The sequence below is a fragment of the Muscardinus avellanarius genome, assembly GCF_963383645.1.
Source record: "Muscardinus avellanarius genome assembly, chromosome: 2".
NCBI classification, from domain to species: domain Eukaryota; kingdom Metazoa; phylum Chordata; class Mammalia; order Rodentia; family Gliridae; genus Muscardinus; species Muscardinus avellanarius.
In genome coordinates this window covers 63873616-63945704 of record NC_137787.1, presented here as the reverse complement: position 1 = coordinate 63945704, position 72089 = coordinate 63873616, and positions in this window count along the sequence as shown.

Sequence of the window (72089 nt, the reverse complement as noted above, 5' to 3'; positions counted from 1 at the left end):
GGTGGGGGGAGAACCCACAAGTGTATTTTGGAGAATCAAGGGGGGCTTGGGGAATTAATTCTGATAGGCAAAAACCTGGGTTTGTCCAAATAATCTGATTTTAACATCAAAATATCCCAATGATTACTTGGGTCCAAGGTAGAGACAGTGCCATGAAGGTGACACCTTTGTCCACGGTTCAGAGTAGGGTCAAGTCCCTGTCCGTAGTGGTTTAGAGGAGTAAAGAGTGAGCTCAGATGGAGTCCAGGGGAAATCCAGCTTCCTCTTCCCCCTTCTCAATTCCTCCTCCCTCAGCCCCCTCACGCTTTCCCTGCGCAGGGACCTAGGGAGTGGCAGGGACGAGGGGAGCTGGGCTCTGAGGGCTTGGCATCCTTTGGTTCCCGCCGCTGGGACCCTGCCAGTTTGCATCCCTGTTTCCCAATCGTAGCGGGAATTGGAGCCTCCGGTCTTCCCCAACGCGGGAGCCCAGCAACAAGCCCCTGGAGTTAGGTCGCCCTCCTCCCGCCAGCTGCCTTTCTCGGTCGCTACAGCGCAAAACACCGGGAATGCACTGTGAGCCTCGGCGGAACAGCTCCGGGGCTCCAGCAGCCGGGAGCTGCGGGGGGGCAGCTGTGCACCCGCGCCGGGCCCCGCCTCGCCACTGACCTGGGTCAGGAGCCGGAGCGTTGCCTTTACTGGTGCCCTTGGTTGCGCAGAAGACCGCCCAGGAGGGTGTGTTGGGGGGAGGGCGCCCCCTTCCGGCAGGGAGCGCAGGGCGTGCAGCGCCCACCCTGCTGCGGGGCTCCCGCTCCACTGTCTCATCCCGGGTCCTGGGACACGGCTTTCCAGACTGCAGGTCCCAGGGGCAATGCTTGGTTCGTTGCCTTCCCTTCGCGTTTTCATTCTCGACGTTATAGCTCTAGGAACCTGCGCTTCCCAATCCCTTTGGGGTTCCTCCTGGAACTCAAGGAACTCGGGAAAGGGTGGGGGATTCGGTTTAAGAACCTGGGTGGCCAAGTCAAAGATGCTCGCGTTTCTCTGACGTTAGGAACTCTCCAGATCCTGTAGTGTTGCAGTGCTCTGACGCTGGGTTTGTGCGCTTGCCTACAACGCAGCCTTCGCGGTCTTGGGGAGACAGCAGGGCCCCGCAGACCCTCGGGCCCTTGGGTGGACAGGACCCCTGACTCCGGGTCGGTCTCGGAATGAATGTGTGTGTATATAGACATACATTCCTGCTTAGACGCAGTAGCCAGAGACGCGCAGGGAAACACCCTTCCGAGGTGTGGCCGGATCTTGCAGAGTGGGCAGGTCCGCTGGCCTCGGTTTCCCCGCAGCCCCTAGCAGCATTCTCCTCTCCCCTCCTTACCCACTGGCTCCTGGGGTCCCCTGTGAGGTGGGTACAGTCACCCACACTGGGACAGCCCAGGCTTAGGCCCAATGCCTTGCTCACAGTCCCCCGGTGAGTCCAGACTCCCGTGCAGGTCCGAGCCCCAGGGTAGCGTTGTCTCAGGACTGGCGGGGGAAGAAGAGAGGTCAGGCCACCGCCGACTACTTTTTCCCGCCGTGTGATGCAAGCGCAGTGGGACCGATGGGACCGGGCACTGGCGGCCCCAGGTCAGGCGCCCTCCAGCTCCAGGGAAGCAGAGGTTCCGCGGGGAGACAGGGAGGTGCAGAGAACCGGGCAGGAGGCATCTCCAGACACATCCCGAGAATCCGGAAGAGAAGCCAGTGTTACTTGCGACAGTGTTACTTGCCGCTAGTCCCTGGAAGAAGCCATGCTTGGGAAGGGGGCGAGGTGAGATGTGTCCCGTAGAGACTCTGCCAGGGATTTCCTTTGCTCCCTGCTGGGCCGGGAGCCAGCCCAAGGGGCTGGACGGGATACTCAGGTACCAGCGGAGACCCTGCTGTGGCAGATCCACAGAACCAGCTCCTTCGCCTTCTGGATGCGCCTGACCAGGGAGGCTTTTTTGTTTTTTTGTAGTGCTGGGGGTGGAAGTGTGTGTGTGTGTGTGTGTGTGTGTGTGTGTGTGTGTGTGTGTACGTCTGTGTGTGTACGTCTGTGTGTGTGTGTGTGTGTGTGTTTAAAGTACAGGGTGTGGAACCCAGGGGCTTTTCTACCTGCGGGCTATACTCCCAGACCTATTTTATATTTTATTTGGAAACAGGGTCTCACTAAGTTGTTGAGAGCCTCACTAAGTAGCTGAGACTGGCTTTGAACCTGTGCGACCCTCCTGTCTCAGCCTCCCAAACGCGGGGATTACAAGCGTGCGCCACCACGCCTGGCTTATTTTTATTTTTAAACAGGGTGTCTCACTAAATTGCTGAAGCTGGGTTCCAGCCTGTGATCTTCCTGTTTCAGCTTCCTAAATAATGAGGTAGCAGGTGTCTGCTACCACAACCCACTATATGTTTGTTTTCTGCACATAGGATCAAACAGCTTGCATTTTAATTTTTATTGTTAATTTAATTATTTGTTTTTAAGTTTTTGTTGGACTGGCAATTGTACCCAGGGATGCTGTACCACTGACCTAGAGCCCTCACCTCTTTAATTTTTATTTTGCGGCAGGGCTAGGCTAAGTGACCCAAGCTGGCTGGAAACTGGAGGTCCTCCTGCCTTAGCCTCCTGAGTAACTGGGGTTGCGGGCATGTGCCATCACATCCTGATCACATTTTCGTTGTTTAGGAATCTTTCCTTTCCACATCACTACTTACGGAGCAGTGACTTTCTCTATAAGAACTAGATGAGGAGTGTACCATGATTTATGTAACTATCCTCCTATGCATTGTTATTTTGTTATTTAGTTTTTTCCAATATGTGAATAACACATGAGTGAATATCGTTGAAGAGTTTTGCCCGCTTGTCCAGTTGTTCTGAAACCTAGACTGCTAGTAATTGAATTGTGTGGTTCGACATTTTAATAGATGTCAGTATGTTCCCCTCTAAAAGGCAGGAAACGGAGGAGAAACCTTAGTGGAGTGTGAGGGAGGGGGACTGAGGGAGGAGGACGTGAGAGGAAACACTGCAACGGACGGATGTACATACACACACTGATCAATGCCAGCCGCAGTTCTGTGCACAGGGAGGTGGAGAGGGAGCCGGAGTGGGGTGGGAACGAGGAAGGCTCAGTGGGTGCCGCATGCATGGTGCCTCCATCACCCCAAACTTCGTCATGACGTCTGATTACACTGCACCAATAAAAATAAATAAAAAAGCCCCAATTGAGTTGGGCCTGGCGATGCACGACTAGAATCCCAGTACTTGGGAGGCTGAGACTGGAAGATTGCAAATTCAAGGGTAGCTTCAGCAATGCAACAAGACTATTAGCACCCTTACTAGATCCTGTTTCAAAATTTTATAAAAGGGCTGGGGGTGTAGCTCATAGTTAGAATACCCCTGGGTTCAAGCCAGGCGTGGTGGTGCACACTTGTAATCCCAGCATTTGGAGGCTGAGACAGGAAGATCTAAGTTTGCCGGCAACCTCAGCTACTATTTAGTGAGGCCACTCAGTGAGACCCTGTTTCAAAATAAAGAGTAAAAAATAGGGCTGGGGGTGTATCTTGGAGGTAGAATGCCCTGGGTTCCATCCCAAGTATCGACGGGGGGGGGGGAGAATATGCGTGAGTTCAATTCCCAATATCACAAAAATAAAAAATTAAAATTAATAGCAACAATTGAGATGATCTTGTTCTTCTTTATGGCTGAGTAATATTCCATTGTTTGTATATACCACATTTTCTGTATCCATTTTTCTTGTGGTTGTACTAGGAGATTGAGCCCAGGGGCATTCTACCTCCAAGCTACAGCCCCAGTCTTACTTTTTTTTTTTTTTTTTGAAACAGGGTTTCACTAGATTGACGAAACTCTCACTACTTGCTAAGGTTGTCCTTGAACTGACAATCCTCCTGTCTCAGGGTCCCAAGTATTGGGATTACATGTGTGTGCCACCACACTTGATGTTCGTTATCCATTGTGTTGATGGACACAAAATTATGTCATCTGCAGGAAAATGGATGGAACTAGAGAACATTATGTTAATTGGGATCAGCCATTCTCAGAAAGTCAAGGGTCGATGTTTTTTCTCGTATGTGAAAGCTAGAGAGAAAATAGGGAGCAAAAGGGACCTCAGATAAACGAGGAACCCGTCGGACAGCGTAAGGGGATTGGAGGGTAGAGCAGAGAGGGGCAGGAGGGAGGAAGAGGGGACAGCCGAAACATTCTGCGTCCACATGTGAGGCGTCACTGCCGATCTCACGAAGAGTCTGGGGTGGGGGGGGCTGGGGAGAATCATACCGAGAACTGGGTGCATGTATGTACCACGCTGGCCCTCACTCAGACGTGTAACTGCAAGGCACCAAGAGCATGTATGTACCACGCTGACCCTCACTCAGACGTGTAACTACAAGGCACCAAGAGCATGTATGTACCACGCTGGCCCTCACTCAGACGTGTAACTACAAGGCACCAAGAGCATGTATGCATCACGCTGGCCCTCACTCAGACGTGTAACTACAAGGCACCAAGAGCATGTATGTACCACGCTGACCTTCACTCAGACGTGTAACTACAAGGCACCAAGAGCATGTATGTACCACGCTGACCCTCACTCAGACGTGTAACTACAAGGCACCAAGAGCATGTATGTACCACGCTGGCCCTCACTCAGACGTGTAACTGCAAGGCACCAAGAGCATGTATGTACCACGCTGACCCTCACTCAGACGTGTAACTGCAAGGCACCAACAGTAGGACATTTTAAAAGAGCAGCAACTGTAGCGCTGTGCTCACAGTGTATGAAAAGGCCCATCTCTCAACACTGTCACTAAAAGTATTAGGAATCTTCAATAATTTTTCAAATATGACAGGTTTAAGATATTGCCACATTTTAATTTGCATAGCTTTTACTATTAGTGGAGTCAAGTGTCTTTTTATTTTGGCATTTGGTTTTCTTCTGTGAATTGCCTGTTGGTATCTTCTGCCCGTTTTTTTTTTTTTTTCTTCTAATTGAGCTGGAAGAATTTTTTTTTTCTGTGTGTGGCAGTGGGGATTAAACCTAGAATGTATTATACCTCCTAGCTACATCTCCAGCCCTATTTTATTTTTATTTTGAAACAGAGTCTTGCTAGGTTGATGAGAGTCTCACTACTTGCTGAGGCTGTCCTCAAACCAGCGATCCTCCTGTCTCAGTCTCCCAAGTACTAGGATTACAAGTGAGCGCCACCATGCCGGGAATAAGTGTGTGTGTGTGTGTGTGTGTGTGTGTGTGTGTGTGTGTGTGTGTGTGTATTTGTATTTGCAGTACTGAGGATGAAACCCAGGGGCATTCTATCTCTGAGTTACACCCCTAGCCCTATTTTCTAGTCATTTATTTATTTATTATTTATATATTTTTTATGGTACTGGGGTGGAACCCAGGGGCCTTCTACCTCCAGGCTACACTCCCAGACCTATTTTATATTTTATTTGGAAACAGGGTCTTCTAAGCCAGCTGAGGCTGGCTTTGAACCTGCGCGATCCTCCTGTCTCTGTCTCCCAAGCACGGGGATTACAAGGGTGCACCACCACGCCTGGCCTATTTTTTCAATTAATTAATTAATTAATTATTTTTGTGGTACTGGGGGTGCAATCCAGGGGCTTTTCTACCTTCAGGCTACACCCTCAGACCTATTTTATATTTTATTTAGAAACAGGGTCTCACTAAGTTGCTGAGAGCCTCACTAAGTAGCTAAGGCTGGCTTTGAACCTGTGTGATCCTCCTGTCTCAGCCTCCCAAGTGCTGGGATTACAAGTGTGTGCTGCCATGCCTGGCTTCTTAATTGTGTTTTTAGTCAAGACATCATCAATTCCTTCTATTTTACTTTTATTTTCCAGTTCAGAAATTAAATTATTATTATTATTTTTTTGGTACTGGGGATTGAACCCAGAGGCATTCTACCTCCAAACTACACCCTCAGCCTGAGTTTATCTCTTATTTGGAAACAGGGTCTCATTAGGTTGCTGAGAGCCTTGCTAAGTTGCTGAGGCTGGCTTTGAACCTGCAATCCTCCTGTCTCAGCTTTCTAAATACTGGGATACAAGTGTGTGCCACCATGCCTGGCTAGAAAACTAATTAATTAAGTTTTGCAGCACTGGGAATTGAGCCCAGGGCCTCCTAGATGCTATGCTAGCACTCTACCACTGAGCTCCAACCCTAGCCCTATCTTTTAAATTTTATTTTGAGACAGGGTCTTGCTAAATTTCCTGGGATGGTCATGAACATATAATCTTCCTGTCTCAGCCTCCCAAATTGCTGGGATTATAGGCATAAACCACCACACCTGGCTAAGTGTTTTGGTGCTAGAGATTGAACCCAGAGCCTCACTTATGCCTGCTAAACACGAGCTCTACCCCTGAGCCACACACCCCACGCCTAGACATTTTGCTTTGTGTGGACAGATGTGTGGCTGACTCGGCCTGTTTCCCTTCCTTCCTCTTTCCTCTTTTAATGCTTCCTGGTCTTTAGGTCATGATCATAGATGCCATCATTGCCTTAAGGTTATAGAAATATTTCTCCATATTTTCCTCTAACACTTTAAGAGTTAATATATGTAGTGGTTATAAATATGAACTTTGGGCTCAAATTCTAACTTGGCCACTTGCTACCTGTGTGACTTTGGGAAAGTTTTTTTAATTTCTCTGTGCTTTAATTTAGTGTTTAATCAGCCCCAAACACCATCATTTGGATTAGTGATTAATACTTGTGTAATAGACCAAATGATGTTTCCAAAAATCTAATGTTTGAAGAATCGAGCCTACATTTCCCAGCCTCCTTTGCAGTTATGTGAGGCCCTGTGACTCGATTCCAGGGGATGGAAGGAGTGGGAGTCCTGCGCGCCACTCCTGAGGCAGGGCCTCACCACCTGGAGTCAGAGCCTCCCTGGGCGGCAGCCTCCTTCCTCTAGCTCCTTCAGCTTTGCACACAACCTGGCTCCAGGGGGGTCTTCAGTATACTTGGAAGGTTGTCTGACCAGGAACTCCTTCCTTCCTTCCCCTCTGCCCCTCTTTTTCCCTTCCTTCTTTTCTTCCTTCCTTCTTCCTTTCCTCCCTTCCTCTCTCCTTCCTTCCTTCTTTCTGTACTGAAGGTTGAACTCAGGGGCATTGTACCTCTGAGCTATACCCCCAGCCATTTTATTTTATTTTATTTTATTTTATTTTATTTTATTTTATTTTATTTTATTCTTGAGAGTCTCGCTAAATTGCCAAGGCTGGCTGGGAACCTGTGATCCTCTTTCAGCCTCCCAAGGACTGGGATTACAGACATGCACCACCATACCACGTAACTTCTCATATATTTATTTTTTTTGCGGTACTGGGGATTGAACCCAGGGATATCCTACCTCTGAGCTACACCCCCAGCCCTATTTTTTATTCTTTATTTTGAAACAGGATCTCACTGAATTGTGGAAGGCCTCATTAAGTAGCTGAGGCTGACTGTGAACCTGAGATACTCCTATCTCAGCCTCCCAAGTGCTGAGATTATAAGCCACATCTGGCCTCATATTTTAAACTATTGACTTTTTTTTTTTTTGTGGTACTGGGGCTGGAACCTAGGGGCATTCTACCTCCGAGCTACACCCCCCAGCCCTATTTTTTATTCTTTATTTTGAAACAGGGTCTCACTGAGTTGTAAAGGGCCTCACTAAGTAGCTGAGGCTGTCTGCGAACCGTGATCCTCCTGTCTCAGCCTCCCAAATGCTGGGATTAGAAGCATGTGCTATCACGCCTGGAGAGCAGTGTGTGGTTTTTTGAACAAAACAAAACTTCATTCTAATACAAGTAACCAAACCCTCAGACTTTCCAGAGACAAACTGAAGAAAGGGGTTGCTGCAGTGGGCAACCCTGACTCCCTTGCAGCGGCCTGGTTGAGCTCACTCCTTGCTGAGGCTGTCCTTGAACCTGCATCCTCCTATCTTGGTCTCCCAAAGACTGGGATTCTAGGTTTGCACCACCATACCTGGCTATTCAATTTTATTTTGAGACAGGTCTACCAACGCTGTCCAGGCTGGCCTTGAACTTGAGATCTTCCCGCCTGAGCTTCCCAAGTCACTGGAATTAACAGGTGAGTCCCATTGAGCTCAGCTTGCAAACTTCTTCTCCTTGTGCTTATGGTGAAACATATTGCAGACCAAACAGACATGGAGTGGGATCTGCTTTGGAAGCAAAAGCTCTTGTTCTTAGAGCCAGGGTTTTCCTGAAGGAGGCAGGTGTAGGAGTAGGTCTACTGAGCAATGTTAAACAAGTAAAAGCAGAGGAGAGACGCACTTGGCTGCTATTTGCCAGAGCTTGGCTCTCTGCATCGGAATCTGTAGGATTCTTATTAAGACGTTTAAATAGTGCTTTCTGGACCATGCTCAGAGTTCCTGAGGGCAGAAGAGGAGAAGCCTGCATTCAATATTTTCTCACAAGTGATCTTTAGGCAAAGAAAGGGTTGAGAAGAGAGGGTTACACTGGACATTAGCAGCTGAGAAAGGAGTAATAATGGTTAAAATGGTTACTATTTATTGAGTTTTAAGTTGTATAACGAAGGCCAATGAGATTAAGTAAGACATCTGAGGTCACATAGCTTGAAGGTGATGGGTCTGAGTCTCCAACTGGAACTACCTGACCTCAAGCCCTAACTGTGAACCACCAAGTCGAGCAGAGTTTAAGACAGCAATGTTGCAGAAAGGCCGGGAGGTGAGTTGCACCAGGTGATGGCTTGGCTGGGCTCTACTCTCTTTGCTGTGTGATGCAGGCAAATTGCACGAGTTCTCTGGTTTTGATTGTCTCCTCTGTAAAATGAGGTTCTAATGACTTCCCTCTCAGGTTAGTGGGAGTATGTATGGAGTTTATTGTTCATGGTGGGTGAGTGCTATGGTCCCAACGTTCTGTGCTTTTATCATGCTCTGCCCTTTTCTCCAATTAGAGCAGGAATGAAGGGGCTTTGAGAGATCAGAGGCCCACTCAAAGGAGGGCCTCACCAGCAAGGAGGAGTAGAGGCCAGCCTTGAGCGAGGCTGTGAGTCAGCCTTCTGGGATTGCCCAGGGACAGGAGAGCGCAGAGGCCTGCTTGGGCCCCTGCAGGCTTTGGGCTGAGCTGCCAGGTCCTCCAGCCTGCGATCTTCATGAAGCCAGGGCAGTCTGCTTTCAGCCGGCTTCAAGAATATTCCTAAAGCGCAGGGACTCCGTGTCGTTCCTGGGGTATTTTCAGGATTCTTATTTTGAAGTACATTAGTAGTTTCTAGTGAAAAATGTTGTAGATGGAGGGCAAGGAATCATTTGATTACTTAATTTTCATGTTTACATAGCATTTGTTTGAAAGTAGTGAGAATCTAAATTCCAAATGTGGTTACAAAATCAGCCTCCACTTAAACTGGTAAGTGCATTTTAATGAAGCTTAATTTTAAAGCATAAATTTGCATATTGAAACCTGCCCGAGCCAACTTTGAGAATATGATCCTCAGAGAACTGGTTCTCCAGTTTTCTGAGACCGTGGCGATTCTTCCCAATTGCTTTTCAGCCTGAAAACATGAACTAACGTGGAATAAAGCTTAGAGAACGGAGAAGACCTAAATGAAGCATTAGCTGTGAGACAGTGCTCTTCAGGTCATTCTTAGGATGGTCTTTGGAACCCAAACATCAAGATGTTGGAATAGTATGTTAAACATTCACTCAACAGTTCATTTGTATTTAAATCAACAGAAATAAGAGCCTTAAAATGATTCACAGGAATTTGCCACATAAGGAATAGTTTCCATTTTCTGCTAATATCTTCATGCAAAAAGCAAAACTCATTAATACACTTATCACAAGTCTAACAGTTTCAGAGGGGCCTTGATAGTCATATAAAAATGAAGCTGAGTTTATTTCTTTCTTTCTTTTTTTTTTTTTTTTTGCAGTACTAAGGATTGAATCCAGGGGCATTCTACCTCCGAGCTATACCCCAGCCCTATTTTTTATTCTTTATTTTGAAACAGGGTCTCACTGGGTTGCAAAGGGCCTCACTAAGTAGCTGAGGCTGTCCGCGAACTGCAATCCTCCTGTGTCAGCCTCCCAAAGTTGGGATTACAAGCATGAGCCAGCATGGCTGGCTGAGAAGTGTATTTCAATCTTTTATAATTGTAAAAGGTAACACAGAAGGTAAAAGCTGCTGAGGAGCAGAGCTGAGTGTGACAGGAGGCTCAATGTGGCCAAATGCCTACTACCTGGCCTTTTACAGAACAAGCTGACAGACCCTTTCCCTCATGCAAACCTCAAATTTGCATTTTATGGTTGCTCTTTCAAAGGCCAAACTGTCAACAAACACTTGTAACTCACACCATCATCTACCATCTCTGACTTAACATTTGTTTCCACTTTGGGGTTCTCTTGGGTCTTTCATGACTTCTGCCTCAAAAATTTCCCGTATGCAAAAACTCTGTCTCCACCAAGTTGCTGACCCCTTCAGGCGTCTCTGTCCCTGCAGGTAACAGGAGGGCTGTAGCAGGTGCTCTTCTGTGACTAACCCCCTGTGGGTCCGCCCCAGCCCCAGCCTGTCCTCCCCGCCTGTGTCAGCCCTCCTTCCCAAGGCTTTTCCTCTATAGCAGTTGGAAGGCGCCACGTGTGTGTTTTAACCAGGGCATAGTCTGCTTGGCCAAGTCACTAGAGCACCTTCATGGTGACTGTTTCTTCACTTAGTAGATCTTATTTTATTTTTGTGGTACTGGGGATTGAACCCAGAAGCATTCTACTTCTGAGCCCTGTTTTTTTATTTTTATTTTTAATTTTAAAATACAACCTAAGTTTTGGAGGGCCTTGCTGAGTTGCTGAGGCTGGCTTCTAAACCTGTGATCGTCCTGTCTCAGCCTACAGGTGTGTGCCACCACGCCTAGCTGCTTCATGGACTTAAATGGTCTTCACTTTCCACTTTCACATGGGTGAAAGTCTGAAAAAGCTGGAGAATGAGTTGACAGTGAAAACAAAAACAGCAAAACTAATTGGTTGCTTTTAGTGCTACATGAAAATCCCTGGAATTTATTTTCTAAGACACAACTCTGTATGTTCTAGAATTATACTTGAGGTTTAATTTGTGGAGGTATGATTGACAACTCAGAGAAGTCACTGCCATTGTAAGATTTCTTATATTTCCAAAGAGAAGGTGACACATGACATCAAAACCTACAGCCCCAAGGGAAACACAGGTTGGTCAGGAGGCAGAAGACAGAAAACATGGCCAGGTCAAGAGAGACGGCAGCATTAGGCCAGAGCTTTTATTGGGGGTATTGTTGGGGAAAAGCAAGGCAAATCCAGGGAAGCAGTTTGAGAGTGGCTAATAATTCCTCTAAGCCTCGGGGCTGTCCCTATTTATCTAGTCTCTGGTCCTAGGATGATTTAGGGCAGGATATGAGAGTTTAGAAAGGAGAAGGCTAGGGCTATAGATTTAGGATTGGTTGATTTGCATATAAAAGGAGAGTAAACTAGGGTGGCACTTGCTGGTAATCCCAGTGCTTGGGAGGCTGAGGCGGGAGGATTGAAGGTTCACAGCCAGCCTCAGCTACTTAGTGAGGCCTCCACAATTCAGTGAGACCCTGTTTCAAAGTAAAAAAATAAGGATGAGGGTGTAGCTCGAAGGGTAGAATGCCCCTGGGTTTATTCCCTAGGACCTAAAAAAAATTGCTACCTCCTGCACCAAGCATGTGTGTGTCACCATGATCAGTTAGAGTCTCATTTCTCAAAAGAAAATTTTGTTTTGTATCATCATCATCACCATCATCACCATCATCATAATCATCATCACCATCATCATCACCATCATCATAATCATCATCACCATCATCATCACCATCATCATCACCACCACCACCATCATCATCATCATCTGGTACTGAGTGTTGAACACAGGGACATTCTACCTCCGAGCTACACCCTCAGCCCTATATTTTATTCTTTACTTTGAAATAGAGTCTCAATGAATTGTGGAGGGTCTGACTAAGTAGCTGATGCTGGCCATGACCCTGAGGTCCTCCTGTCTCAGCCTCCCAAGTACTGAGCTCACAGGCGTGTGCCCCCATGCCTGGCTGGTTGGTGTTTTTTGAGGTGGGAGTCTCTCTGTGTTTCCCAGGCTGCTCTTGAACTCATGGTCACAAATGATCCTCCTGCTTCAGTTTCCTGAGCAGCTGGGGCAGCAAGCTCATGCCGCCAAGCCCAGGCTTCAACCAGCACCGGTGAAGAGCTTCCCTGAGGGTTTCATCTGCAGGCCTAACACCTCACTTACAGGAAAAGCAGTGTTCCACGATGGTGTAGAAAGCCTGCCGCCCCTTGGGTGTCAGCCCATTTGCTATGTTGCTCCCCCTTCGTGCTGGGACCCGCAGTGCCGCCCTCCAGCCTCTGCCCACCGCGTTTCTGCATCCCTCTTTCGCTTCCTCGGTTTTTTACATCTCACACATCTCCCTCCCAGACCAGACAGTGGCCACCTACCCCACGCTTCCTATCTCCTTCCCAGTCTTTTTGTTCTTAGCACTTTGGACTCATTTTATATGCATTTTTACATTTGTTCCTCTTTGTTTACTGCCTGTCTTCCCCCTGGAATATAAATTCCATTTTGGTAGGAATTGTTGGGCCAGAGCCTGAGACACAGGAGGTGGTTATTATTCCTTAGTAAGTGAATAAATAAATAGCAAGCACGGTTATATAGTTCATGTTTATTTGTATAACCATTTGTATGTGTGTTTGTGATTGAACCCAGGGGCATTCTATCTCTGAGCTACACCCCCATTCCTATTTTATTTTTTATTTTGAAATAGGGTCTCACTGAATTACCGAGGCTGGCAGTGAACCTGAGGTCCTCCTGTCTCAGCCTCCCAAGTACTTAAATCACAGTTGTACAGTCATTTTGTAAAAGGAGAGATGACATTGTACATATAATATTCAGCTTGCTTGTTCACCCCCCAGCAGAAATCTGGAACAGTTTTCTACATTAGCTTAAGTGGGTGAGGTATATATATATGGATTGAGCCCAGGGGTTCTCTATTGCTAAATTAGATCGTTAGCCACCCCCTTTTTTTATTTTGAGTCAGAGCTCACTACATTGCACTAGCTGTCCTTGAATTTATAATCCTCCTGCCTCAGCCTCTTGAGTGGCTGGGATTATAGGTGTGTATCATTACAACTGTCTCAGTCTTTTCTGTTAAGCAGCTGCATAGTATTCCAGAGTATAGCCAAACCATAATGCATTTAAACACTAATTGCTGGTCACTAGGGTACTGAGAATTTTGTAATTTCCTAAAATGACAACAGAAAATCAAGGAAAAGAATGCAGTCAAGATTGAAGGTGCAAAACTCTCTCCAGAAATTACCATGGAACTATTGGTCATTTCTGAGTTTCTTGGACTACAATTCCTTCCTTCCTATCTTCCTTCCTTCCTTCCTTCCTTCTTTCTTTCCTTCCTCCCTCCCTCCCTCCCTCCCCTCCCTTCCCCTTCCCTCCCCTCTTTTCCTTTCTCTCTCTCTCTCTCTCTCTCTCTCTCTCTCTCTCTCTCTCTCTCTCTCTCTTTCTTCTTCTTCTTCTTCTTCTTCTTCTTCTTCTTCCTTCTTCTTCTTCTTCTTCTTCTTCTTCTTCTTCTTCTTCTTCTTTCTCTCTCTCTCTCTCTCTCTCTCTCTCTCTCTCTCTCTCTCTCTCTCTCCCTCTCTCTCAGGTACTGCATATTGAACTCAGGGGTGTTCTACTTCTGAGCTACACCTCCAATCCTATTTTTAAAAACAGGTTCTGGTTAGGTTGCCAAGAGTCTTGCTGAATTTCTGGGGTTGATCTCAAACCTGTGATCCTCCTGTCTCAGCCTCCCAAGTACTAGGATTACAGCTGTGCACCACCATGCCCGGCCAAGTTTTTCTTTAATCTTGGCTATTTAATTGGAAAAAAGTTTCACAGAGGAGGTTTGGACAGAGATGGACTTTGGAACCATCACATACACCTACAAGAATTCTGCATTAATGACCCAGTTACTAGAGGAGAGCTCTGCACAGGCATATGGTGGGTAGGATCCCTTCATTTCCCTTGACCCAAGTCACCCCATCTGTCTACACCTGTGTCTGGTCGTGAATGCCCTTTGCTGACTATTCCATTCATCTGCCATTTGACTTCAAAATTAATACCTGAAGCTGCATGTGCTGGCCAGTTTTTTTCCTTAGTAATCACGTATCTCTTCTATTTCTCTTCATTTAAACCCCACTTTTCAATCTTCTCCTTTAGAGCTAGTTCTGTGGGCTCTTTCCCCTTTGGAATCTGGAATCTGTCCGATCCTCTGACATCCTCTGTACTCAAGTTCAAACCTCATCTCTCAGTGATGCTTGATGATGTGGCCTTCATCTTACCTTTCATGTCCTCCCTGGCCTTGGACAAGACCATCTGCTCCTTCCCAGCATCTCCCTGGCTTTAATCTGTTGCCCTGGCTCTGATCTGTGCTCCTGACACCTGCAGGCCCAGCCCACATAATAGGCTCTTCCTCCCTAATCTTCAGAAAGCCCGCCTGCTTCCTGAGTGATCTCAGGCTCCCTGACCAACTTCCCAGGCTACGCGGGTCAGCTTCTCTTGAAGACTGGATGTTTCTTTTTCATGTGATCTTTCTTCCGGCTCTGATGAAAGTTTCTTTTTGGCTTCATTAGGGTGCTCTGGGACCGTAGTTGGCCTTCCATAACTTCAGCGAGGTGGAGCATCACTAGGTGAGGGCCCTGCGGGCTGGCAGTGGGGAGAGGCCACTGTGTACGGGAGGGAGGGGCTGTTGGGTTTGAGGAAGTGCTGTTGGAGTATAGAAGATACTTGTTTCTACTATAAGTTGGTAGGGTGTGTGTGTGTGTGTGTGTGTGTGTGTGTGTGTGTGTGTACATCCTGCTTTCCCTCTAGATAGTAGTCCTCTTGATAATAGCTATGGAATATTTTTTCCAGAAAAATGCATATACACACAAAATTTTGAATAGACTAATGCATGTGTCCTTTAAGCCCACTCAGAATCCCATAGCCCCGGGGCAGGCTACACTTCCTTGGAGCATGTTTCACAATTATGTTTTGCTTTTCTCCCCCTTCCTGTCTCCTGACTGCTGGAAAGCCTTGCCTTAATGATACAATGGAATGGACATGGAATGACTTCTTTTATTTTTTATTTTTGCAGAACTGGGGGTGGAGCCCAGGGGCATCTACCTCTGAGCTACACCCTCAGCACATTTTTAAAAAATTCTTTATTTTGAAACAATGTGTAAGTTGCCAAGGGCCTCACTAAGTAGCTGAGGCTGGCCCAGAGCCTGTGATCCTCCTGTCTCAGCCTCCCTGGTAATGGGATTACAAGCGTCGCTACCACACCTGGCTTAGAATGACTCTTAATGTTATCATTTGTTTTCCTTCTTTTGGAAACAAGTTTTGCTTCTTGTTGGCACATTCCAGGTTGGGACTTAAATAATTAAAAAGGTTCTTCCCCCAACCCTGAGTTACTTGTATTGTGGAGGATGTTGGTGAGAATTCTGTGTGTGTGTGTGTGTGTGTGTGTGTGTGTGTGTGTGTAATACTGGAGATTGAACCAGGATGTTCTACCTCCAAGCTACAGTTCCAACCCTTTATATTTTTTGTCTTGAAACAGGGTCTGCTAGGTTGCTAAGAGTCTCACTCAGCTGTTGAGGCTGTTCTTGAATCTACGATCCTCCTGTCTCAGCCTTCCAACTACTGGGATCACCGGCGTGTGCCACCATGCCCGCCTTGTTGGTGGGAATGTTTTAATTTTTATTGGGGATTCTACAATGCTTGTTCTTTGACTCTTTTCACACAGAACTCAGCTTGGGTCTCGGGGAGTAACCAGGAACAAAAAAAGTAAAAAATAGTAGCATAGCCTCGGTGTTCAGAGCATGGGCTCCCAGAGCCAGACTGAGTTAAGAATCGTAAGCTGGCAGTTTAAAGGTTAGAGAAGCCAGTAGAGAAAGTTTTAGTCTGCCCAGCATTTCCAAAAGCAAAATTATCTTGAGCTCAGTAAAAGGTATTATCTTTATATCAATAAGAGCAATGTGCAACTGTTGTCTTATTCTGATTCTCTTAAAGTATTTATGTCAATTATTTGCCCTAGGCGACAGAGTTTAGAATTTCACTTTCCATTCGTAAGGCGGGCATTCTACCCACCTCAAAGAACTAATTGAGCTTATGAATGTTAAGAACTAAATGAATTATCTTGGTTCCTGTAAGTTCTTAACAACTTGTACATCTGGTTATTAATGGTAATTGACATTGCTGAGTGCCTTTGGAAGTGCTTACGAGTACAAGCTAGAAGCATGGGGGGAGCGTTTGGGGTGGAGACAAGAGAGGACCTGTGTGATATTAAGTTGGTTTGAGAATAACATTTGGCTTGCTTGCTAGGAGAGCCGCAAAGGTGGAAAAGTTTGGTCCAGACAATTTTGGAACAGCAGTCTGGAGTTACTTACTGGCTCCCAGCTCAGAGAGGTCAAGGATTCTGTTAGAGTAGGAATGCATGGTTCCCACCACTTTTCCCTCCTCCTCCTCCTCCTCCTCCTCCTCCTCCTCCTCCTCCTCCTCCTCCTCCTCCTCCTCCTCCTCCTTCCTGGAGGGTCTTGCTGATGCTAGGCGAGTGCTCTCCCACTGAGCCACCTCCCCAGCCCTCTACTTACTGCTTCTTGCAGGGTTGGGAGACCTCTGCCAGCCTCCTCCCTGTGCGCCTCACCCATGGGCAGGCTGTGCTTCCCATAACTGTCCTCTCTCACTGGCCACTCTCTGGACTTCACAGGCATTTGCAGACCTATGCTTCTGATGCACAGCATGCTCCACAGCCCTGGTAGGGAGCCCCAGGAAGCCACAGCCCACCCTGGGTGTCTAGAGCTCATTTAATTAGCAGCCAGGATCCAGGGCTTGTCAGGACTTCCATGAGCTGACCACTTTGGCCTGGCTTGGTTTGACCCTTCAGTGACTCAGGGTCTGCTGTCTGTGGGATGTTGGGGCAGCCCCTGCCGGGGCAGGCAGGTGGCTTGCTTTCTGCCTTTGGGTGGCAGGGCTGCAGGGCACAGCTGTGCCATTGAGCTCAGGCTGCCGTCAGAGCTGGAGGATCTGGGGAAGGCTGAGGATGGGTTAAGGATGAGGGCTAAAACTGAGGGTTGATACAAACACAGGCTCAGAGTCCAGGTCCTGGGTTGAGAAATCAGCTCTATGGTCTACAAGTGGAGTGGCCCCAGATAAATCCAGGGTTTAATCTCCTGGAGTCTCAGTTTTCTCATCTATAAAATGGGAATGATAATAATACCTACCTTGAAGGAATAAATGAATAAAATATTTATAACATGTATAATTACTATAAATAAATGTTGGCTGCAATGATTAATTATTAGTATATGGCCAAGGCTTGGGTTGCTGAACTGGTCATTGGGAGTAGGCACTGGTCCAGGCAGGGCTACGGGATGCAATAAAACTAACCAGGGAATACGGCAGACTTGGGTCAAATGTTAGAATGGCTAGGGTTAGGGTTGGTACTAGAATATATAGCATGGTCTAGACTTTCATCAAGGGGTGAGAGGAAGGGGAAGAGACTGGGGGCAAACAGAGGCAGCCTCCGTTCTGCTCCCTGCCTTGAGCCCTGACACGGACACAGGTACTACCCTGTCCTGCTGTGCTCCATGGGATCAGGGTGCCTGAACCCACAGAGTGAGGTGGGAAGGCAGTGGAAGACTGAGCTATCTGAACACAGTCAGGGCCGTGGTGAGTGTGGAGTCAATGCCAATGTGGCTGCCGGGGAAGAATAACCACGGTGGTCATCTGCCTCCCACATGCCCCCCTGCTAAGGGCTGTCTCCTTGCCATTATTGGAAAAACCTGAGAGAAGTCTGGAGCGCAATCTTGGGTCCCCAGGACAGTGGACTTGTCACCAGTGCTCCTTCCCATGGTCTGGCAGAGCCAAAGCGTGGACGCTGGGCTGGGGAGGATGGGGCCTCCCAGGGAAGGTTTCTTTTTCACCCAGGGCCTGTGCCGTCTGCCTGATGAGGTCGTCCCTATGTTTATGACCAGGGCCGTCATCGTCGGCAGGCAGTTGGTGGAAATGTTTGCTTCTGAAAGGAGAAGTGCACAGAAGGTGGAGAGGGTCTGAGAGCCCAGAAGGGCAGCCTCAACCTGTATTGAATCAAGTAGAATTAGCTCCAGCACGCACGGGTGGGTGGATGGAAAAGAGCCCAGCAGACACGTTGTCAGGGGCAGGAGTGGAAGTCATTATTTTCTATCATTTCCGTACCCTGTTCACTTTGTACACTGGTTAGGACAGACACACAGTTGTTATCCATTTATCCATACAGCGCTGCCAGGACTCGCCGTGGGAATGTGCGTGTTGACGCCAAGGGTCTCTTGATGTCCTCAGAGCTGTGGGCGCTGCCCTGGCCAGAGTACTGTGGAAATGCTGGGCCCTGGAGCCTGGTTGCTCCGAGGTCCACACCCGAATCAAAGGCAGGGTGCGTCTGGTGAGTGTGTGTGTGGGTAACAGAGACTAAGGAATGCGCTGACACTGGTTTAGGGACAGAAAGGAAACTTCTTTGAGAGCTAAGCACTCTGGTGTGATTAAGACTCACGTTATTATATTAAGATTATTTTAAGCAGTCTATAATAATAGCAAAGTGAAAGGAAGTTAGTGCATGAGGGCCGGCTGAAAACCAGGAGGAGAAGCACCACAGGCCTGCTCCTCAGAATCATGGGTGTTGGTAGAACCCCTGCCCACGCCACTGTCATCTGAGGTCTTTCCCAGGGTGCGGCCAGTGTCCTTAAAGATGAAATAGAAAGATGGGCATGGTGGCACATGCTTGTAATCCCAGTATTCCAGAGGCTGAGACAAGAGGATCGCGGTTTGAGGACAGCCTCAGCTCAGCTACTTAGTGAGGCTCTTTGCAACTCAGTGAGATTCCACTTCAAAATAAAGAATAAAAATAATGACAAACTAGAAATACTGAGAACATTGGAAAGCACAAGTCAAAATTTTATTGTTGCAGATGATAGGATTTTATACATCGCCTACTACGAGGATCAAGCAAAAGAAAGCTCCTGCTACTGGATATAATGAGAATGGAGTGTGTTGGTTGTAAGGAGGGTAGGAATAAGAACTTTCCCTCATGCTAAAACTGATGGACTTTAAAATATAATGAGAGAGAAAAAGAGAGAGAGATTGTATTCTTTAAATCAGATTCATAAAACATCCAGAAATTGTCCAGTGTGGTGGCGCACACTTGTAATCCCAGCATTTGGGAGGCTGAAACAAGAGGATTGTGGTTAGTGGCCAGCCTCAGCTACTTAGTGAGGCCCTTAACAACTCAGTGAGACCCTGTTTAAAAAATAAAAAGAAGACTAAAAAATAGGACTGGGGGTGTAGCTTGGAGGTCAAATGCCCCTGGGTTCCATCCCCAGTACTGCAAAAAAAAAAAAAAAAAAAAATCCAGAAATTACCTTAATGAGAAATGTGCCCTCAGATCTATGCAAAGAAAACAAAATAAGCCGGGCGTGGTGGCGCATGCTTGTAATCCCACGCTTGGGAGGCGGAGACAGGAGGATCGCACAGGTTCGAAGCCAGTCGTGCTGGCTTAAGAGACCCTGTTTCCAAATATAAAAAAGTATAAAATAGGTCTAGGAGCGTAGCCTGGAGGTAGAAGGGCTTCCACAAACCCCAGTACCACCAAAAAAAAAAAAAAAAAAAAAAAGAAAAGAAAACAAAATAAATTTGCTGACAGTAATAAAGATGTGAATGAATGAATGAACCGCCCATGCTTCTCCCCATTCCCCACGACAAGTGTATGAAAAGCTCATATGTTTCTTCATTAACTACTTACTGCATTGGTACTATGGGCCATGGGCTGGGAATTCAGTGGTGAAATACATAGATGTAGTCCCAACTTTTGTGAAATTTACATTTGAATGAAAGGAATGAATGATAAAGAACAATTTATTTTATAAACAGAGCTCAAAATAAGTATCTGAGAGAAATGGCCTTTCTCCTTGACTTTTCCTGTGATAGATCTCCCTGACCCAACCCTGTTTAAAGTACTAAACCTTTTCTAAAGTACCTAAGCTAGTTGGGCTTGGTGGTTCTTACCTATAAATAACCCCAGTAGCTCAGAGGTAGAATGCTCCTGGGTTAAATTCCCAGTACCACAAAAAAGTGTCTGATTTTTTTCCCCACAAATACACTGATTATAGTAAACTTGTGGGATAATCTAACTCACTAAAAAAGAAAAAATGAACAAGCAGAGGCGCTGTAAATCACCTCATCTCTCAGTTATGAGGGTCAGAACTCTCTATGTACCAGGTTCTTTCCTTTAAATGGACATAGTTTTTTCTTTTCTTTGTTTAAATATGTCACAAAATACAGGAGAGCTTGCTTTGGCCTGTGCTCTCATCTCTGGGTTCACACTGGGCAAATTTGAACTTTTCTAACGAATTATAAGAACGTATCAGTTCTGGATTCTGGGACCATCGCAGTTTTGTAGGCCTTGACTTTGCTCAAATAGTTCACTAGGAAGGTTATGGTTTCAATTGTTGAATCATTATGTGTTATAAAAATGAACAGGACAGAAAATGCCATTATGGCTAAGGGTGTGGAATCTAACAGGAGAACTAATGTCTCCAGCGCTTTACTTACCAGCATGCTCTTCCTCCCCCACTTCCTGTGTGTGTGTGTGTGTGTGTGTGTGTGTGTGTGTGTGTGGTACTGCGGAATTGAACCCAGAAGGTTCTACCTCTGAGCTACACCCCCAGCCCTGTTTTATTTTGAAATGGACCTCACTAAGTTGCAGAGGGCCTTGCCAAGTTGCTGAAGCTGGCTGCAAACCAGTGATGTTCCTCTCTCAGCCTCCCAAATGATGGGTGTGCGCCACCACACCCGGCTTCTTCCATATTTTATTATTATTATTATTATTATTATTATTATTATTATTTTTGGTGGTACTGGGGATGGAACTCTTCTACCTCTGGGCTATACTCCCAGACCTATTTTATTTTTTATTTGAAAACAAGGTCTCTTAAGCCAGCAAGGCTGGCTTGGAACCTGCGCGATCCTCCTGTCTCTGCCTCCCAAGCGCGGAGATTACAAGCGTGCGCCACCACGCCCGGCTTCTTCCATATTTCTTACCTTTTACACTTTTCATCCTTTTTCCCCACTTGGTCACACCTTGCATAAAGTTTACTGACTTCCTCCACGATATCTGCTGGAACCTTTCATCCTCTCTTTTCCTTTTGCTCTCTCAGGGTTTTCCTAGTGGTCCTGTAGCAATCAGCATTTAGCTTGAAAAAACACAGGGCCAGTAGCCACATTCCGCGCAGAGGGCTCCCTCTGATTTTCTTTTTGCTCAGTATACTGAGGGGACGTGGAATTAATTTTGCTCCGGAGGCTTCACAAGTTGCCAGTGGACTTTTCTTTTTTTTATCCCCAGAAGGAAAGTGACTTTAGATCAAGTGTAGTGCTGGGCTAGATCTCTACAATTCTCTTGTGTGGGAAGAGGAAAAGCCAGAGCTGGGTGTGATGATGCACCCTTGCAATTCCTGTGTTTGGGAGATGAAGATAAGAGGGTCACAGGTTCAAGGCTATCCTGAGGATTTAGCAAGACACTTTCAAGATAAAAAGATAAAAAAGGCCTGGAGGTATAGCTTGGAGGTAGGTAGAATGCCCCTGGGCTCAATCCCTGGTACCTCCCCCACCCCAAATAAAGAGCAGAGGGGGCTATTTCACTGTTTAGACATCCAGAAGTCTAAGGACTGGTCTCAAAGAAGAACTTGTGCTCATGTTTGCCTTTTGGGCTACAATGATACATATATCCAGGGAAGCAGGGACCCAAATGACTGCTAGAGCTGAAAGGGAACTTGAAAAGCATCCATTCCAATCACTCCCTTTAACAAATGAAGAGGCTGAAGCCCTCAGAAGTAAAATGACTTCCCGAAGGAGAGTCCCAATTTTTAGCCCAGCGTTATTCCGGACACTCCTTAGTGTCCGCTGTGAACTTCAGAAGCCAATACTGGAATCTGCCGGTGACCAGAGCCCGGGACTCTGGGTGTGGTCCGCTCTTGGTCCATCGGCAAGAATCACAAGGCATTATCCTTTTTTCTCTAGAGATCCTGAGAATGAATCATCAAGTTACAAAGAGACAGTGACAGGTTTCTCAAGCTCATCCACGGGATAATTTCTCAGTGCACATCCGCGAGATAATGACAAACATGTGAAGCACTGAAGCAGAAAACTGCTCCCAGTGGTACAGCTGGAAGAGGAGGACCCGCACGCTTCCAGGCAGTGGAAGCAGCAGGTGTGTGTTGAGCTTCACCGTACTTCAAGAGAGCCAGGGTGGAGGCCAGTCGGAAAAAAAAATATATAAAAAGACAGGGGAGAGTACTTTATCATCCAGAAGCATGAAGAAAAAATAATATTGAAGCCACATTCAAGTCTTCACTTACCATACTTTAGTTGAGAAATTTCAAACCTCCAGGGAAATTGAAAAAGTGATACAATTAACATCCATCTATCTGTGTTAGTCAGCATTCCATCACTGTAACAAATACTTAAAATCAACTTATAAAGGGAAAAGAGTTATTTTGGCTCACGGTTTTGGAGGCTTCAGTCTACGGTTAATTGGGCCCATTGCCTTTGGGCCGCTGGCGAGCGAGAGCATGGTAGAGAAAGCTGCTTACCTCAGGAAGTGAAAGAAGCTAGGGTCCCATTGCTCCCATTGAGATCTTGCCCCCAATGACCTAAAGACCTCCCACCAGGCTCCACCTCTTAAAGGCCCCACCCCTCCCAATCACACCATGCCAGGGAGCAAGTCTTAGCACAGGGGCCCTTCGGGGACACTTAAGATCCACACTGTAGCAACATAGTTTATCTAGATTTATAATTGTGAAAAACTGAAAATTGTAGATATTGTGACACTTTGTTTTAGCAAACATCTCTTGAGAATAATGCCATTTCCCCCAAATAACTGTAATAGCATGATTATATCTAAGAAAATCAGCAATAATTCTGACGTGTAAACTAGATGTAATTTTCCTGCAAATGTCTTTTTTTGGGGGGGTGGTACTGGGGTGGAATCCAGGGGCTTTCTACCTCCAGGCTATACTCCCAGACCTATTTTATATTTTATTTGGAAACAGGGTCTCACTAAATTGCCGAGAGCCTCATTAAGTAGCTGAGGCTGGCTTCGAACCTGCGCGATCCTCCTGTCTCCGCCTCCCAAGCCCTGGGATTACAAGCGTGTGCCACCATGCCCGGCCCTGCAAATGTCTTTTTATAATATATTTTCAATTTGAGACCAAATCAAATTTATGTATTGATTTAGTTGTTCTGCCTTTAGTCTTATTTAATACAGAACAGTTGTTCTACCTATTTTTTCTTTCATGATACTAGCTTTTTTGAAGAGATTAGGCCAATTGTTTTGTAGACTGAACCATATTTTACATTTGTCTTGTTTTCTTATGATTACATTAAATAAATCTTTTTTTGTGTGTGTGGTACTGGTAAAGGAACCCAGGGGCTTTCTACCTTCAGGCCACACTCCCAGAACTATTTTATATTTTATTTGGAAACAGGGTCTCATTAAGTTACTGATAGCCTCACTAAACTGCTGAGGCTGGCTTCGAACCTGAGTGATCCTCTTGTCTCAGCCTCCCACGTACTGGGATTACAAGCGTGTGCCACAATGCCTGGATGAGGAATCTATTTTTTTTTTTAAATGCTACCTATGAGATTGTGTTTATCTCTTTCTATATTGTACCTGGAGGCAGATAATGTGTTACTAAGTGGGACCACTCCACCGAAATGTCTGTTGTGTCCCTCCATTGATTCCTTTATAATGAGCACGTCTAATATGGAGCGTTACTTTGGGTCCATGTGAATTTATAGTTCTTCCCATATGGCATCCATTGTCCAAATTGATAATTATATAGCAGATTGCAAAATGATCTCTCTCTCTCTCTCTTTCTCCTTTCAGATTGAACCCAAGGGGCATTCTACCTCTCGGCTATACCCCCCACCTCTGTTTTTTATTTTGAAACAGGGTCTTGTTAAGTTCATGAGTCAGGCCTCTAACCGGTGATCTCTTGTTTCAGCCTCCCAAGTACTGGGATTATAGGCATGTGCCACCATGCCCAGCTACAAAAATGGTCATTTTCTAATCCTACCATCCCTTCTTTATATCCTTTAGTTGATGTTTTTAAAAGATGTCTTTGAGTGTCACCATGGACCACAGATTTTCTTTTTCTTTTTTTAGATGATACATTGTATTATAATCCATTACCATCATTAGTCCATTATCCTATTTGCTCTGCCATTATTTCGCATTTTGGCAACAGAGCCTATAAACTTTCAATCTTGTTTCTGTATTTTTTGACATGTCTTGTTTGGTTTTGAGTATTTCTTTGCTTTCTGGTCCGACAAAATATCTCAGAATCACTTTTTTTTGTGTGTATGTGTGTATTGGGCATTCTACCTCTGAGCCCCACTCCCAGCCCTGCTTTTTATTCTTTATTTTGAGATAGGGTCTCACTAACTTGTGGAAGTCCTCACTGAGTAGCTGAGGCTGGTTACAAACCTGTGATCCTCCTTTCTCAGCCACCCAAGTACTGGAATTACAAACATGTGCTATCTCACTTGGCTCATTTGTATTTTTTTTTCTTCCTAAACTTAGAGTAAAGATTTCCTCAAAGGGTCCTTAGGGAATGGCATTTATAAACTGTGGTCCAAGCACTAGTGCGCTGCTCCTTAGGCACAGGAACACTAGAATAAAATCAGCTTAGCAACTTAGCAAGACCCTCAGAACTTTAGTAAGACCCTGTTGTTGCTTTTTTTTTCTTTTGTCGTACAGGGGATGAAACCCAGGGGCATTCTATCCCTGAGCTATACCCCCCAGCCTTATGTTTTATTATTTTCAAACAGGGTCTCACTAAGTTGCAGAGGACCTCACTAAGTAGTTGAGCCTGGCCAATAACATGTGATCTTCCTGTCATAGTGTCTCAAGTGCTGGGATTACAAGTGTGTGCCACTATGCCTGGCTAGCAAGACTCTGTTTGAAAAGTAAAAATTAAAAAGGGCTGAGGCTAGGTGTGGTGGCGCACGCTTGTAATCCCCGCGCTTGGGAGGCGGAGACAGGAGGATTGCGCAGGTTCGAAGCCAGCCTTGCTGGCTTAAGAGACCCTGTTTCCAAAAATAAAATAGGTCTGGGAGTGTAGCCCGGAGGTAGAGGGGCTTCCAGGAACCCCAGTGCCACCAAAAAACAAAACAAAAAAACATTAGCTGGGCGTGGTGGCGCGCACTTGTAATCCCCGTGCTTGGGAGGCTGAGACAGGAGGATCGTGCAGGTTTGAATCCAACCTCATCTGGCTTAAGAGACCCTGTTTCCAAATAAAATATAAAATAGGTCTAGGAGTGTAGCCCAGAGGTAGAAGGCCCCTGGGTTCCACCCCCAGTACCACCAAAAATAAAATAAAATAAAAAGGGCTGAGGTGTAGTGTGGATGTAGAAATCCCCTGTGTTCAACCCTCAGTACTGATAAATAAATAATAAAAAATTTAAAAATCAATTTAGAACACACTTCAACTTCCTTCCCTTTCCTTCCTCTCTTCCTTCCCTTCTGAGGTTTGAATTTAGAAGCACTCTATCACTAAGATATATCCCCAGCCCTTTTAATTTTTTAAAAAATTTTAAGATAAGGTCTTGCTATGTTGCTGAGGCTGAATCTGAACTTGTGAGCCTCCTTTCTCAGCCTCTCAAGTATTGGATAATGATGTACAAATTTTTTTTTGCAGTACTGGGGATGGAATCCAGGGGCAGTCTACCCCCCCCCCAGCTACACCCCACAGCCCTATTTTTTTTTTTTTATTCTTTATTTTGAAACAAGGTTTCACTAAGTTCCAAAGGGTCTCACTAAGTAGCTGAGGCTGTCTGCAAACCTCCCGTCTTAACTTCCCAAGTGCTGGAATTACAAGTGTGAGCCACCACGGCTTGGCATGTGTGTGTGTATATATATATATATATTTTTTTTTTCTTTTTTTTTTGTGGGTCTGGGGATGGAACCCAGGGGCATTCGACCTCTGGGCTACACCCCCTGCCCTATTTTTTATTCTTTATTTTGAAACTGGGTCTCACTAAGGTGCAGAGGGCCTCACTAAGAAGCTGAGGCTGTCCATGAACCGTGATCCTCTAGTCTCAGCCTCCCGAATGCTGGGATTACAAGCGTGTGCCACCATGCCCAGCTATATATATTTTTTCTAAGAAATGCAAGTCTACTTCCCTGACCTCAAAATTAGGTAAGTCATTTGTGAATATCCAGGGCCAGTAATGCCAGTAATAAGAATACTTGAAGAAGTCCAAGCATTGTTTTCTTTTCTTTCTTTCTTTCTTTCTTTCTTTCTTTCTTTCTTTCTTTCTTTCTTTCTTTCTTTCTTTCTTTCTTTTTTTTTGGTGGTACTGGGGTTCTTGGAAACCCTTCTACCTCTGGGCTACACTCCCAGACCTATTTTTTAAAAACATTTTTAAATTTGGAAACAGGGCTGAGGCTGGCTGCAAACCTAGGACCTTATGCATGCTAGGTATGTGCTCTCCTATTAAGCTACATCCCTGGCCCAGTTCTGGAAGTTATATGATACTCTGTCACAAATCTCTCTCTTTAGCTAGCCAGGTGCCAGACTCTTGTTCTTGTAGTTAGACTCAGACTGATTGATATAAGGGTAACCTCTGAAAGCATGACTGGGTGCTGATGGAAATCAGCAATGATAACAAAGCAAAATACCTAGTAAATATAAGACCACAATCTAAGCCTATAGGAAAAGTTTTTTTTTATTGGTAGACTGTATTCATACATCATAGTGGGATACAAACTTTTGTAGACATACATGCATGCATCGCCCAGTCAGCCCCCACCCGATCCCCACCCCATTCTCTCCCCATCCCTCCCTCCCATGCTTGGCTTAGTGGTTGACATCGGAAAAGTTTTTTAAAACCCTCAATTTATATAATTATAGTTCAGGATTAAATGTCCAGAAACAGCCTTATACATGGATTAGGAATCATTTCTTAAAAAACTATATAAATAAAAGTGATGGTATTAGATATCTTAAGTGTTTTTTTAGGATGACTAAGATCTTGAGAGATGCAAAGTAAGAATTTATTTATTTATTTATTTATTTATTTATTTATTTATTTTTGTGGTACTGACGGTGGAACCCAGGGGCTTTTCTACCTCTGGGCTATACTCCCAGACCTACTTTATACTTTATTTGGAAACAGGATCTTACTAAGTTGCTGAGAGCCTCACTAAGTAGCTGAGGCTGGCTTCAAATCTGTGCAATCCTACTGTCTCAGCCTCCCAAGCACGGGGATTACAAGCATGTGCCACCATGCCTGCCTGCAAAGTAAGAGTTTAAATAAAATTGCTTCATAAAAAGCGACAAAAGCAATATTTCAAAATCAATCTTATTTCACATATTTAATTTAAACCCTTATGTGCAACTAAATGAATACAGTCCTTTACACAGATGTGGACTCTCTTATCTCTACTTGAACATTTATATTTTCAAGTTGCCCCAAAGCTCCTAACATCCCAATTTTATTTTGGGGGGATTTTCCCTTGCAAAAAGTGGGATTGCTGCACATTCAGGGTTAACTGATGTTTAAGTCATATGGTATTATTATGGCCCGAACTAATGTACAAGGAGCATTTATTAAAAAATGAGTTCCAAGGAACTCGGTGAGACCCCCAGACCACGTAGAGAGCCAACCGCAAGGTTGGGAGATGTACCCAGGCCGGCCTGGGCCTCATTCAATTTGAGATCCAGTTTTAGCTATCAAATAAGATTAATTACTGGCAACAAATTGCAAAAAAAAAAATAAAAGAAGAAGAAGAAGAAGAAGGAGGAGGAGGAGGAGGAGGAGGAGGAAGAAGAGGAGGAGGAGGAGGAGGAGGAGGAGGAGGAGGAGGAGGAGGAGGAGGAGAGAAAGAAAAATACTGGCTTGCTGGGTCAAGGCTCAGTATTAGATATGGAAATTGGGTGTTCAATAATAAACTACTTAAGTGAAATAAAATTGGTGCCTGTTGCTGTTGTGACATTGCTGTCTTCCATTGTCTTTGAGATTCCTAACCTCTGTCTCTCCCGAGGTTGCTGCCTTTCCACTTCTAGCGCAGATGGGAGTTGGGAGGGCCGGGTGAGCAGGCTGCTGCGCAGAACCAGTTTGCAACACAGGGGTATGGGCTGAGACAGTAGCAAACCAGGGGACATTCCAGGAAGGAGGTAGCATTGGACCTGTTGATCCTACCTATAGGTTTTACTAGATAGTGTGTGTGTGTGTGTGTGTGTGTGTGTGTGTGTGTTACTGGGGATTGAATCCAGGGACATTCTACCTATTTTTTTTTTTTTTTTTTTTTTTTTTGCAGTACTAGGGATGAAACCCAGGGGCATTCTATCGCTGAGCTACACCCCCAGCCCTATTTTTTTAAATATTTATTTATTTATTTATTGGTACTGGGGATGGAACCCAGTGGCTTTCTACCTCCGGGTTTTACTCTCGGACCTATTTTATATTTTATTTGGAAACAGGGTCTCACTAAGTTGCTGAGAGCCTCATTTAGTAGCTGAGGCTGGCTTCGAACCTGGGGGGTCATCCTATCTCAGCCTCTGAAGCACAGGGATTACAAGCATGCGCCTGGCGCCTCTTATTTTTTATTTTGAAACAGTGTCTGACTGAGTTACAAAGCCTGTTTCTTTTTTTTTAAATTTTTATTTTTATTTTTTTTTTTTGCGGGTCTGGGGATGGAGCCCAGGGGCATTTGACCTCCAAGCTACACCTCCTGCCCTGTTTTTTATTCTTTATTTTGAAACAGGGTCTCACTAAGTTGCAGAGGGCCTCACTAAGAAGCTGAGGCTGTCCGCGAACCGCGATCCTCTGATCTCAGCCTCCCAAATGCTGGGATTAAAAGCGTGCGCCACCAGGCCTGGCTACAAAGCCTGTTTCTTATTGTTTACTTTGAAACATGGGCTCACTAAATTGCTGAGGCTGGCTGAGAACCTGCAATGCTCCTGTCTCAACCTTCCAAGTACTGGGATTACAAGCGTGCGCCGCCGCGCTCCGCTCGTTAGAGGCATCTTTGAGATGGAAAGGGTCAATTCCTTTCTTGGAATTCAGAAATTAGCAGATGTCTGAAATTCGAAATTAGAACCCTCGAGGGTCCCTCAACCGGAACTTTCCAGCACAACCACTTTCTCCTACGGGGTGAGGAGCGAGAGTAAGAAAGGCGGCTCAGGGTTAGGAGCGCCGTCTTGGCAAGCAGACCGGCTTGCCCCTTTGCAGAGGATGGAGGGGCCGCACCGGGAGGCGGCGACCGGCTGTCCGGCGCAGTTTCCCCGGGGCCCGCTGGGTCGCACTGTGGCCTTAGGAATGCGCGCGGGCTGGGCGGAGGGGCGGCGGGGCAGGGCGCAGCTGCAGCCCTCCGCTCTTCCCCAGGGCAGCAAAAGCCTCGCCCCGGGGAGGGCTCACCTGCGCCACCCTGGAGTTCCGGCCTGCCGCGCCCCCTCTGTCTGGAGTTGGGCGGCGTGGGCGCCCGGGCGGTCCCCGGGAGCAAGGCCAGGGTGCCCGGCTCCCGCGCGGCCTGCGCCCCTGCGCCTCGCTCTGTGCTGGAGGATGGGCTTCTCCCGTGCATTTGTTGTGTTACTTTGTCTGCACGAAGTGGTATTTTATTTTATTGGAAAAACATTTCCCCCCTGCCTTGATCCTTCCCCCGGCACTCGACTTTCCGTACCTGTTCACTGCTTGGGTGGTCGTCTAACCTTTCTGGTGATCGCTGAGCTCAAGGTTCCATGGGTCCCATCTACTCCACTCACTTTAAGGATTATTTAAAACTCGTTTTTTAAAAATTACCTGGTGTGTGTGTGGGGGGGTGTGTGTGTGCTGGAACCCAGGGGTATTCTATCTCCGAGCTACACCCCCAGCCCGATTATTTACTTATTTATTTATTGGTACTGGTGATGGAACCCAGGGGCTTTCTACCTCCGGGCTACACTCCCAGACCTATTTTATATTTTATTTGGAAACAGGGTCTCACAAAGTTGCTGAGAGCCTCACTAAGTAGCTGAGGCTGGCTTCGAACCTGTGCGATCCTCCAGTCTCAGCCTCCCAAGGGCTGGGATTACAAGCGTAGGCAACCACGCCCGCTTTTTTTTTTTTTTTTTTAAATTCTTTATTTTGAAACAGGGTCTCACTAAGCTGCAGAGAGCCCCACTAAGGAGCTGAGGCTGGACGCGAACCCATATTGTCTTGTCTCAGCCTCCCAAATCCTGGGATTACAAACGCCTGGCCTTTGGCTGGTTTTTAAAAGGGAAACTCAACTGTACTGAGGTGTCTCTGGGTTAGACCAGGCAGCCGTTGCTAGTGCTCACTTCTCTGTGATTTCTTCCAAAACACAGGGGCATAGCCATCTCCTTTTAGGCACTCCCTCCACCCCAAACTGCATCATCTGTGCCCCACTCTCCTGTAGTGTATGTTGGAGTTGTCCTCATGTCAGCACTGGTGGACCCACAGAATTCCTTAGCAGTGGCTGCCTGGTGCTCTTTTATACCAGAAGCCCATAATTATTGAATCAATCCCTGATTGAAGGACACAGAGGCTGTTTCCATTTTTTTTGTGGTTAGAAACAATTCTACAGTGAACATCTGTGTGTGTATATGCCTTTGACTGTGTGCGCAGCTGTGCTTGTAGGATACATTCCCAGCAGTATAATTGTCCCCTTGAAGACGGTGTGCACTTATAAACATTATGGATCTTGAGCCGGGTGTGCTGGTGCACGCTTGTAATCCCAGCACTGGGGAGCCCCAGCCACTTAGTGAGGCCCTCCGCAACTTAGTGAGACCCTGTTCCAAAATAAATAAAAAATACGGCAGGAGCCGGGCATGGTGGCCCACGCTTGTAATCCCAGCATTCAGGAGGCTGAGACCTGGAGGATCGCGGTTCGTGGACAGCCTCAGCTACTTAGTGAGGCCCTCTGCAACTCAGTGAGACCCGGTTTCAAAATAAAGAATAAAAAAAAAATACGGCAAGGAGTGTAGCTCAGAGGTAGAATGTCCCTGGGTTCTGTTCCTAGACCCACAAAAATAAAATAAAATAAATGTTATAGATCTTAACTAATACCCATCTGAAGGTGGTACCTGTTCATATTTCCATCAGTGACTGTTCCCTACTCTCCATCTTATTAATACTCCATTTCAATTATTGAGCTTTTTAAATATTTGCAAATGGATACATTGAAAAGTAGGATTCTCACTCTTAATTTTCATCTGTTAAATTTCGTGGAAGGCTTATTCTTCTTCACACGAGTAAAAGCTATTTGAATTTGATGAGTTCAGATGAGCTCATCAAATTTGATGAGACAGACGGTTCATGTCTTTTCCCTTTGTCTATTGGATTGTTGGTTTTCTTATGGATTGCAAATGCTTTTGTATTAGTCTTTTTTTTTTTTTTTTTTTTGTATGTGGTACTTGAGTTGGAACCCAGGGATATTCTACCTCTGAGCTACACCCCCAGCCATATTTTTTATTCTTTATTTTGAAACCGGGTCTCACTGAGTTGCAGAGGGCCTCACTAAGTAGCTGAGGCTGTCTGCGAACCGTGATCCTCCGGTCTCAGCCTCCCGAATGCTGGGATTACAAGCATACGCCACCACACCCGGCTTTTATTCTACTTTTCATCATGAAAACAGAGATTCTTCTGATCTCTCTCTCTCTCTCTCTTTAAAAAGTGATAGTTGCCCATGATGGCCCTAAACTCCTGGGTTCAAGGGGTTCTAACTGGGTGTGGTGGTACACACCTATAATCCTAGTGCTCAGAAGGCTGAGACGGGTTCAAGGCCCAAAATAAAATAAAATAAAATAAAACTGAAGTATTATTCTGAGACAGAATGCCCCTGGGCTCAATCTCCAATTCCAACAGACAACTACGAGAAAGAAAAAGAAAAAGAGATCCTTATATCTTAGTCTTCCAAGTAGCTGGGACTATTGATGTATGCCCTGGTGCCCCTTCCTCCATCCCTTCCTCCTTCCTTTCTTTCCTTTCTCCCTCCCTCCCTCCCTTTCTTCAACCCAGGGGTACTCTACCACTGAACTACATCCAGTCCCCCCCTTTTTGCAGTACTTTTTAATATTTATTAATTTATTTTTATTTTTTGTGGCATTGGGGATTGAACCCAGAGGCATTTTACCTATGAGCTAAACCCCCAGCCTGATTTTATTTATTTGGAAACAGAGTCTCAGTAAGTTGGGGAGGGCCTTGCTAAATTGTCAAGGCTGGCTTTGAACCCGTGATCCTCTTGTGATCCTCAGCCTCCCAAGTACTGGGATTACAAGCGTGCACCACCATACCTGGCCTATATTTTATTTTAAGACGGCGTCTTGCTAAGTTGCCCAGGCTGACTTTGTACTTGTGAACCTCCTGCCTCAGCCCCTGAGTGGCTGGGATTACTGGCATGCACCATGCCCAGCTGGCTCTTCGCTAAGCAAAACAAGAAATTCTTCAAAATTTTATTGTATATATTTGAGTCTTACAAAAGGATATTATAGGATGCTTATAGATAACAAAATGATTACTATAGTGTAATTGATCAGCATCTATAATCTCCTAGTTATTTTTCTGTGTGATAAGAAGAGCTAAAATCTACATATCAAACAACTCTAATATAATAAATTTTGTTAACTATAGTTCAGATGTGCAGTTTGGCACTGTCATGTCGTGGGTAATCGTAAATATTTTTTGTGTGTGTGTCGGTCTAGGATGGAACCCAGAGGCATTCGACCTCCGAGCTACACCCCCTGCCCTATTTTTTATTCTTTATTTTGGGTGATGTGTGAGTGATTATCTCTATATTTATCCAGTCTCTCTCCATAAGTCTATCTGGTACATATATTCACCTTTAATTTGCTTTCACATCAAAGCTGAAGCCCCACTGAATAGAAGAGGCCCCAGAGCAAGCTTGGCAAAGATGCTGTGTAATATAGAAATGTGGATTACACTACAAAGAAGATGATTTTTATTTTTAGCTTCAATTAGTTTAGAGACATTATATTTGTAATAGTTTTCCTTGGTCTTATTCACCATAAAAAAATTTTTTTTGTGGTACTGGGGATGGAACCCTTCTATCTTTGGGCTACGCTCCCAGACCTATTATATATTTTTATTTGGAAACAGGGTCTCTTAAGCAGCGTGGCTGGCTTTGAACCTGCGCCATCCTCCTGTCTCTGCCTCCCAAGCGCGGGGATGACAAGTGTGAGCCACCACGCCCGGCCTGTTCACCATAAAATTTTAGAAGATTTTTAAATGTTTTTGAAATTATAAAAGTAGTACAAAAGAACATAAAGTAAAAATGAAACTCCCTTTATTCTTCCTATCTACAAAATAGGATAACTTCTCCCATATCATTCCAGAAACTTCCCTAATGTTTGCAAGCATGAGTATATTTTATATAAACACATAGGATCAGTCTCTATGTCTACTCTGCAACTTACTTTTAAAATCTAGAACCATATTGTGAAGATCTTACTAGTATAAAGTGGCTTCAATTGTGTGTGTGTGTGTGTGTGTGTGTGTGTGTGTGTTACTGAGAATTGAATGCAGGGGGATTCTATCTCTGAGCTATACCAACTCCCCTGATCTATTTTATTTTGAAACAGGGTCTAACTAAATTGCGAGGCTCTTGCCAAGTTGCTGAGCCTGGCCTTGAACCTGTGAGCCACCTGTCTCAGCCTCCCAGGTACTAATTCTTTTTTAAGCCTTAATTCTTTTTAATGGCTGCATAATAATCTGTAGTTTGGATGTAACCAAATTTATGTATCCCATTTTTCATTTTGAGAGGCTTTTTTTTTTTTTTTTTTTTTGAGTAGTAGGGACTGAACCCAGGGACATTCTACCTCCAAGCTACACCACCAGCCTTAGTTTTTTTTCTTTATTTTGAAACGGTCTCACTAAGTTGCAGAGGGCCTCATTAAATAGCTGAGACTGTCCGTGAACCGCGATCCTCCTGTCTCAGCCTCCCGAATGCTGGGATTATAAGCGTGCGCCACCACGCCTGGGTCATTTTGAGAGAATTTAAGGCATTTTCAAAGCATCACTCCAGTTGCTCCACTCTTCTTGACAGCACCTGGCCTGCTGAGGGCCGGGGCTGAGTTGTGCTCGGCATCACCCTTTGATAGTGCAGAAGCAGCTGTGCTATTAGGGATTTTCCGGGGATAAACATTCCTCCAAGGCTGAATTGGAGCCAGAATCTGGTCCTATTAGGTCCCCATTGACCTCTCCGTGGTTAGCCATGAAGGTGGCTCCTTGTGCAGCGGTTTGGCAGGGGTCTGAGTAAATTGCAGGGGAGTAGTGACCTCTTGGCTTGTAGCTACACACCAGGGACCTGCACTAATCTCACAGGTGGCACTGATAGCTTCTGTCTCCAGCTCCCTAAGCAGGCTCCCCACAGTGTCCTTTATCTGTTTGCAAATAAGCTCAAGGATTTCTGTGATCAGATGGTGTGTCTGATCAGATAAGTGGCAATTCATTTACATTTAGCTTGAAAACTTCACATCAGAGCCCGGTGTGGTGGTGCACACTTGTAATCCCAGTACTTGGGAGTCTCAGACAAGAGGATGGCAGGTTCAAGACCAGCCTCAGCAACTCAGTGAGACCCTGAACAAAATAACAAGACCCTATTTCAAATTAAAAAAACAAAAACAAAAAACAGGGCTGGGAGTGTAGCTTGGGAGTAGAAGGCCTCTGGGTTCAGTCCCCAGCAAACAGCAATAGTAGTTCTCCTAAATGCCTGTCTCTTTCTTGCTACCTAGTCTCCATGACTGTCCAAAAGGACAGGCTGTGCCGAGGGGTTAGGCCGGTGCTGGGGCCAGCGAGGCTGGCATCGGAGCCTGCCGTGAGGCAAGGCCGGTACTGGGGCCTCCGAGGCCAGGATAAGAGCCTGCTGAGGGGTTAGGCTGGTGCTGGGGCCAGTGAGGCCGGCATCGGAGCCTGCCTTGATGCATGACCAGTGCTGGGGCCTCCAAATCCGGGATCGGAGCCTGCCAAGGGGTTAGGCCGGTGCTGGGGCCAGAGAGGCCGGCATCGGAGCCTGCCTTGAGGCAAGGCCGGTACTGGGGCCTCTGAGGCCGGGATCGGAGCCTGCCGAGGGGTTAGGCTGGTGCTGGGGCCAGTGAGGCCGGCATCGGAGCCTGCCATGAGGCAAGGCCGGTACTGGGGCCTCCGAGGCCAGGATAAGAGCCTGCCGAGGGGTTAGGCCGGTGCTGGGGCCAGCGAGGCCGGCATCGGAGCCTGCCTTGAGGCAAGGCCGGTACTGGGGCCTCGAGGCCAGGATAAGAGCCTGCCGAGGGGTTAGGCCGGTGCTGGGGCCAGCGAGGCCGGCATCGGAGCCTGCCATGAGCCAAGGCCGGTACTGGGGCCTCCGAGGCCAGGATAAGAGCCTGCCGAGGGGTTAGGCCGGTGCTGGGGCCAACGAGGCCGGCAGCGGAGCCTGCCTTGAGGCATGACTAGTGCTGGGGCCTCCGAGGCCGGGATCGGAGCCTGCCGAGGGGTTAGGCCGGTGCTGGGGCCAGTGAGGCCGGCATCGGAGCCTGCCTTGAGCCAAGGCCGGTACTGGGGCCTCTGAGGCCGGGATCGGAGCCTGCCGAGGGGTTAGGCTGGTGCTGGGGCCAGTGAGGCCGGCATCGGAGCCTGCCTTGAGCCAAGGCCGGTACTGGGGCCTCCGAGGCCAGGATAAGAGCCTGCCGAGGGGTTAGGCCGGTGCTGGGGCCAGCGAGGCCGGCATTGGAGCCTGCCTTGAGGCAAGGCCGGTACTGGGGCCTCTAGGCCAGGATAAGAGCCTGCCGAGGGGTTAGGCCGGTGCTGGGGCCAGCGAGGCCGGCATCGGAGCCTGCCTTGAGGCATGACCAGTGCTGGGGCCTCCGAGGCCGGGATCGGAGCCTGCCGAGGGGTTAGGCCGGTGCTGGGGCCAGTGAGGCCGGCATCGGAGCCTGCCTTGAGCCAAGGCTGGTACTGGGGCCTCTGAGGCCAGGATAAGAGCCTGTCGAGGGGTTAGGCCGCTGCTGGGGCCAGTGAGACCGGTATCGGAGCCTGCCGTGAGGCATTACCAGTGTTGGGGCCTCCGAGGCCGGGATCGGAGCCTGCCGAGGGGTTAGGCTGGTGCTGGGGCCAGTGAGGCCGGCATCGGAGCCTGCCTTGAGGCAAGGCCGGTACTGGGGCCTCCAAATCCGTGATCGGAGCCTGCCAAGGGGTTAGGCCGGTGCTGGGGCCAGCGAGGCCGGCATCGGAGCCTGCCTTGAGGCAAGGCCGGTACTGGGGCCTCTGAGGCCAGGATAAGAGCCTGCCGAGGGGTTAGGCCGGTGCTGGGGCCAGCGAGGCCGGCATCGGAGCCTGCCTTGAGGCATGACCAGTGCTGGGGCCTCCGAGGCTGGGATCGGAGCCTGCCGAGGGGTTATGCTGGTGCTGGGGCCAACGAGGCCGGCATTGGAGCCTGCCATGAGGCTAGGCCGGTGCTGGGGCCTCCGAGGCCGGGATTGGAATCCTGCCAAGGGGTTAGACCGGTGCAGGGGCCAATGGCCAGCATCGGAGCCTGGCGTGAGGCAAGTTCACTCCTGCGGCCTCCAAGGTCGGGACCAAAGCCAGCTTAGGGGTTAGACTGGTTCAGGGGCCAGCGAGACCAGAACTGGGGCCTCCCATGAGGCAAGGCCGCTGCTTGAGCCAGCGAGATCTGGATCAGTCCACTGAGTAGCCAGGCCACTACTGGGACCATCAAGAGTGGGATTGGTACTTGCAACGCAGCATGCACAGAGAAATATCGCAGAAAATATAAATCAGACTCTTCTCTTAATCAGCAATAACTAGGAGGAAAAGGGCAACAGGAAGAGGTTGAGCTATAGAAAGGGCCCTATAGTGAAGCAACTAATGTGACCAATCAGAGGGTATGTAATACTGGAGGACGGAGCCTCTTTAAAACGCAGGAGGTACATAAACAAATGTATCAAAGTAAATCACCAAAGAAGTGTGGGATGGAGGGAGGGGGAGGGAATGGGATGGGGGCTGGAGGAGGGCTAATTGGATGATGTGTGCTTGTATATCCTCTCAAGTCTTGTACTCCAATGTGATTGATATATGACTACAATGCACCAATTTAAAAAATAAATTAATTAAAAAAATAAACAAAAGGACAGGCTGTGCTGCAGGATCATGAGCGGGCTAATTTGAGACGGGAGCAGTGGGCAAGTGAGCTAAGGAGCCAAGCTACATCCTCCGTCCTTTGTGATTTTTGCTTCTGAGTAGCCCTTCCCCAGGCCCCTGCCTGCCTTGCTGCTCCAGCTTCCAGGCCAAAGGGAAAGTTTCTTTCCTTTCTTCCTCCCTTCCTCTCTCCTCTCTCTCTTTCTTTCTTTCTTTCTTTCTTTCTTTCTTTCTTTCTTTCTTTCTTTCTTTCTTTCTTTCCTTTCTTCCTTTCTTTCCTTTCTTGTTTTTGTGGTACTGGTGGTGGAACCCAGAGGCTTTCACCTCTGGGCTATACTCCCAGACCTGTTTTTTTTTTTTTTTGTGGGTCCAGGGGATGGAACCCAGGGGCATTCGACCTCTGAGCTACACACTCCCTGCCCTATTTTTTATTCTTTATTTTGAAACTGGGTCTCACCGAGCTGCAGAGGGCCTCACTAAGTAGCTGAGGCTGGCTGTGAACCGCGATCCTTAGCGTCTCAGCCTCCCGAATGCTGGGATTACAGGCATTCACCACCACACCCAGCTCCCAGACTTATTTTTATATTTTATTTGGACACAGGGTCTCACTAAGTTGCTGAGAGCCTCACTAAGTAGCTGAGGCTGGCTTCGAACCTGTGTGATCCTCCTGTCTCAGCCTCAGAAGTGCGGGGATTACAAGCCTGCACCACACCAGGCCTCTTCCTTCCTTCCTTCTTCTTTCCTTCCTTCCTTCCTTCTTCCATCCTTCCTTCTTCTTCTTCCTCCCTCCCCCCTCCCTCCTTTCTTTCTTTCTTTCTTTCTTTCTTTCTTTCTTTCTTTCTTTCTTTCTTTCTTTCTTTCTTTCTTTCTTTTTTTCTTCTTATAATGGGAATTGAACCCAGGGGCACTCTGCCTCTGAGCTATACTCCCAGCCCTTTTTATCTTTATTTTGAAAAAGGCTCTCGCTAAATTCCTAAAATTGGCCTTGAACTGTAATCCTCTTTGTCTATGTACTTCCAAGTCCTGGGATTACAGATGTGCATCACCACATCTGGTGACAGATTCCTTTTATTTAAAAATGCTCGAAATCCCAGAATTTGGAGGCTGAGATAGGAGGGCAGGTTTGAAACCAACTTCCACCACTTAGTGAGAGAAACTCTCAGCAACCTAGAGAAATTCTGTTTCAAAACAAAAGAAAAAAAAATTATAAAAAGGGCTGGAGTGTAGCTTGGAGGTAAAATGTCCCTGGGTTCAATCCCCAGTACCACGAAACAAACAAACAGACAGATAGACAAACAAACACACATGTAAGCCAAGCATGGTGGTGCACACTTGTAATCCCAGCATTTTGGAGGCTGAGACCGGAGGATCGCAGTTCACGGCCAGCCTCAGCTACTTAGTGAAGCCCTCTGCAACTCAGTGAGACCCGGTTTAAAAAAAAAAAAAAAGAATAAAAAATAGGGCAGGGGGTGTAGCTCAGAGGTCGAATGCCCCTGGGTTCCATCCCCAGACCTGAAACAACAACAACAACAACAACAACAACAACAACAACAACACACACACACACACACACACACACACACACACACGGAGCTCCCTGGCTGGATAATAGCAGGTCAGGATGACCCAGGGACAACGTAAGTCTGGAGGTGCCTGGTTTCTCTTGCAGTTGCTCAGATTCTTCTCTCTACAGCCATCCTCCTCCTCTGTGGATTTGTCTATTGGAATTCTTGTCCTTCCAAACACAGCTCTGATACCACCATGAATTGTGTCCCTGTGTCTCCCCTGGACTTGTGGCCATTCTTGGAGGTGCTGGGTAGGTGAGCAGTGCCTCTTCCAGCCCTGGCTGCCCTGTTCCACAGCGAAGCTGGGAGACACCGATCCCCGTGACCAGCACAACGCCTGACCCAAGCTGGACACTATAGCTCTCTGCGTGGTCCAGTGTCTGCTGTGAGGACTTGGACTTACAATAAAATCAATAGCATTTAAGAATATATTTCTATGTTTATTCCCTTGGTTGCGCCGGGCGTGGTGGCGCACGCTTGTAATCCCTGCGCTTGGGAGGCTGAAACAGGAGGATTGTACCGGTTTGAAGCCAGCCTCAGCTACTCAGTGAGGCTCTCAGCAACTTAGTGAGACCCTGTTTCCAAATAAAATATAAAAAAAGGTCTGGGAGTATAGCCCGGAGGTAGAAAGCCTCTGGATTCTACCCCCAGTACCACCAACACACACACACACACACACACACACACACACACACACACACACACACCACAATATTCCCTTGGTTGATGTTTGAATTCTGGTAATGCTTTAACATTAAGAAAAAATTTTAGTTGGGCATGGTGGCTCATGCTTGTAATCCCAGTACTTGGGAGGCTGGGACAGGAGAATTTCAGGTTTGTGGTCAGCCTCAGCTACTGAGTGAGGTCCTCTGCAACTTAGTGAGACCCTGTTTCAAAATGAAGAATAAAAAATAGGGCTGGAGAAGGAGCTTCGAGGTAGAATGCCCCTGGGTTCAATCCCCAGTACCACACACACACACACACACACACACACACACACACACACACTTTAAAAAATGTGTGTGTGGTTCTAGACCAGTCTCGGCTGTTGTGGGCCTGTCATGGGCCTGGAGTGTTAGAGCCCACGCTCTCCTGGGCGCTCTCCAGCATGCCTTCCCCTAGATCTCTCACCGTAACCATAAGGATCCTGGCTACAATCCTTCTGTCTCAGCCTCTCAAGTACTGAGATTACTTACAGGTGTGTGCCACCATGCCCAGCTGGTCAGCTAATTATTTAACTGAAATTTCTTTAAGTCCTTGGTACCTGTAGGTCTCCCAAGCTTTGCTTATGAGCTCTACGTGAGCATTGGTATATGCCTTTAGTGCTCAGGCAGAGATGTTACATCCCTGCTTAATAAGTTCAGTGTCAGCAAGAGGTAAGAACTGAGAGTTTTCTCCTGTCTTTCCAGGGTGTGGACATAGTCCTGGGCATAGGCACAGCCCCACACTTATCTAGGGCCTTCTTAGTTCCTAGAAATATATTGGAACTTTTCTTTTCTTTTCTTTTTGGGGGGTACTGGGGTTCCTGGAAATCCTTTTCTGGGCTACACTCCCAGACCTATTTTATATTTTTATTTGGAAACAGGAGTCTCTTAAGCCAGCGAGGCTGACTTCGAATCTGCACGATATTCCTGTCTCTGCCTCCCAAACGCGGATTACAAGCATGGGCCATCACGCCTGGCATTATATTGGAACTTTTCAAAGCCCACTACAGACATCTCGTTACCCACTTTTCCTTTTGATTTTTTTGGCCTACTTTTTTGGTTGTTTGACCCAACTGCTATCAACTGCCTCGACAGCAGTGATGTCAAATAATTCCCACTGATTGTTTTTGACAAGTGCACCCTAGGAAAAAACTATTTGCACTGGGCAAGTGAAGGACAAGAGTCTCCAGCGGGTCTCCCCACCCTTACCCCAGGGGAGGTAAAATAATGGTGGTCATCTGTGAATTTGGGCTTGGAAGAGCTTGCCTTGTTCTGTGGCCCTGAGAAGTTGCTAGGATGCTGGTTTCCACTGTAGTTGTGAGGTTGTTTGTTTTTAAGGCTGCCATGGGTCTGGGGTTGGGGGATGGGACCAAGGCCAGTTAAAATGCCACAGCATGAGCCGGGCGCGGTGGCGCAGGCTTGTGATCCCCGCGCTTGGGAGGCAGAGACAGGAGGATCGCGCAGGTTCAAATCCAGCCTCAGCTGGCTTAAGAGACCCCGTTTCCAAATAAAATATAAAATAGGTCTGGGAGTGTAGCCCAGAGGTAGAAGGCCCCTGGGTTCCATCCCCAGTACCACCACCAAAAAAAAAAAAAAAAAAAAAAAAAAAGCCACAGCATTTACACTGTTATCAAGGTTCAGTCATTTGGTTAAATAAACACTCCCCAAATTGTTGCAAGTCTGGTTAATTTCTAGGTTCCGAAAAAGTTGATTTTGACACATTTTTTCTTTTTTCTTTTGGCCAGAGGTACTTGCTCTGCCATTTCTACTGACGGCCACCTTCTCCATGGCTTCCTGAACAGAGGTCTGTCAACAGGAAGTCGGTGTTAATTTGATTCTTGTTAATTTTGTTATTATTATTATTATTATTATTATTATTATTATTATTAGGTGGTACTGGGGTTCCTGGAAACCCTTCTACCTCCGGGCTACACTCCCAGACCTATTTTATATTTTTTATTTGGAAACAGCGCAGCTGGCTTCGAACCTCGGCGATCCTCCTGTCTCCACCTCTCAAGCACGGGAATTACAAGCGTGCGTCACTACGCCCGGCAGGCACTTAGTGTTGAGATATTATAAAGTTTGACCATAGTATGTCCCGGTTGGTTCTTTCATTCCGAGGACATGAGTATTTCCTCAGCTTTGGGACATTTTCTTCTATCATTTCCTTGAGGGGTTATTCTTCTTCAGCTTCTCCCACTTTGGGGTGTACGTTCCATGTTTCTGGCATTCTGGCATACTTTAATCTGTCTATACTGTTCCTCTCTCTGGGAGAACTTTCCTGTTCACCTGTCAGCTAAGTTTCCCTTCTGCCCTGTCTACTTTGCTTCTTAGTCCATCAGCTGGGTTTTTGTTGTTGCTTGTTTTTGTTAATAAATAAATAAATAAATAAATAAATACTTTTGCGGTACTAGGGATGGAACCCAGGGGCATTCTACCTCTGAGCTACACCCCCCCCCCGCTCTATTTTTTAATTCTTTCTTTTGAAGCAGAGTCTCACTGAGTTGCAAAGGGCTTCACTAAGTAGCTGAGGCTGGCTGCAAACCTGGATCCTCCTGTCTCAGTCTCAGCCTCCCAAATGCTGGGATTACAAGCGTGCACCACCACACCCAGCTGAATTTTTTTTCCCCAAAGTCATTTGAAGTTTTCATGTAATCCATTATCCATTGTTAAAGGCTCCTTTCCTTTGGAGCATCCATTTAGAGTCCAGACACCTTTCTGCTGGAGAACTCCAGTGGCCTAAGTTTGGACAGCTCCTCCTTGGCTGGGGCCACTGTTTTAAAGCTTTGTAATTTTAGGGAGCAGTCTGGGTGGGGTGATGTTCCAGAGGCGCCCGTGGCATTTCCCACCACTGGCTGGGCTGATGGCTGCTGCTGTCTGCGGTTGGCTGTCCTGGCCAAGGAGGGCAGACCCCGCTGGTGTTGGGAAAGCGCTGATTCACCCACAGCCTCTGGCTGCGGTTCGCTCTCACGTCTCTAGAGCTCTGGGCTGGCATTTCTGCGAAATCATTCAAGTTTATTCCTGCTCCCCCAGCTCCCCTTCGGACAAGTGCTTGCTTGCCCTGCATGCCGAAAATGACAGAAGGACGTCAACTCTCTGCGATAGCTTGTCAGCAATTGTTTTTGCTAGGATTTTTGTGCACTTGTAGATTACTTGTATCCATGTTTGTTCAATATAATAAAGATGCTTTGTACTTTTCTGGACTCATTCCCCTGAGGAAAATTTTTATTTTATTTTTTTGTGGTAGTGGGGGTTGATCCCAGGGATGTTCTCCCTCTGAACTATACTCCCAAACTTATTTTTATCTGGACACAGGGTCTCCCTGAATTACCACACACTGGCCTTGAACCTGCGATGTTCCTGCCTCAGCCTCCCAGATACTGAGAGCACAGACAAGTACCAGCACTCCCAGTGCCTCAGGAAGTTTTTGATCATCTAAAGACAGTAGTTTTGTAATCCTCATGATTTATCAACCTGAAGTAAACGTTCCTTTGTTATTTTTTTAAGGCAACGAGTATGCCTTTGAAGATAGTCCCTCGGGCTTTTAAATTTTACCACAAAACAGAAGTACTCTGTATCCTGGGCTGTGTAGAAATGTGGTGTTTCGTACTGGCTAGGGGTGGGGCTGTGCAGAAAGGCAGTTTGCACTCGATGGCATTTTAGTAAAGTGGACTACAAGCTCTTTGTCATGAAATTTACTTTATCCCAAAGACTTTTTGATGTGAAATTAGAGATGCGTATCTTTATAAGAAAAAATTCTCACAGAAAATGTGCAAATGTTGTGAGGTGAGGGTCAAGGAGCTGAGCTCTCTGGTGTCTAGAATGGTGGTTCTCAGCCATGGCTGCATACTAGAATCACTGAGAAGGTTTTTTTTTTTTCTTATTTTGTGCTTTTATTTGTGCATTATAGTCTCACATCATGATATAAATCACATTGACAACGACAGACATGCACACACTCTTACTGGGAAGTTAATAAAGAGTAACATTGCTTGAAATATGCAGCGACTGCAAGTCGTCCCGGGGTGCTGATGGGGTAATGACTGCACGCTGACTGAGGGACGTTTTGAAGGGAGGGGGTCTCTACTCTAAATTGTAGCGATGGTTGTGCAATTGTACCTTTACTAAAATATCCTTGATCTTACAATGGCTGAATTTTATGGTAAGTGAATTATATCTCAATAGATCTCTTAAAAAATTCTGGGTATCGATCTCTTAAAAAATTCTGGGTATCTATCACCTCAGGTCAGGGATATTCTACCTTTGAGTAGAATATCGGCCCTTTTATTATTATTATTATTATTATTATTATTATTATTATTTATTTTTTTTTTGGTGGTACTGGGGTTCCTGGAGGCCCTTCTACCTCCGGGCTACACTCCCAGACCTATTTTTATATATTTGAAACAGGGTCTCTTACGCCAGCGTGGCTGGCTTTGAACCTGCGCGATCCTCCTCAAGCACGGGGATTACAAGCGTGCGCCACCACGCCCGGCTAATTTTTAAATTTTGAAACAGGGTCTTGCTAAGTTGCTGAGCCTCTCATTAAATTGCAGAGTCTGTCCTCCAGCCTGTGATCCTCCTGTTTCAGTCTCCTAAATACTGGGATCTAGGCATGCCCCACCACACCCAAGCGATTTTAACGTGTATCCAGGGTGAAGACTCACTGGCCTAAAACCTTGTTCGTCTTGATAGGACAAATCTCACTAGGGCCAAGAACTCCCTGTACAAAGATGACTTAGTGAGGAGATTGGATTTTTAAACTATTTCTTAAAGCAGTAAAGCCTCATAAGACTTAGATATAAAGATGAACGATGCTAGTAAGAATGATATCCTATCATTTGCAGCAAAATAGGTAGAACTGGGGAACATTATGTAAATAAGTCAGACTCAGAAAGGTAAATATAGTGTCTCTCATATGATGCCTCCGCCAAGCTTGTGTTTTATCCATATCTACACCTGAGACAAACAGCTGCATATGGGAGCAGTTTGGAATGTGGTAGTGATCACTAGAGACTAAGGGGGTGGGCAGTTGGATGATGGTGCCCAAATATGCTTAGAGAGAATTAATAAGGCCTAGTGTTCTACAGTCAGTGGGATGAATATAGTTTGCAATAACTGTATATACTTCATGAAGAAGAGATAGGATTGAAGACACCAAACACAAGGTAATGTTACGGAGAAGGAATTATTAGTTAGTTACTGTGATTTGTTCAGAATATGTTATATGCAGGTATTGAAAAATCACATTATACCCCATGAATATGTACAGCTAAAATAATAATTCAACAAAAACAGAAGAAGATTAGAACATTCCAGACTTAAAAAAACAAGATGGCAATGCACTGCATAATAAAGTTCTGGTCCGCAACAGACCACCACAATGGTAGTCCCATAAGAAGGCATTGCTGGGGACGTTGTGGCTATCTTAGCTTGTGTCAGTATACTCTATATTTTTATTTTTTAGTTATTATTTTTAATTAATTAATTTATTATTATTTTTGGTGGTACTGGGGGTGGAACACAGAGGCTTTTTACCTCCGGGCTATACTCCCAGACCCATTTTTTATACTTTATTTGGAAACAGGGTCTCACTAAGTTGCTGAAAGCCTCACTAAGTAAGTAGCTGAGGCTGGCTGCAAACCTGCGGGATCCTCCTGTCTCAGCCTCCCAAGTGCGGGGATTATAAGCGTGCGCCACCACGCCCGCTTGTGTGTGTGTGGTACTGGGGTTCCTGGAAGCCCTTCTACCTCCGGGCTACACTCCAAGACCTATTTTTCCATTTTTATTTGGAAACAGGGTCTCCTAAGCCAGCGCGCGTGGCTGGCTTCGAACCTGCGCGATCCTCCCATTTCTGCCTCCCAAGCGCGGGGATTACAAGCATGCGCCACCACGCCCGGCTCTATGATATTTTTATAATGATGAAATTGGCTAATGATGAATTTCTCAGGAGGTATCTCTGACTCTATAGGCAAATGACTAGTGCATTATTATTTGGGGGGGGGAACCTCAGCTTTGCATGCGTGGTGATTTTCTATATGCCCAGCAAGGGCCAGGTTGAGGATGGGGTGAGGCTCTTACCTTAGGTACGAAGTAGAAGGGTGGGACCAAACCTTGGTACTCAAGATGCATACTGTTATGCAATCAAAATTAATGAAAAAATATCAGCTTATTAAATCAAGGCAAGATCATCCTAGTGTCCCTGATGAGCCCATCTGCCTGTCTTCCTCACAGTCAGAGCCACATAAAGATGGTTCTATGAGGAGCTTGTAAGAATTGGACCTGAGAGAGCAGGACCCACTCCCAGTGCTCGTTGCTACAGTGAACCTGCTGGGTGTGAGGTGTCCTGTCTTCCCTCTTGTAGGATACGAAGAATTTGAGGGACCTGGGGAGTTCATAAAATACCATGAGTGTGTACTGAACTTCCTGGACAGGTGAGAAATCACTTCTACATCTCCCTCTTTCTCCCTGGAGCACTGGAAAATGGATGTGGCCGCCAAGGTTGTGTTTTATCCACATTTCATAGGTAGGTCTATATCTCTATGCAAACACTCCCTGCTTGATCTTCAAATCTGGAGCTAGAAATTGAATCTTTCATCCAGAGATAGATGAAGGTTTTGTGGTATCTGACACTTATCCCATTTGGGGGGATCTTCTTAAGAAAACAAATAAACATTTATATACACCAACTTTAATCAAAGATTTTGGAAGGGGCCTCTGATAAGTGAAGGGCACCAAAGTTTCATTAGCATCATGGTAAAGTTGTCTTCAGTTTCACCTGAGTATTTTGTTTCCTTGTGCCTCTGTAGGATTTCTCTCTGCAACTTGCCAGCTTTATCTGCCCAGAGAATTCAGGGCTATGTCAAGTCTTCTACATTCCTCTGTGTGTGTGTGTGTGTGTGTGTGTGTGTGTGTGTGTGTGTGTGTGTGATACTGGGGATTGGATTGAACCCAGGGGCATTCTACCTCCAAGCTACACTCCTAGCCCTATTTTATTTTTATTTTGAAATAGGGTCTCACTAAGTTACAGAGGGACTCGATAAGTAACCGAGGCTGGCCATGAACCTGTGGTCCTCCTGTCTCAGCCTCCCAAGTCCTGGGATTACAGTAGTGTGCCACCACGCTCGGCTCACTTTCCTACTTTTGAAGGCCAAAGCCTAAAAACTTGGCTCTGCCAGACTAACAGTGTCACTTGAGCAAGCTTGTCTTTTTGCCTCTTTTCCGCCTCTGTTCTTACTTCACAGGGTCCACTGGGGGAGGTCTTAATGAAAGAATGAGTGTGTATGGGTTAGCACAATTTGAAGAATGTTGGGTTGTTGTTGTTGTATGTGTGTGGTGCTAGGGACAAACCCAGGGCCTCACACCTACTAGGTAAGTGGCATACCAACTGAGCTATAGCCCCAGCTCTAGAATGTTGGGTAGTTTGAAAAACTGACAGGATGCTTGAAAAAGCAGATGCTGAAAATAGGAACTAAGGTAGGCTGCACAGCAGAAATAATCTGATGTGGACATTTTTTGCTGCTGCTGGACCCACATACTACTGCTGGGTTCTACCATTTTTATACCCCAATCTAGCTATCTTCTTGGGATCTCTTACTTAATATTCAAGATTGCTGGCCATTTTGTCTAAGATGAATGAGAGGAGTGTCTGCTGCTTTAGCGTCTGTAGTAGAAGGTGGCATCTCTCACAGGGGAGTAGTCCTTGTTGGGAAACAAATCTCCCAAGCTAGCACTGCTGCTTTTCTTTCTTTCTTTCTTTCTTTCTTTCTTTCTTTCTTTCTTTCTTTCTTTCTTTCTTTCTTTCTTTCTTCTTTCCTTCCTTCCTTCCCTTCCTTCCCTTCCTTCCTCCTTTCTTTCTCTCTTTCCTTCCTTCCTTCCTCCTTTCTTTCTCTCTTTCTTTCTTTCTTTCTTTCTTTCTTTCTTTCTTTCTTTCTTTCTTTCTTCCTTTTTTCTTTCTTTTGTACTGGGGGTGGAGCCCAGGGGCCTTCTACCTCCAGGCTATACTCCCAGACCTATTTTATACTTTATTTGGAAACAGGGTCTCACTAAGTTGCTGAGAGCCTCACTAAGTAGCTGAGGCTGGCTTCAAACCTGTGCGATCCTCTTTTCTCAGCCTCCCAAGCACGGGGATTACAAGCGTGCGCCACCATGCCCGGCTTATTTTTTATTTTGAAACAGTGTCGCCTTGATCTGTGATTCTCTGGTCTCAGTCTCCCAAGTACTGGGATTAGGAGCCACCACACCTGGCCAGCACTGTTGTTTCTATTGCAATTCCTTCTCTGTATTCATTAATGTCTAATAGAACTGAGCTGCAGTATGATATCCTGCCAGTAGGTGCCACCTTTTCACAAAAGCAACTACTTTAACCTCTAACTCCAACCTGGGAAATAAAATCTGCTATATAGAGAGAACATTGTGGTTTTTTTCCACAGAAAACAAAGTGTGATGGTCAATTCTTGGGTCACAGAAAATGGATTCAGTTCTCTTATATGAACTCTTGCTGCCCATAAGTTTATGCTAATTCTTTGTTACCTATTACCACTTATTTGACAATAAATATAAATACTTAGTAAATTAAACTTAGCCAGGCATGGTGGCGCACGCTTGTAATCCCCGCGCTTGGGAGGCAGAGACAGGAGGATCGCACAGGTTCAAAGCCAGCCACGCTGGCTTAAGAGACCCTGTTTCCAAAAATATAGCCCGGAGGTAGAAGGGCTTCCAGGAACCCCAGTACCACCAAAAAATAAATAAAAAATAAAAATAAAAGTAAATTAAACTTAATGGAAATGCGGAACCAGATTATTAAGCTTATTTTATTATTTTTACATGATATATTTTAAGGATTGTGATATTATATTTCTGCTATGTAAGATACCATTATTTTCTGTTAGAATTATTTTCTAGTAATTCTATTACTAGGCTGTGGTAGAATTAGAAAAACTGGATTCAGCTGGGCGTGGTGGTGCACACTTGTAATACCGATGAGTGTGCACTGAACTTCCTGTGTGTGGCTGGACAGGAGGCTGAGACAGGAGGATCACACAGGTTCGAAGCCAGCCTCAGCTACTTAGTGAGACCCTGTTTCCAAATAAAATATAAAAAATAGGTCTGGGAGTATAGCCTGGAGGTAGAAAGCCCCTGGGTTCCACCCCCAGTACCACCCAAACAAACAAACAAACAAACAAACAAAAAACCCAGAGGATTCCCCAAAGCAGTGGAATTTGTTATTGTTCTAATAGCACATTAGACCATAGGTTCTCCAAGGGTAGGCACTCTGTCTTTTATTTATCAATTCTCAAAACAGTTCTTGACATATAGTAAGTGTCTAGATAATTCTTAAGTAAATGGAAGAAGGATGATGAGCGCGCTGCTAAATACAGCATTGATTTTCTGGTACCTATAAATTGAAACTAATGGACTTAACTCCCACTTTGGTTGGTAGGTTAGCTCTTGTCACTATAACAGTATAATCAACTTGTAGAGAGCAGAGGTTGGATTCGCAGTTTTGGAGGTTTCCATCCATGATGGGGTGGTCCTGTTACTTTGGAGCTGTAATGGGGGTACTGGAGTGTGTGATAGAACAAAAAACTGCTCTATTCAAGGCTAGGAAGCAAAGAGAGAGGAGAACAACCAGGGTCCCACAGTTCCTTCCAGGGACACACAGCTAACGACCTAAGGAACTCTCACTAGGCCCCGCCTCCTTTAGATTCTACTGACCCCCATCACCACCAAGGTGATGGTCTCAGGACCAAACCTGGACATGTAGGCCTTTGGGGGGCATTTAACTCTAGGAGCCGTTAGTTACACACAATAGGAAGAACCTTTGTTTCAAGGTCATACAACTGAACCTGATTCTCAAACAGTAGCAGGAGAAAGAATAGCAATGGCTCACTGTGGATCTGCCCTCAGGACCAGGAAGAGCCAGGAGAGCAGCTGGAGGTAGAGGTGAGCGTGGAAGGTCAGTGCCCACATCCCCGTCACCATCCTATCTCCATCCAGCTGGGTGTCAACCTGGAAGATGCTCTTCATCTTGAAGAGGCTGAAAATGGGCCAAGACCTGTGCAGAAAGCGTCATAGAAAGCTGAGCGTGGTGGCGCACGCTTGTAATCCTGTTGGGGTGAGCTCTCAGCTAAGGAACTCAGGATCTGCAGGATCCTTGGCTAACATGACAGAAAAGAATTTCAGCACATGCCAGTTAGAGACATGGACAGAGGTTTATTTGGGGAAAAGGGAAGGAAATACACATTCAGGAGAGAATGTGGGCCACCTCAAAATGAGGAAGGCATTTTGGGGAGTTCAGGGTTCTCCTTTTATAGGGGACTTTCATGAGGGGTGGGCTAGAGAAGGTCTGCGAGGATGAGCTCAGTCCCATAGTCCCAAGGCAGTTTATAGTGGGCAGGTGGTCTAGCCAGCCTTAGGGTGGATGAGCTCAGGCCAGTAGTCCCAAGGTGCTTCCTGATGGTCTGGTGGTCTGGTCAGCCTCAGGGTCTTCAGGCTGATTGGTGTCCTTATTAGCGGATCGATGAATAAGCTGGAATATCCTAAATTATAGGTTTCTCAGAAATATTGTAGTTAACTCTAGGATCTACAGGTTTCCCAGGAATTTTGGGGAGAGTCAGGACTAAGAAAGAAAACTGGTTTGTGGATTAGAGGTTGAAGCACTTCAGCTCCAGGTTCTTATATTAAAGTTATATTTTACTTTTCCTTCCTGTCTCTCTCCTTTCTGCCTACTTATTTCTTCTATCCTAAATCAATCCCAGTACTTGGGAGGCTGAGACAGGAGGATTGTAGGTTCACAGCCAGCCTCAGCTACCTAGTGAGGCCCTCTGGAACTTAGTAAGACCCTCCTGTTTCAAAATAAAGAATAAAAAAATAGGGCTAGGGGTGTAGCTTGGAGGTAGAATGCCCCTGGATTCCACCCCTAGTAACACACACACACACACACACACACACACACACACACACAGTCATAGGAAGTATATTAATTAGATTAAATGTCTATTCTCTATAATGAATACTTAGTCCTCGCTAAGGTGCTGAGGCTGTCCTTAAACCTGTGATCCTCCCTCTCAGACTCTAAAGTACTGGGATTACAGGTATGTGCCACCACACCTGGCCCATTCTGTACCTTTTGATGAAGGCAGCTCACACTTGTTCTCACTGAGGCCTCAAGTCGTGCACTCTAAGCCAAAGTTCTCTGGTCCCCACTCTCTGGACTTGGTAGAATGTTTCCAGACTCCTCAGACTTGAGTTGAAGCAGTTGCTGTTGGTCTCCATACTAGATAAAACCCTGATTTCTTGTCTGGGCCAGTCATCCTTCCTTTAAAAATGGTCCTCAGCTGGGTGTGGTAGAATATGCTTGTAATCCCAGCATTTGGGAGGCTGAGACAGGAGGATCCAGGTTTGTGGACAGCCTCAGCTACTTAGTGAGGCCCTTTGCAACTCAGTGAGACCCTGTTTCAAAATAAAGAATAAAAAATAGGGCTGGGGTGTAGGTCGGAGATAGAATTCCCCTGGGTTCCATCCCCAGCACTACAAAAACAAAACAACAAACAAACCAACCAACCAAACAAACAAAACCCCCCAAACGGTCCTCCTCTCTCCCTTGTCCTTGAGAGGCAGTGTGGTGTAGTGGTTGAGAGTGTGGGTGCCGGGGCCAAGGTGCCTGGGTTTGGACAGTGATCTTGGGTGAGGCATTCAGCTGGTCCTTATCTCAGCTTTCATCTCTGTAAAATGAGGGTAGTGATGGTACCTACCTCACAAGGTTGTGAACACTAAATACATTTATAGAGGGTGCTTAGAATGAGTGTTTAGCAGCCGGGCATGGTGGCGCATGTTTGTAATCCCAGCATTCAGGAGGCTGAGACAGGAGGATCGGTTCATTGACAGGCTCAGCTACTTAGTGAGGCTCTTTGCAACTCAGTGAGATCCTTTTTCAAACTAAACAATAAAGGCCGGGCGTGGTGGTGCACGCTTGTAATTCCAGCATTCGGGAGGCGGAGACCAGAGGATCAGGATCTGGTTCACAGACAGCCTCAGCTACTTAGCAAGGCCCTTCGCAACTCAGTGAGACTGTTTCAAAAAAATAAAGCTGGGCATGGTGGCGCTCGCTTGAAATCCCTGCGCTTGAGAGGTGGAGACAGGAGGATCGCACAGGTTCGGAGCCAGAGAGATCCTGTTTCCAAATAAAAATATAAGCTGGGTGTGGTGGCGCACGTTTGTAATCCCCGCGCTTGGGAGGCTGAGACAGGAGGATCACACAGGTTCAGAGCCAGCCTCAGCTACTTAGTGAGGCTCTCAGCAACTTAGTGAGACCCTGTTTCCAAATAATATATAATATATATATAGTCTGGGAGTATAGCCCAGAGGTAGAAAGTCTCTGGGTTCCACCCCCAGTACCACCAAAAAAATTTAAAAAAATGATAATAATAAAAGAAAAGAAAAAAAATGCCTCCAAATAAAAATATAAAATAGGTCTTGGAGTGTAGCTGAGTGTGGTGGTGTGTGTTTTTAATCCCAGTACTTGGGAGGCTGAGACAGGAGGATTGTGTAGGTTCAAAGCCAGCCTAAACTACTTAGTGAGGCTCTCGGCAATTTAGTGAGACCTTGTTTTCAAATAATATATATAATAATATAATAATATATAATAATATAATATATAATAAAATATAATATAATAATATAATCTCGGAGTGCAGCCTGGAGGCAGAGAGCCCCTGGGTTCCATCCTCAGTACCACAAAATAAATAAATAAATAGACTAAAAACTAGGGCTGGGGGTGTAGATCAGGTAGAATGCCCCTGGGTTCCATTTCCAGTCACACACACACACACACACACACACACACACACACACACACACACACAATGAGTATTAACATGGAATTCTGATTACATTTTTAATGATTAGGATAACAGTAGCTGGCTGGGCATGGGTGATGTACTCCTGTAGTCCTCGAGACTCAGGAGGCTGAGGCAGGAGAATCACAAATCCAAGGTCAGCTTTGGCAACTTAGCAAGACCCTGTCTCAAAGAAAAAAGAAAAAAAAGAAAAGGCTGTGAGTATAGCTCAGTGGTAAAGCACCCCTGAGTCTAATCCCTGGTGCCACACACACAAACAAAGAGCCATCAAGATTAATAAAAATACAATTACCTGGGGGATATACTACATTCTCGTGATTGTGTTTCTATAGTTGTTTGTAAAGCTACGGGATTATTTTCCTTATCCACTTGTGTTTGGTGAGGGAGGGCTCTTTAATAACTGAGACTCCTCCCTCCTTCCTTGTATTTCAAATCTCTTGACTTACAATACTATCTCTATTCCAAAGACTCCCAAGTCTACATCTCTAGCACAGACCTCCCTCTCCAGCGCCACACTTTTCTTTCTTTCTTTCTCTCTCTCTTTCTTTCTTTCTTTCTTTCTTTCTTTCTTTCTTTCTTTCTTTCTTTCTGCGGTATTGGGGATGGAACCCAGGGGCCTTCTACCTCTGAGCTACACCCTCAGCCTTATTTTTCATTCTTTATTTTGAAACAGGGCCTCACTAAGTTGTGAAGGGCCTCGCTAAGTAGCTGAGGCTGTCCATGAACCGGGATCCTCTGGTCTCAGCCTCCCTAATGCTGGGATTACAAGCGTGAGCCACCAAGCTTGTCTTTCAATTGCCCCATCTCACATCCATCATGTTGCCTGATCTCAAACTTCACTTGTCTGTACCGCCTCTCCAACCCTAGCAAAATCTGGTTGCACCCACAACCTTGCCCTCATGGTTGCTAGAAACTGTATCCTTGCATTTGCATTTGAAAACTCCTTTTCCTCAGGGAATCCCAGGTCAACTCCATCAAGAAATCCTGTTGGTCCTACCTTCAGAGTTCAGCCTGGCTCCACCGCCCAAGCCACCATCACCTGTCATCTCCAGCGTGACTTATTAACCACTGTTTTTGGCTTCTGAGAATATTCTGTGTGTGAGTAGTAGTAGTAGTAGTAGTAGGAGGAGGAGGAGGAGGAGGAGTAAGAGGAGGAGGAGGAGGAGAAATTGAGCCTTTTACCTCTGAGTTGCACCCCTAGCTTGCTTGTGCCCTCTCTTTCTCTCTGTACTGGGGATTGAACTCAAGGGCATTCTACCTCTGAGCTATACTCCCAGTTCTACGTGTGTGTGTGTGTGTGTGTGTGTGTGTGTGTGTGTGTGTCACTGGGGATGGAACCCAGGGGAATTCTACCTCCAAGCTACACCCCCAGCCCTATGTTTTATTCTTTATTTTGAAGCCGGGTCTCACTGACTTGCAAAGGGTCTCACTAAGTAGCTGAGGCTGGCCTTGAACTGGGATCTTCCTGTCTCAGTCTCCCAAATGCTGGATTATAAGCAAGACCTCCATGCCCGGCTCCCAGTTCTATTTTTATTTTTATTTTGAAACAAGCTCTGGCTAAGTTACCACCCATTGACTTTGAACCTGAAATCCTTCTTTCTCAGCCTCCCCAATACTTGTGTTCATGGGTGTGCACCACCATGCCTGGCTAGCCTCTGAGTATATTCTTAACACAGAGTCCAGAGTGATCTTTTAAGAACAAATGAGATTCTGTCACTCTTCTGATTCGTCATTCTTCTGCTCAGGACCTTTGCACTGATCATTCCCTTTGCCTGGAAATCTCTGCACTCAGCGGTCCTTGGAGTTAACTCCCTCCTGCCAAGCTCTTGCTCAAAGTCAGGATTTCTCACAACAGCTGAGCGTGGTGGTGCACGCTTGTAATCCCAGCATTCGGGAGGCTGAGACAGGAGGATCGTGGTTCGCGGACAGCCTCAGCTACTCAGTGAGGCCCTTTGCAACTCAGTGAGACCCGGTTTCAAAATAAAGAATAAAACATAGGGCTGGGGGTGTCGCTCAGAGAAAGAATGTCCCTGGGTTCCATTCCCAGTACTGAGGAAAAAAAAAAAAAATCCTGTTGGGCCTGGTGGCGCACGCTTGTAATCCCCGTGCTTGGGAGGCGGAGACAGGAGGATTGCAGAGGTTTGAAGCCAGACGCGCTGGCTTAGGAGACCCTGTTTCCAAATAAAAATATGAAAAATAGGTCTGGGAGCGTAGCCTGGAGGTAGAAGGACTTCTACCTGAACCCCGGTACCACACACACACACACACACACACACACACACACACACACTCCTCACAAGTTCTTGTTTAGTCAGGATTCCTCACAGGTGTTGGCTGCTCGGCCTCCCTGCCTCTGATGCTGCCTGGCCGAGGGCTTGCTCCTGGGCTGAGGTTGCACAGGGGTGGGGAAGGGAACTCCGTGTGTGTGTCCTTAGCCTGGCTCTTCTGCGAGGCCTGTGTTGAAGGGGTTAGAGCCACGCTAGGGTCAGGAGCTTCCAGTGGGCTGGTTACACGGTAGCTTGCAAGTCACTTGGCTCTTCCAGCCCCTATTAATATACCTTTGGGCATATACTGTATTTTTGCAGGTTCTCTAAGAGAAACTTGCTTGTGGGTGAATATGAGTTCTAGACATCTGTTTCATCATAACTCAGGAAGCAAAAGTCTAGACAACCATGTAATAGCTGTGCACTCCACAGGCAGCTGCTGGGGTCATCCTGACACCCCTCTCCGGAAGCATCCCACCTTGGTAAACAGTGTGTGAGTGGGCCAGGGCCGGAGGTCAATGGGTGAGAGGAGTGTGGCCTTGTAACCCTGCCTGAAAGGAAAGGAAGGGAGCTCTGATCTATTTTACAGCAAAGCTTTTTTTTTTTTTTTTTTTTTTTGCAGTACTGGGGATTGAACCCAGGTGCACGCTACACTGAGCTATACCGCCGTCCCCTTTTTTATTTTTTATTTTCAGGCAGGATTTTGCTAAATTGCCCAGGCTGGCCCCAAACCTGCAATCCTCCTGTCCCAGTCTCTCTAGTACCTGGGATTACAGGCATGTGCCACGGTGCCAGGCCTGCCCCAAGGAATTCCACCCCAGAAAGTTCTGTAGCTCTCCGCTACCTCTCATTCTGCGTGAGCAGGAAGGACTCGGGCTATTGAAGGCAGGTTAGAACCTGATTTAGAGCCAGAGGTTCTTGTCCTCTGGTTCCTGACTGGGAGCTCTGTGGGGCTCTGACTGGGAGCTCCTAAGAGTTTGATGTTGCCGGGCGTGGTGGCGCACGCTTGTAATCCCCGCGCTTGGGAGGCGGAGACAGGAGGATCGTGCAGGTTCGAAGCCAGCCTCGCTGGCTTAAGAGACCCTGTTTCCAAATTAAAAATATAAAAAAATAGGTCTGGGAGTGTAGCCCAGAAGTAGAAGGGCTTCCAAGAACCCCAGTACCACCAAAAAAAAAAAAAAAGAGTTTGAGTTTGATGTTGCAGGCGACATGTTATGTGGGATAGATTACTGCAAGAAGGAGAAGTTGTATCTTTCACAGTAAGAATGGCCTTCTTTTTTTCTTTTCTTTTTTTTTTTTTTGAGGTACTGGGGATGGAACCCAGGAGCATTCTACCTCTGAGCTACACCCCTAGCCCTAATTTTTTTACTCTTTATTTTGAAACAGGGTCTCATTGAGTCTCCAAGGGCCTCACTAAGTAGCTGAGGCTCTCCGCGAACCAAGATCCTCCTGTTTTAGCCTCCTAAATGCTGGGATTACAAGCGTGTCCCGCCATGCCCAGCAATGGAATGGCCTTCTTAAGATATAGCCTCATGGGCATACTCAGGGACCCCCTTTCTTGACCTGTTTTTTTCTTTACCTAATTCCCTTCACAGATGTTGGGGGCATCTCCACTAACAGTTATCTTCCACACTCTGCAGTGGCAGGGCTGGGCTCTCCTCACCTGTTTTTCCTACGGGATTCCTGGGAGAAGAAACGTGGCTTATCACAACACTTACCCTCAGCGGCTCTCACGGAGGGCTGGCACCTAATCCTAGACGCCCATCCTTGGCACTTGATCCTAGGAGGATCATATATTTTTAGCTAGGGTTGTTAATCCTAAGGAAGCCGTGGACTTCCTTTGCTTTGCGCCTTGACATATCACTTATTATTCATTAGGAATGTGCACTTATGTCTGAAGGCGGGACGTGGGCTTGAAGGAGCCCCCCACCCCCATGCGTCTTTTGGTTTGTTTGTGTTTGTTTGTTTTTTTGACTTAAGGGAGCCTGCGTTGAGCCGAAGCTTAGAGCAGGATTTATTTATGACTCTTATATTGCGAAAAGAGTGCAAAAGAGAGCAGGTTCCCCTTCTGGAATGGTAGTTTTCACAGAAAAAAGTACATTATGAAAGAGCCTAAAGTAGGTGTGGCCTTGGTCGGATTGAGATCTGAACCCACTTTCCGGGGAAAGCTGGTGAGCGCGGGGTCAGGGAAGGTGACTTATGACATGATAGCAGTTGCCAAATATTTGTACAGGTTGCAGGTGTGTCCCGCACAGCTCCCAAAGGTTCTGCCACGCCCAATTCCATTCCTCACTTGCTACCCAGTTCTAGAAAAACTCTGAAATATGAAAGCGATAAACCGGAGGGGGACACACCTTACTGAGCAGTGAAACGCTGAGGAAACAGCCACAGCTGATATTATTCAGAGTTTTTGTTTGTTTGTTTGTTTTGTTTTAGTATTGCTGAAGTAACCCTTTTTTTTTTTTTTAGTACTCGGGGTGGAACCCAGGGGTTTTTCTACCTCAAGGCTATATGTCCAGACCTATTTTATGCTTTATTTGGAAACAGGGTCTCACTAAGTTACTCAGAGCCTCACTCCGTAGCTGAGGCTGGCTTCGAATCTGTGCGATCCTCCTGTCTCAGCCTCCCAAGTGCTGGGATTACAAGCCTGAGCCACCACGCCTGGCAAAGTAAATCATTTTTCTGCTTGAAACTTTGACATTATTCTTGCCCTGTCAATCTTTCTAATGATTTTCTATTATTACTTAAATTTTTATTTGCTTTTATATGATAAAATTAAATGTCTCCTATGAAAATTTTAACCAGGAGAATAACAAGCAAAAGCCTTCCTCCTCCCTCCCTGGTCATGGCGCCACGCTCCAGGGTGGTCTGTTAACCTGTGGGATGAGCCCCCCCTCAGCTCGGGCCTCGTTGGTGGTGTGGATGGGTTTGGAGAGTGTGGGGTCATCTATCCTGGGAGCTGGGTGTGGGCAGGAGGGGTGTGAGCTGGGCCTTCGTGGGATTTCTGATACCCAGAAGAAGTGAACATGGAGGGCCTCTGCAGAAAAGGGAATCACAGAAACCAAATCACAGAGGAGGAAGAACGCAGGGCAGATCCGGGCAGGCGCGAGTGGCCCAGCACAGTGGAAGGTGCGGCTGGAGTAGACATGGGGCCAGGCAGGGTTCTGATAGTTTAGTTTTAGCACACAGGCACAAGAGCAAATTAGAGAAGGGGACGCTTGGTGGTGCGCCGTCCTTTCGGGTGTGGTTGGTGTGCTCTCAAGTTCCTGCCCTCCCTGGACACGTGCCTCGTTCTTTCCCTCCAGAAATGGAGTCCATTCCTCCCCTACCCTTGATCGTGGGCCGGCCCCAGTGACTCTCTTGGCCACTGCAGAAATGCCATTCTGAGATTGCTCAGGCTGGTCGTGAGCAGCCTCGCAGCTTCCTCCTGGTCCCCTTTGAATGTTCCTCTTGGGCTGTTCCCTCTGGGAACCCCGCTACCAGGCGAGGCGTGTAGGGCACAGGAGGAGGACGCGCATTCAGCTCTGGTTGACAGCTCCAGCCGAGCTCCCCATGGTGTCAGAACAGTCCAGTAGGGTGCAGTGGTGCACACCTATAATCCCTGTACTTGGGAGGCTAAGGCAGGAGGATTGCAGGTTTCAGGCCAGTGTGCCATAACTTAGAAAGACTCTGTTTCAAAATTAAAAATAAAAAGGACTGGGGGTTTATCTTAGAGGTAGAGCACTCTTAAATTCAACCCCCATACCATACACAAAAACAAACAAGTAAAGTGAATAAATAAATAAGTAAAAAAGGAGAGTATCCATGATAGCATCGGAGGCTCCTCCTTAACTTACTGGATGGACTCCCCGTCTCTGGGGATTTTGAAGGAGGTAGCTGGGATTTTCTCAATTCCAGAACAAAATGATTCAGAAGGTGAGTGGTCTTTTGAAATGAAACAATCCCCAAGTCAAAACAGTCACTAACGCAGAGTGAGTGTCATCTGGGGCTCTGAGGAGCTCCACAGTCATGTCCCTTTCGGGGAGGAATGCTTGAAGCCATTAAAGGCAGACACACCAGTTAAAAAGAAGGCCAGGTTGGGGAAATTGCAAATAGATTCTTTCTCTGAATCACAAGTCCGGGAAGCCTTTCATCCTTGACCAGCCCGAGTAATTTTTGAAGGGAAAAGAATGAAAGAATAAACAGTAACCCATGGAGGGCGAAGTAGCCACAGGAGGGGCGGCCCCCTTGCCGCTCTGCCGCTCCCCTGCACAGCACGCTGGTGACTTGGCACTTACTTGGTTAATTCGCTGGTTGCAGGCAGACACGAGATAATTACATAAGACATATGATGGGGAAACATGAGCTTTGGAGCATGGTTTGCCTGGACGGGCTGTCTAGAATGATCTAATTATTGACCTAAGCAGCAAACCTTCATTTTACCTGAGACTAGGGAGGTATGGCTGGCTTTATATCACGGGGAACAATGTCTAGAGACATTGTATATCTCTGGTTTAGTGCCAGAGGAGATTTTTTTCCCATATTTTATTTTACTTATATGTGAAACATATTAAAAATGGTGTACATTTAGATTGTGCTTTGTGCCCTCTCCCCCCCATATCCCTTCCCCCCTCCCAATAAAGAGTGTCCAGGATAACCATGTTATATTTATACTATTACACATATCCGGATGTAGCTCCTCCATTGAACAACCTCAGCTTTCTTCCTCTCCTATCCTTTTATTCTAGCTTTGCTGAGATTTCCCCTCCATCATCTGGAGTCCCTCTGGTATTACCACTACTCCCTAGCTTGGGCATATTAGAGAAAACGTATGTCCCTTCTCTTTCTGTGCTTGACTAATCTCACTTAACATAATGTTCTCCAGTTCCTTCCATCTTCTCGCAAATGCTATTATTTTATTCTTCTTTATAGCTGAATAGAATTCCATTGTGTGTATTTCCCATAATTTTGCAATCCATTCATCTGTTGGTGGAGATCTAGGTTGGTTCCATACTTTGGCTATTACAAACTGTGCTGCTATGAACATGGGTATGCATATGTTAATGTAGTTCTCTGATTTCAACCCCATTGGAAAGATACCCAGGAGTGGTATAGCCGGATCACATAGTGGATCCATTCCCAGTTTTCTAAGGAATGTCCACACCGATCAAGAGATGTTTTACGGTCTTCCTTCGTGAGCTCTAATTAGAAAACATCTTACAGAAAATCTCTAGGTCCTCATTGTATTTCCCTGTGAGAATATATTCTTGACGTCGCCCACGCCTTTCGTTATGGCTTATTTAGCACCACCACACATTTCGAACTCTCCCTTCCCCTTGTCCCATTCATTAGTGATGTGAAGAAGATTAGGGCCTACAATCATAGTCTTCATAAAAAACGAAGAAGGAAATTGGTTGGTTCCTGTCCTATTTGTTCAGCTTCTCTGACTTCCTACATTTCCCAAATTACCTTCTGAGCTGCTGCCCACCAGGGTGGTTAGCATTCTGTTGACGTGGGAGTTCATTTCCTGCCCACTGGGTCTTCTAGCTGGAGTGCCACTTTGCTTCCTTTAAATTAAAGCTCTCAGAGCAGCTGGGCTGAGAGTGAGAGCCGTGGTCCTCTAGGGCCTGACTTACCCTCAACACAGACTCAGGCGGCTACCTGTTCTCTAGTGTGAAAATGGCGGCCTATTATTTCTAAGGGTCAGAGAAAAGCACAGTAGAAAGCAAAAACATCAAGTAACTCTGCGGTGTATTGTTCTCAGGGCAAAAGGGCTTCAAGTCTAACAGCACAACAAAAGAGTGAAGAGAAAGTGTTTTTTGTCGCCCCAGAGGGGGGGAAATCTCCCTCTTTGCCAAAACTACCCTCTTCTTGGAAGGGATGAAGGGCTTTTACAAGACTGAAGAAAAAAAAAAAAAGAAAAAGAAAAGAAAATATGGTTCCATTCCCAAGTCAGGACCTGCTCTTTCTTGCTGGATACAGAAGGGCACTTGTGCGCGTCCCATCAATTACAGAAAAGAAGCATTTTGTTACAAAAGCGTGGTACACTTGGAGCAGGTACCGAGTCTCCTTTTCCCTCTAAACATAAATGGACAGTTTGGGTGGAAACGATTTTGTTCATTCGGATGGGACAATAGTAGCAGTGTTCCATTGTGGTCTTGCTGCTTTAAATCATCCTTCCTTACGGCAAATGCAGTTGGCATTAGAAAGACTGTAGGTTTCAGATGGTGGGAGATCTGGGATTTAAATTCAAATTCAGAAGCTGGGCATGGTGGTGCACACCTGGAATCCCAGGACTTGGGAGGCTGAGACTGGAGGATCACATGTTCGTGATCACCCTCGACAATTTAGCAAGGCCCTCCACAATGAGTTGAGACCCTGTTTCAAAATAAAAAAAATAAAATAGGGCTGGAGGGGTATGGTTTTGAAATAGAACACCACTTGGGTCAATTCCTAGTATCGCAAAGAAATAAAGAAGGAGAGAAAGAAAGAAAGAAAAAAGAACAAAGCTGGATATGGTGGCGCATGCTTGTAATCCCAGCATTTGGGAGGTTGAGACAGTAGGATCATGGTTCAAGGACAGCCTCTGGTACTTAGTGAGGCCCTTTGCAACTCAGTGGGACCCTGTTTCAAAAATAAAGAATAAAAAATAGGGCTGTGGGTGTAGCTCAGATGTAGAGTGCCCCTGGGTTCCATCCCCAGTACAAAAAAAAAAAAAAAAAAAAAAGAAAGTCCAAAAATGTGGTTCACAGAAGCAATGGTGGTTTACAGCTCAGTGGTCCTAGCCCTTCCATCTGCCACAATCTCCTGGGGAGCTGGTCCAAACACTAAAGGAAGGGGAATGTTTGCCTCACAGATGAGTGAAGTGATTCTCAAACTTTGGTGTGTATCAGAAACACCTGGAAGCATTGTTAAGCTGCAGGCTGATGAGCTCGGCCTCCACGGTTTCCCCTTGCAGGGCTGGGATGAGGCCTAATAACCTGGATTTCTTTTATTCTTATTATTATTAGATTTCTGATAAGTGTATGTGTGTGTGTGTGTGTGTGTGTGTGTGTGTGTGTGTGTGTGTGTGTTGCTGGAGATTGAACCCAGATGCATTCTACCTCCAAGCTACACCTCCAGCCCTATTTTTTTATTTTTTATTTTGAAACAGGGTCTCACTAAGTAGCTGAGGGCCTCACTAAGTAGCTGAGGCTGGCTGTGAATCCAGATCCTCCTGTCTCAGCCTCCCAGGTACTGGGATTACAAACGTGTGCCACCATGCCCAGCTATTCCAATAAATTCTTAAGTGATGCTGAAGCCTGGCTTTGGAATCACACTGTAAGAACCATTGGAAGAGTAGGGATGGTTAAACCCTCAGAAACCCTGCCCCGACTTGTATGAAGTCTGAAACAGTAAAATGTGGGATGTTTACCCAACTGCTTGCTGGTTGACCTTAATGAGAAGACTGGTGTGTGTCGATTGAGCTGATGAACTCAGTTTACATTTGGATTCCACTTGAGACAATGTGAGAAGAATTCTTTGAGCTGGGCATGGTGGCACAGGCTTGTAATCTCAGTACTTGGGAGGTTGAGACAGGAGGATCGCAGGTTTGCAGCCAGGCTCAGCTACTTAGTGAAACCCTCTGCAAATTAGTGAGACCCTGTTTCAGAATAAAAAATGGGGCTGGAAGTGAGGCTTAGATGTAGAATGCCTCTGGGTTCAATCCCTAGTACTGCCCCCCCCCCAAAAAAAATTCTTTTATACAACCTGGGCAGGGGATATGAAGGGAAAATACAGAGAGGTATTTAGGATGGTAAAGGCACAAATTGGCACAACAGTTTCAAATAGGCCCTGTACAATAGAGTAATTTTTCTTTATAATAATTTTGAATTATTTAAATCTGCAAATAACTTACTTATCAGAATGGTTGGCTTGAGAACATTTTATACTCTGTGCTGCTTCTATAATAAGCCCTGGGGTCCTTTGTTCCTGAAATGCCTCTTTAGTTAACAGAAAATCACTTCAATCAGATTGCAGAGCCAGGCCTGGTAGTGTATGCCTGTGATCCCAGTATTTGGTAGACTGAGACAGGAGAATCACAGGTTCAAAACCAGCCTCAGCAACTTAATGATATACTCAGCAGGTTAGTGAAACCCTGTTTCAAAAAAATAAATAAATAAAAATAAAAAGGGCTGGAGGTGGAATTTGAAGGTAGAAGAATGCCTCTGGGTTCAAACCTCAGTAATAATAATAATAATAATAATAATAATAATAATAATATAAAGCCTAGCATGTTGGTGCCTGCTTGTAATCCCAGTGCTTGGGAATCTGAGACACAAGGATCATAGGTTCATGGCGCCAGCCTCAGCAAGTTTTTTTTTTTTTTTTTTTGGTGGTAGTGGGGGTAGAACCCAGAGGCTTTCTACCTCCAGGCTATACTCCCAGACCTATTTTATATTTTATTTTGAAACAGGGTCTCACTAAGTTGCTGAGTGCCTTACTAAGTAGCTGAGGCTGGCTTCGAACCTGTGTGATCCTTCTGTCTCAGCCTCCCAAGCGTGGGGATTACACACGTGCACCACCACGCCCGGCTCAAGCGTCAGCAACTTAACATGGGCCTCCGCAACTTAGTGAGACCCTGTTTCAAAATAAAGAATAAAAATAGGAGCCGGATGTGGTGGTGCACGCTTGTAATCCCTGCGCTTGGGAGGCTGAGACAGGATCACACAGATTCAAAGCCAGCCTCAGCTACTCAGTGAGGCTCACAGCAACTTAGTGAGACCCTGTTTCTAAATAAAGTAAAAAATAGTCTGGGAGAATAGCCCAGAGGTTGAAAAGCCCCTGGGTTGCACCCCAGTACCACAAAAATAAATAAATAAATAATAAAAAATAAATAGGGCTGTCGTAGCTCAGACAGAGAGAGAGAGAGAGAGAGAGAGAGAGAGAGAGAGAGAGAGAGAGAGAGAGAGAGAGCTCACGCATTTTGAGATTTTTACTGGGGGCTGACTGTTAACACAGGCAGGCAGGGAATACGCCCAGGTTTTAGCCCTACATGAATATGAACCTCCGTGGTGCCATGGTTGATAGGGGAGGACCAGGACTCAGCGCTCACAAGTCTGCTGCTTTTGCAGGTAAGTGACCTTGGCCCCAAGTGCTCTGAGGGGGTGGCCCTGCGGCAGACAGGGCAGTTCTAAGGTGGCCAGCTGGCAGCGGGTCTGGGCAGAGGGACAGCAGCAGTATGGAAGGCTGTCTGTCCTGCCACCTTGTTGGGTGGCTGCCCCATGGATGCACGGACACGCTGTGTGTCCTGCTGTGTGGAGACAGGGCTTCGGGGAGAAGAGGAGGATGTGGTTTGGTCTGGCAGCTGCAATAGCACCCTCGGGTTTCCTGAGTGTGTGGTCTAACTGGGAGACCAGCCAGCCTGCTGTCTGCTGTTGAGGGTGGGCGAGAAGGTGGGAGGAAAGGACTGGGTGACGAGGGAGTAGGAGGACTCAGGGAGGAAAAGTGGAAAATTTGCCTGAGGGTCTGAGGAAAAGATGAGTGAGGCCAAATTTAAAATTTACAACTTTTTTTGTGTGTGTGTGTGTGTGTGTTGCTGAGGATTAAACAAAGGGGCGTTCTACCTCTAAGCTACACCCTTGCCCCTATTTTATTTTTTATTTTGAAACAGGGTCTTGTTAAGTTGCTGACAGCCTCACTGCTGAGGCTGACCTTGAACCTTGATTCTCCTGTCTCAGCCTGAGTACTGGGACTATAGGCATGCTGCCCCACTTAGAGGACCTGCCATCTGTAGCAGATGGGTCTCTGATGTGTTACAGTCCTCACGGTCCTGTGCCTGTTGGCTTTCAGATGTAGCCCTAATGTGTGCCACAGGGGAGCTGATCCTAGGCTGCATCTGCATGGTGTGTCCACTAGAAGGAGGAGCGAGGGGAAGGGAACCCACCCTCTCCCTCCAAGTGTCCACTTGGGTGGCAACTGCTAGCCAAGGCCTCCGAGAACCAGCTCCCTCAGGCGACGTGGTCTGCCATAAACCCATCTCCTGGCTCTGCCTTCCACCCAGGGGTGGGAGGAACTTCCTCTCGCTCAGCTCCCTCTCCATCTGTGGAAAGAATCCCCTGTGTTAGGCTCTTTGTGTTGTAAATACTTAAAAGTAGCTCTGGTTTGGGAGATTAGATCCGGGCTGAAACATACTAGAATTACTATTTCTAATGGACCTATGAGGAAACTGAGGCTCATATAGGTTGAATAGCTTGTCCGAGATCATCACAACTGGCCAAGAATGCTGGATGGATGCTGGATGACTGTGGAGCTCATATTACCAACATTCTCCTAGGTCGCTGCTCTGAGCGAGGAGGAGGCAATCAATTAAGAAGAGGAAGAAAAATGTTGTCGTGCACAAAACAGTGCTAATGAAAATTGTGGTGTGAAAACATTGCTTTGGCCTCAGGTAGCCTCTGGCGGGGTGGCTGGTATTCTGCCGTCCTAAGTCTCTGGGAATTAATTCTACTCAGGCACTGGTGCTGGTCTTTATCCTTCCTCGTTTTCTTGGGTATCACAAGGGGTTACTTATTTTCCACTCCTCTAGTGGCAGTTTGTGAAAATGTGGCCTGAGCCTTGTTGGAACTCGAGTTGCTATAGAAACCTTTGACTGGAGGCAAATGGACCACTGAGGTTTATTAATGAGAATTTCCTGAACTACCTCTGGGCTTCATCTGCATGAGAGTCCAAGGAAGACTAGTCAGATTTTGTATTAGTCAGTGTTCTCCAGAGAGACAGAGCTAAGAGGATGTATACATTTCTATTTCTATTTTTATATATTTATATTTCTGTGAATACATACTTACTGTATATTTTATACCTACAAACTATGTACAAGTGACTATTGGTACGTATGGCTACTATGTCTCTAAATATAAGTATGTATTTATATATATAAAATAGTCACTTAAATTTGAAAGGTAGAGGGCAGTGGTTCCCAAGGAGTGGCCTTAGACAGCAAGGCATTGTTAGAAACTTGGGCCTCATCATGGAACCACTGAATAGTGTGTGTGTGTGTGTGTGTGTGTGTGTGTGTGTGTGTGTGTGTTTGGTACTGGGTACCAAACCCAGGGCCTCACACATGCTAAGCAAGTGCTCTATCTTAACACTGACATCTCCATTCAGCCTTTCCTCTACTCCTCCTTTAATTTTTTTTTTCTTTTGTGGTACTGGGGTTCCTGGAAGCCCTTCTACCTCTGGGCTACACTCCCAGACCTATTTTATACTTTTTTATACTTTTTAATTTTTGAAACAGATTCTCTTAAGCCAGCGCGGCTGGCTTCAAACCAGCGCGATCCTCCTGTCTCCCCCTCCCAAGCGCGGGGATTACAAGCGTGCATCACCACGCCCGGCTTAATTTTTTTTTTTAAATTTTGAGACAGGAAGCTGGGCGTTGTGGCACACGTTTATAATCCCAGTTCTTGCGAGGCTGAGACAGGAGGATCAAAGGTTCACAGCCAGCCTCAGCTCCTTAGTGAGGTCCTCTGCAAGTAGCCTCAGCTACTTAGTAAGACCTTGTTTCAAATAAAGAATAAAAAAATAGGGCTAGGAGTATAGCTTGGGGATAGAATGCTCCTGGGTTCCATCCTCAATACCAAAAATAAATAAATAAAAATTGAGACAGTGTCTCTAATTGCCCCTGCTGGCCTCCAGCTTGCTATCTTCCTGCCTCAGCCTCCTGAGACACTGGATTATAGACATGCACGATTGGACCCAGCACGTTTAACTTTCTGAGGAACTGTGTGTCTGTTTTCTGCAGTAGCTGTGCCCTTTATATTTCTATCCACAATGTTTAAAGGTTCCAGTTTCTGCACTTCATCTCCAGTACTTGTGATTGTCTGTCTTTTTGATTCCTAGCCATCCTAGTGGGTGTGAAGTGGCTTCGGTTTGTATTACCCTGTTGGCCAATGACCGTGGGCATCTCTTCATGTGTTTATTGGATATTTGTGTGTCTTATTTGGAGAAATATTTGTTCGAAATCTCTTGTTTATTTTTCTTTTTCTATGCTGTAGTGTTGAGGACCCAATGTAAGGCCTGCTCCATCACTGAGTTCCAGCTCTCTTGCTTACTTTTAAATATGGTTACTTGTCTTTTTATTGTTGAGCTGTAACAATTTATATATTGTTACATATATAAATATATGTATTTATATGTGATAGATGATTTGAAAATATTTTCTTTCATGCTGTGGTTTGTCTTTTTACTTTGTTGACAATGTCCTTTGATGCATAAAAGCTTTTAAATTTGTGAAGTAAAATTGATTTATTTTTAACTTGGTTGCTTATGCTAAGAAGCTTATGCTTATGGCTAAGAAACTTAATATCGTTGATAACCAGGAGTCTAAGTGTTATGGCAAAATGTGCCCTGACTTTAAAGGTGTTTTGTTGTTTTTGGTACTGGGAATGGAACCCATGGGCATTCTACCTCTGAGCTACAGAGAATCCAGGGGCATTTTACCTTTGAGCCCCCTGCCTTAGCCCTAATTTTTAAATTCTTTATTTTGAAAACAAGATCTCAGTAAGTTGCAGAGGGCCTCACTAAGTAGGCCCTCTGAAGGCTGGCTGTGAACCAAGATCGTCCAGTCTCAGCCTCTCAGGTACTGGGATTTCAAGTGAGCACCACCACGCCCACTTCTAACTTTAATCTTCACTTGGCAGTTCTAAGTATTACTGATGCTCAAATTTCAGTGGTCCTAGAATGCCACGTGGTTCTACAGTCTGGCTTAAGGGGAAGAGAATCTTACCATGTGTCTGGAAATGGGGAAACCTAGTACTAATGACTACCACAAATTTGTGTGTGAGTGTGTGGTACTGGGGATTGCATCTATGGGTGCTCTACCACTGAACTACACCCCACCCCTTTTTATTTTTATTTTGAGATAGAATCTCACTAAGATACCAAGGTTAGCCCTAAACTTGTAATCGTCCTATTTCAGCCTCCCAAGTACTAGGATTAAAGGTCTATCCCACCACACCTGGCAAACCACCATAATATAACTCCCATTTAAGAAACCCCAAACTGGGATCACCAAAACCACTATATCTGATATTTGTTTGAATCTAGAGATCTGTTTTTGCTGAAACACAACCAGATGTCTGTCATTGCCTTTTCTTTCTTTCTTTCTTTTTTTTTTTTTTTTTTTTTTTTGGTGGTACTAGGGGTGGAACCCAGGCGCTTTCTATCTCCGGGCTATACTCCCAGACCTTTTTTATATTTTATTTGGAAACAGGGTCTCGCTAAGTTGCTGAAAGCCTCACTAAGTAGCTGAGGCTGGCTTCGAACCTGTGCGATCCTCCTGTCTCAGCCTCCCAAGCACGGGGATTACAAGCGTGCGCCACCATGCCCAGCTTGTCATTGCCTTTTCTCAGTGGTCTATAAGAGAAATGGTCACATGAAAAGTTTGACATCTTCAGTGTTTGGGCCAAAATATACTATTTGTTATGTTACTTGGTGCCTTTTGTATAAGGAAATGCATGGGAATTCTTCTTAGAATTTAGTAACAGGAAGGTATTTATTTCTAGATTAACTTATTTGCTTCTCTTTTATTTTAGATGGGGAGATTTCTACTAGGAAGCTCACAGCTGAAGTTAATGACCATCTTATATAGCTAACACTTTCTTCTTCAAATATAAGAATATTAAGATTCTTTTTTTCTAAGTGTTTTTTATTTTTTTGGGGTACTGGGGATTGAATCTAGAGATATTTCACTCCTGAGTGAGACCTTCAGATCTCTTTTTTATTTTTTATTTTGAAACAGGGTCTCACTAAGTTGCTGAGGGTCTTACAAAGTTATTGAATCTGGCCCCAACCTAGGATCCTCCTTTCTCAGTCTCCCAAGTACAGGGATTACAGGTGTGTGCTGCCCTGTCCACCTTAAATGCTTATTTTTAACTGACTTATGCTATATTTTATTGTCAACTATATCTTTTTTTTTGTGGGGGGAAGGCAGGCTGAGATAGGAGGATTGTAGGTTCAAGGTCAGCCTTAGCAAATAGTGAGACTTTCATCAACCTAGCAAGATAAAAATAAAAATAAAATAGGACTGGGAATGTAGCTCAGAGGTAGAATGCCCTTGGGTTCAATCCTTAGTGGCACACACACAGAAATTATAAATAAATGACATATTTTATTATTTTTTACAAATATAGTACTAGGGGGAAATGTGCCTAATTTTCAAATATTCTAGATCATTTTGCTTTGTTCATACTTAGAACTACAGTAGTAAGTTTAAGATAGAAAACTGATGCTACATGAGGGAAGGTTTCAGAAAATGGATAAAGGCAATTTTATTGTTTATTGCTGAAAGCCTCACTAAGTAGCTGAGGCTGGCTTCGAACCTGTGCGATCCTCCTGTCTCAGCCTCCCAAGCACGGGGATTACAAGCGTGCGCCACCACGCCCAGCTTGTCATTGCCTTTTCTCAGTGGTCTATAAGAGAAATGGTCACATGAAAAGTTTGACATCTTCAGTGTTTGGGCCAAAATATACTATATAGATTATTCAAAATAATCTATTTCTTCCTATCTCTCGAAATTGCTGTTTGATCTGGTCAATTTGCTAAATCTTGGCACTTGTTTCAAATTATACATCATCCTTTTTACATGGTTTGATTGACATAATGCACATTTATTTGAAATGTACACAGTATATCAAAACCGTTGGTTGCTCAGGATAGTTCCTGTAACACCATTGCACATGTGTAACTCTTTTCCTTAAACCTGATACATCAAAAATATCTAATTTCACTTGTACATATGTCATCTCTACCCTCAACTCCCACTGAAAAATGGCACATAGCTGACCTGCATCAGTTAAACAAAGATTTCTTCAATCTACTTTTAAAAACTTTGGTAGTTTCATGAAACTCTCTCAATGTATACTTTTGTGTGTATAGGGTAGTTTGGTAATCATATCATAAGCCAAAAAAATGTGCATGCTGTTAAACTCCAAACTGAATTCAGAGTATTTATCCTAAGAAAATAATTTGGGATATGGACAAAGATAAGTAATAATACAGTAGGTAAGGCTTTTGAGGTTCCTGGTTAGTGCTTTATATATTATTATTCTTATTCTTCTTCTTATTATTATTTTGGTGGTACTGGGGTTCCTGGAAGCCCTTCTACCTCCGGGCTACACTCCCAGACCTATTTTCACATTTTTATTTGGAAACAGGGTCTCCTAAGCCAGCGTGCATGGCTGGCTTCGAACCTGCGCGATCCTCCTGTCTCTACCTCCCAAGTGCGGGGATTACAAGCGTGCGCCACCACGCCTTCAATCTACTTTTAAAAACTTAAGTGGCTAGCCAGGTGTGGTGGCGCACGCTTGTAATCCCAGCATTTGGGAGGCTGAGACCAGAGGATCGCGGTTCGCGGACAGCCTCAGCTACTTAGTGAGGCCCTGTGCAACTCAGTGAGACCTGGTTTCAAAATAAAGAAAAATAGGGCAGGGGGTATAGCTCAGAGGTCGAATGCCCCCGGGTCCCATCCCCAGACCCACACACACAAAAAAAAGTGGCTAGAAAATAGGTCAGTGATAGAGTACTTGCCTAACGTGCATGAGGCCCTGGGTTCAATCCCCAGCAAAACACACACTCACACACACACACACACACACACACACACACACACACACAACACACACACCACTCCCCCCCCAAAAAAAAAAAAGAAGGAAAAAGGAATAAGAAGTAGTTTTCTATTTAGCAAAGGACCTTGTCCTGTTTGGGGAGTTACTGGGCTTCCATTATTAGGTGGCTTAGCATTTAGTTTCCATTGTTTGGCTTCCATTCTGGGCCTGATTGGGGAAGAGAGAGGGAAGCATCTGCCAGCATAGAAGAGAAGCTACACCAGTCTTTTTTGTGTGTAGGACTTGTGATTGAACTTAAGGTCTTTCTAACTCTGAGCTACACTCCCAGCCCTTTTTATTTTATTTTTTAAATTTTGAAACAGGGTCTTGCTAAATTGCTGAATCTGCAATCCTTCTGTCTCAGCATCCTGAGTACTGGGATTACAGGTGTGCACCATCACGCCCGACTCACACCAGTATTTAATGGCGCTTTGAGTTAACAATTCATTAACAATCCACTGATTGTTAAGGTTTCTTCTGCTTCATTTAGTGCTGTTTCCCTGTGAGAGTCCTATAGGAATTTCTCTAAAACAGTTCTTACCTGGTGCTCTAGGGTGCTAGGTATCCTTGTTTTCTCCCATGGTTCAATGGGAAGAAACTGCTTACCCATTATGCCTACTGTTGTGGCAGACAGATGTCTCAGGTGACCCTCAGCCGCCCACCCCTTTATATAATTTCCTCTCCCTGAGCGTGGGCAGAACCTGAGACTATGATACTAGGATTCTGTTACAAGATACAGAGGAGGAAGAGAATCCTGGTGGATTTGACCCATCAGGTGAGCCCTCTAAAAGCAGAGTTTCTCTGGCTGATTCCCAGGTAGAAAGCCAGAGATTTGAGGCAAAGGGAAAGTTTTGACACCCTGTTTCTGGCTTAAAGGTGGAGGCTGTGAGCACGGGCTGTGAGCACGGTGACCTCTAGGAGCTAAAAGCAGCCCCAGAGGAGACTGGGCAAGGAAGCACGGACCTCAACCCAGGGAAACAAATTCTGCCACCATCCAGTGAATGTGGAGGAGGCCCCGGGCCGCAAGTGAGAAGGAGCAGGGAATTGCTCTATGCCTGACCTCTGGCCCACAGAACCGCCAGGTGACAAGTTTCTGGAAAGTGTTACACAGCAGTAGAAAACTATGTTTGTCTTTAAAAAGTTCTGTGTACAGATTTCCCTGAGAGATTGTATTGTTCTCGATAATCAGGCACTCGCCTCATCTCAGTGTCTACTCTGTGCCCGAGGGATATCTCATGGTGGCAGGACTCAGCACCTTTTTAGAGAAAGAATGACTTTAAGGCTCTATTGGTCAGGTTTCTTTTTTCTTTTCTTTTCTTTTCTTTCTTTTTTTTTCTTTTGGTGGTACTGGGGTTCCTGGAAGCCCTTCTACCTCCGGGCTACACTCCCAGACCTATTTTTACATTTTTATTTGGAAACAGGGTCTCCTAAGCCAGCGCGCGCGGCTGGCTTCGAACCTGCGCGATCCTCCTGTCTCCGCCTCCCAAGTGCGGGGATTACAAGCGTGCGCCACCATGCCCGGCTATTGGTCAGGTTTCTGTTTCCAGTACCACACAGTGGCTAAGTTTTAATGAGGAGAGGTCTATTTGGCTCAAGTTCTGGAGGTCCAAGGTCAAGGGGCTACAACTGGTGATGGCCTTTTTACTACCTGAATCCCATGGCGATGCTGGGAACCGTATGGCAAGAGACTTGGAGCGTATGTGTGTCTATCTTCTGGTCTCTCGTCCTCTTATAAAGCCCTAGGACTCAGTCACACTTGTTCTGCCTCGATGTCATTTCCTCCTAATCGGCTTGCAAAGGCCCTCCCCACCTCCAAACACCACAGTTTAAGATTCTACCCTTAAATGCTTGCCCCCTCACAAGGGGCTCCATCTTTCA